Source organism: Uloborus diversus, chromosome 9 (assembly GCF_026930045.1).
Source record: "Uloborus diversus isolate 005 chromosome 9, Udiv.v.3.1, whole genome shotgun sequence".
Taxonomy (NCBI): domain Eukaryota; kingdom Metazoa; phylum Arthropoda; class Arachnida; order Araneae; family Uloboridae; genus Uloborus; species Uloborus diversus.
The window spans coordinates 151,639,934-151,712,022 of NC_072739.1; positions in this window are offsets into that span (position 1 = coordinate 151,639,934).

Here is a 72,089-nt window from a genome sequence, read left to right on the forward strand (position 1 = left end):
TGTTGATTTGTCAAATGATATGGCAATATATTGCCCGTTATTATTAATATATTTTAAATTTAATGTAGATGGTTTCAAATCACAATTTTTTTAAAGTAAATGTTTGCTTTTAAATTAAAACTTGGGTTTAAGAAAAGTAAACTAACCATTTTTTCACCAAGAAACATCTGCCAACCATGACATCTTCTCTAAAAAAGAAGGTACTCTCCCCCTGGTATTTTTTCCTCAACTACAGCACTGTATGCACGTATGAGTATTTGTCAGTCATTACTTCATGCAATTAGTTCTTGTTGATTTGTTAAATTATATGGCAATGTATTTTGCCCGTTATTATGAATATAATTTAAATTTAGTGTAGATGGTTTCAAATCACATTTTCTTAAAAGTAAATGTTTGCTTTTAAATTACAACTTGAAGTTAAGAAAAGTAAACTAACCATTTTTTCAAGAAACATCTGTCAACCATGACATCTTCTCTAAAAAAGAAGGTGCGCTCCCCCAAGTATTTTTTCTCTAACTACAGCACTAAATTCACTTATGAGTATTTGTCAGTTATTACTTCATGCAGTTAGTTCTTGTTCATTTACTGAATAATGTGGCAATATATTGCTCTTTATTTTGAACATAATTTAAATTTAATGTAGATGGTTTTGAGGCACATTTTTTTTTTTTTACAGTAAATGTCTGCTTTTAAATTAAAACTTGGGTTTAAGAAAAGTAAACTAACCATTTTTTTCGCTAAGAAACATCTTTCAACCATGAAATCTTCTCTAAAAAAGAAGGTGCGCTCCCCCACGTATTCCCCCCTCCCCAACTACAGCACTAAATGCACTTATGAGTACGTGTCAGTTATCACTTCATGCAGTTAGTTATTGTTCATTTGTTAAATGATATGGCAATATATTGCCCGTTCTTTTAAATATAACTTAAATTTCAAAGAGATGGTTTCAAAGCACATTTTTTAAAATGAAACATCCGTCAACCATGACATTTTTCCTAACAGAAGAAGATACATTCCTCCAAATATGTTTTCCCAACTACAGTATTAAACGCACCATTATTTGTCAGTCATCACTTCATGAAGTTAAATCTTGTTCGTTTGTTAAATGATAAGACAATACATTGCACCATAAATCAATACAGTTTCCAAAAGAATATTCATATTAAGGAGTTACAAGATAGGACATAAATGATTTTCCAGTGCCCTCTGTCAAGACGTAAAAATAGAGGTGAAATGACTTATTAATGCTGGAGCGAGAACGCCTTTCAAGTGTTTAGAGCAGGGCTTGGGAGTCGAAGTTGGAGTCGTGGAGACGGTGTTAGACTGATTTTAAGATGAAGGAGTCGGAGATATAGTCGGAAAATTAATGACAAATGTCCTCTTAAATAAATGACTGTCACCAAAGTTATCGGCACAGCTCTTTCTTTCTGTTAAACGAGCTGATGTGTGCATCAAATGACTTCCTTTTACTCCAATTTAATGTGATTTCCACATTATTGGCAATTTTAATGTGATTCAATTGTTTACTCTCTAAATATCACCAACAGTGGCCGAATTGAAACCAAATTAAAAAGAAAAAAAATTCTCGCCAATTTGGAGACAAAACTTGGCGACCAAAAGACAGGTGATATATTGCCAAGTGTCCGACAAATTATTACACCACTTGAGTTTACATCGAAATTAACAATGATTCCCCCCCCCAAAAAAAGGGGCAAAAGACCCCCTTAGAAACATCCGAATGCAACCAAAAGGGAAGGTGCACATTTAGACTTCACTAGGAGTCTATGTACCAAATTTCAACTTTCTAGGACATACCGTTTTTCAGTTATGCGAGATACATACACACATACATACGTACATACGGACGTCACAAGAAAATTCGTTGTAATTAACTCGGGGGTCGTCAAAATGGATATTTCGGGTGTCTGTACGTTTCTAGGCATATATCCACGTGTGGTCGGTTCGAAAAAAAAACCTCAACATTCATTCGGGGGTGAGAAAAATGGAAATTAAGACCGATTTTTGAGTGAAAATTTTTTCGCGAATACAATACTTCCTTTTTTGTAAAAGGAAGTAAAAAATAAAGCATTCCAAATTCCCCTTTAATTCCTGTTGTCAAAAATAAAATGAACAAATTAAAACTTTCGAATGAAATTAAAAATAAGTTTTCTTATCAGTCATTATTTCTCAGTAAAATTTGAGGCTACGGAGTCTCAGTTTTAAGTTGTGGAGTCGGAGTGTGACTGATTTTGGGGTACAGAAATCGAACTGACTTTGTGGTGTAGAAGTCAGAGCAGGGACCCGAAGGATTTTAAATTTAAAAAGCCGCAGCCGATCATTTTCCTTCCGAGTGCGCAATTCAGCCAGAACTGAGGAGTCGGAGTCAATTTCTATTGAATTCTGGATTATGTTTAGATATTTAGAAGCAAATGAGTCGAAGTCGAAATCGATAGGCTTTAAAATTCCCGAAGTCGGAACCGGAGATAGTTTTTCCTCTCTCAGCTTTGATTTAGAAACAGGGTTAGTGAAGCGATGGAACCAACGGAATGGCTGGAAGGACGGAACACCTGTATAGTACCGTCTCCATAAATATGTGATTCTTCTAATGTTACATATGTAGGGCTGAGAGGAATGGGACAGCCGTATTTCACCGAAGTAAAACTCAAAAATTACCTATAGCTTGTCCAGTTGACGCAGCCAAAAGCAATACTTTAAGCTGCGCCAAAAGCTGCTACTTTATCTAGAAATAAGCTAGAAATTTATTTTCACTTGATTTCGATAAAATGCAGCTGTCTAACTCTTCCGTATCATCCTTCTCAGCTTAAAAGAACTCAGCAGTTCCAATTTTTGCAGGTTTAAAATTGTTCGTAAGTCTGTTCATTTGGTCACAATGTTAGACAAGTAACAACATTTCAACCATCAGTTAAACAAAACTAACATTTATTAACATAAAACAAATAGAATTATAACCATAAGAATGGTTCATGCTGGTATTTTAGGACCATCGGCTCCCTTCGTAAATCGACATCAATCAATCTAAAATCCTAAAGCAATCTGAATCTGAACTGAGATTATTTCAATTTAAACTTAAGTTTGCCGTAAAACTGGCGAGATATTTAATCGCCAAACGAAACTAAAAGGGAGATTCAACACAGCTCACCTTTATGCAACATTAATAAGTTGTCTACGGAAACTGATTCCGATGTTACAGAAATCTTTAAAAAAGCTATGTTCGTAAATTAAAATATTTTTTTAGCTTAACAGTCTGTTTTGAAAGTCACTTTAACTGGAAACGAAACACCACATTTCTATGACCATATGTTAATAACGCAAGTCATTAATAAATTATGCGTATTTAGGCCTTTATTCTAGTTCAAAGGCATTCCGATGTTGGACGCAAAACACTACATTTCTATGATCAGGTTGACAATATAAATCATTAATAAACAATGCTTATTTGCTTGTTTAGGGCTCTAATATAGTTTAAATGCATTCCGATGTTAGAGGCGAAACTTCACATTTTTATCATCAAAGAGGTTAATAATAGAAATCATTCTCATAAAAATAATAGATAAATCACTGATCGAGTGACACTCCTGATGTCATTAACAATGAAACTCGCGCCATAGCATGATAATTTAATACTATTTTTTGGTAATGTTTGGCATGCCGGGAAATGCTTTATTTTGAAGAGGCTGGCCTTTGAACTGGATCCGGAAACACTGTTTTACTGGTAAGACTAATTTTAGGAGAAGAAAGAAACGAAAAAGTGGTCAACAATGAACTCCATCTGCTAGAGTTTAGAGTTTATCCATTGGACTTAGGCTTAATATTTCAACAAACAAAATATCATCAGACAGGTAGATTGCTTCTAGATTGCTTCGTTCCAGATTGCAAACCAGATTGCTTTGTTCAAATATAGTGGCAATTTTCACCTGTCGTACCTTGATGGGCGTTTTTCCAGTAAATAAATAATACATATTAGCTTATTTAGGCTTTTAATATAGTCTGAAGGTATTTCAATGCAGTTAAACGCATAACGATTTTTTTTATAGTAAAATAATATTTATAAAACATCGTTTGTCGAAATATACTTACAAGCACCTTTAAAAGAATGTATCAAATCGAATCGAATTTCTCATCGGAATATGTTTCTCGTGCGAAGTTTAATAAAATCTGTTTTGTTCCCAGACATCTTTACTCAAATGCACTGAATCAAAGTAAAGTAAGTGAGTTGCAAATTTTTGAGTTCGCTTCCATCATTTACACGTCTTTCGACAGGTTGGAGAATCAGGAATTATTTTAAATAATTTTTAGTTTAGATAAATTTTGTGCAGTTCAAAATTTTGAGCAATTCAAATTTTGTTAGCAAATCAATTTTGCTGCTTGAATAGTATTAATTAATGTCCAAAAGTGTATCACTTGATTTAAAATATCTGAAACTAACAATATTCTTGCTATATTAAATTACAGTGAGTGAAATTTTAGAGAATTTCTCTCTTTCATTAATTGTATGAAAACCAGAAAACCAAAGTAAATAAATTATGTTTGCTTAACTTAGAAAGATTAAAAGTAAAACTGTTTCGGTTAAATGAAAATTAAATTTCCTATCACGGCAAAGACTTCTATGAAATATAATGAAAAAAAGTCTCTCCTTGGGCGAGAGCAATGTTAAGTCTATTTGTTTAGCTATCTAATCTTTCTCCAGGATTAAAACATAATTATTCATTATCTGTGAAGATTCTCTTTAGATTTATTTTCACTTTAATGTGCTGCTAAAGAAATATTTCATCACAAATAAATAATTAATTCCGCTAAACTTTTCTTTGCTTTATTATAACAACTATGACATTTTTAATACTAAACGTTTACTTTGCTATAGACAAAATGATCCACAACTTATCAAAATCAGTTTGTTAGTAAAGTAGACTTTAAAAAATTAAAAGAAAAACTATGCTACTTTCTGTGCAAAAAAATACTCTCTCTCTCTCATATATATATATATATATATATATATATATATATATATATATATATATATATATATATATATATATATATATATATATATATATATATATATATATATTAGCGCATGTTTATAACGAAATCGTACATAGCGAATTTATGGCTATAACATCACAGCTTCAATATTACCTTTTGCGTTTATACGTTTTCCGATGTGTAATGTAAGTTTTTATAACAAAATGATTGCAAGAAGAAAAATTTTGTTTGGCAACTTTGACTTCGCTTTGAATGTGTGCGTATGTGTGTGTGGGGGGGGGAGGAGGCGGAGGGGGTATAATGGTTAGATGTATTGATGCACATAGAAGTTCCAATATGACTATGGCCTATCAAAAGTTCTTTGACAAGATCATTTGCTGATCATTGGAATACTGCATATTATGGTCGTTTATATAAATGAGAAAGAAATAAGATAAAAAGATGATATTGTTCTTTACTAGATGCGTTTCTCTAGTTTGAAAAGTACTTCTGCAAATAAAAACTGAGCCGAACATGAAGACGGTCACTTAAGTTTAATTTTTGTAAGGTATTTGGTTATAGTGTGGGAATTTCTAAAAAGAGTGTCAGGATATTAAAAAGTTGGGAAACTACGGTACATTTTCCACTTGTTTTTAGATATAGGTTATTTGGCTCAGTAGAAAAACAATTAACAACAATTTCATTTCGAAAAATGCTATTCCTAAAATGTTTGTTTTTAAATGCAATTTCATTTCTAATATTTTTTAAAAAGTTAGCATTTCATACATGACATTAAAATATTTCAATTTATGCGCTTAATGATTTTAAAATACAGTTCAGATTTTTATGATTCTGATCTAACTTATTTGAGGGATTTAATAAAAAAATTGTGCGACAGTCCATTGAAAGAACATGCGTAACCAGTGAACAAATACAATATTTTCTAGCCGTATATTTTTTTTTTTAATGTTATTGCAAAGAAAGATATTATTGTTGCCATTTCATCTGCGTAAGTTATTTCAAAACATTAATAAAAACAAATTACAAACAATTATTTTGTTCTTCAACATATAGTTGATTCCAGTCAAAAAATTAATAGCTCTAAGTATCAGTGAAATACATTACAAGTCATTTTAAAAATATGATACACATTTTGTAATATTTCGTGATTATCAAAAACATTTTTTGATATTACAAAATAATACTGTTTTGGTAATTGACATTTTATGTATTAATTGAGATCTACTGATAACCAGTGCAGTACTTATTTAGTTCTCATTTAATTATTATTTATTTTGTACTTTATTGTTTCATTATTTATTTATTTATTTATTCATACGTGCGTTTAGTTATTTATTCATTCGATGAAAAATATTTTTTAATAATGATACAAATTATATTTCATTGGGAAAATGTTTTCTTTTTCACTTTGTCGACATAAAAAAATGAAAAATATTCGTTTTTTTTTTTAAATGTACTAATTTACTGTGAAAATGAAAAATAATGTTATAATGCAAGTTTATTATAAAATACATTGTTACTTTATTACGTACAGTAGTTTGCAAAACAAATGTTTAATTTGTTCATTTTGGGAAAGGTCTGTTACCTTAACTTTCACTTCGCCTCACATTCCTCTACATATATTTCCAAAACAAACCTACTTTAGGCAACGTGCATGTTTCCTGATCACTAATTACTCTACTTTCGGCCGCATGGAGGTACTTTAAATCCTTAGCATTTGTGGATCAATGTCCTTAACGTTTCTTAAAACAGCTTGTCCTTAATTAAAGTGATAAATGTTGATGGTACAGAAACTCATTAGGATGACAAGTGTCTTCACATCGTTAGTTAACTAGAAGAAATCTTCTTGAGCCCCTTGATCTTGCATTATTCATGGCCTTAAACAGGAGAGAACGATTTGATCTTCCCACGCACTTGAATGTGAAAACATTTGTATATTTGTAGATACCCAAGTTTTATATTGCACCAATAACTGAGCAAAGTTAACAAACTAAACAAACACGCTTTTAAATCAGTATAAACTAAAAAGTAAAAAAAAAATGATTTTTCAATGCAGCAATAGAATGCTCCTCGAAAAATTAAAGCCTATTTTTTTTAAAAATAAGATTAAAGTAATATGAACAAAATAAGTGACTAAACAATTTACTTCAACGTAAGGAAAAGCATGGGTGCTCTCTATTTACATTTTTGCGAAATGTCTACATTAAAGAATACTTTGCGATAAGAAATATGCGACGACTGGTATCCAGCTGTGCTAATTCTTTAGCTACCAGTTTGTTTGGCACTCTTGGCTTCCTTAAGAGGTTTTCCATCTCCAGCTCAGTCACTTTCCTATGCCGGGCTGATGAGTGCTAATAAGCACTAAACTGCAGTCCTCTGCTGGAAATAACTGAGCTGGTGGTGTATTTCATGTATTTCTGCCTTAGCCCTGTCTATTGGGCGGTAACTTACTGAATATACCAAGCTTTGCCTTCAATCTTCGAGTTGAACCGAACCATTGCTTCGGTCACTCGTCTGGTTTGTGCTAATTCTATATTAGCTACCAGTTTGTTTGGCACTCTTGGCTTCCTTAAGAGGTTTTCCATCTCCAGCTCAGTCACTTTCCTATGCCGGGCTGATGAGTGTTAATAAGCTCGAAACTGCAGTCCTCGGCTGGAAATGACTGAGCTGGCGGTGTATTTCATGTACATGTTTTCTTATTTTTCCCGCTGATTATTATTATTATTATCATTACTATTATTTTTGCACTAAAGAAGGTATGGGGTTACTATTGCTCCAAACATACATGTGCAGATTTAAAAGCTGATGTTTGAACCTCTTAGCTCTACTTCATTTAAGTTAAAGTAATCTTAATCCTTACTTTGCCAAAACAGTAAATCTTTTAGTGCAAAAATTAATTTATTCAGCATCCGAAATTTTTCTATTCGTTACAAAACTATACATTGTAACTAAAACATAATTCATCAAAGAAAATATTTATCATGAAAACATTGTGTTTAACGAGAAAATATTGAAGAGAAAATGTATAGTTTTAAAGACTTTGGAGTGTATTATTAAAAAAAAGAAACTATTATTTTCAAAAGAGTGTTTTGGAAATTCTGAGAACTAGGATTATGGACGCTCACGCACAATTCAGAATGTGATTTTCATAAGTAACTACATTTCTGAGATGTTTATTTTCAGAACGTAAGTAAACTCTTTTTGTTTTTAAATAACACACATGAAAAAAAAAAAAGAAAAAGGAGAATCCAGTTTGCATTGAATGTGAATTTCCCAGAGACGTAATCTCCAAAGTGCTTTCATAAAATTGCTTTCGATTTCTCTTATGTTACTACCCTTTTCCCTCATCTAAAGCAATATTGTTTTCAATATACTACACTTTTTCTAGAACAGGTGGTCTTGTTTTACTTATGTTTGCAAAAATAAATTTATTTATACCCATATGCGTTTTGATTTTTTTTGGACACATTACACTGTTTTGGATTACACTTTCTGTATCCTTTAGCCATGTTGGCTTAAGAAAGAGAGAGAGGGGAGAGAGTAGGAGTGATTGTGTGTGTGAGAGAGAGAGAGAGAGAGAGAGAGAGAGAGAGAGAGAGAGAGAGAGAGAGAGATACAGTGAGAGAAAGTGACAGTGAAAGACGGAGAGGGATAGAGAGAGTGAAAAGTGAGATAGAAATAAATACAAAAAGAGAGAGAGAGAGACAGTGAAAGACAGAGATGGATAGAGAGAATGAAAGTGAGATAGAAATAAATACAGATAGATAGATAGATAGATAGATATATAGATAGATAGAGAGAGAGAAGAGAGAGAGAGAGAGTGAAAGCGAGAGAGAGATAGAGAGAGAGAGAGAAAGTGAGATAGAAATACACAGAGAGAGAGAGAGGGAGAGAGCGAAAAACAGAGAGAGATAGAGAGAGAGAGAGCGAAAAACAAAGAGAGGTAGAGAGAGAGAGAGCGAAAAACAAAGAGAGGTAGAGAGAGTGACAGTGAAAGACAGAGAGTGATAGAGAGAGTGAAAGTGAGATAGAAATAAATACAAAGATAGAGAGAGAGAGTGAAAGAGAGAGATAGAAATACAGAGAGAGAGAGAAAGAGAGAGAGAGCGAAAAACAGAGAGAGATAGAGAGAGTGACAGTGAGATAAGGGATACAGAGAGAGACATAGATTTAGAGAAAGCGAAAAAGATAGAGGAGAGAGAGATAAAGATGTTTAGAAAGTTTTTTTTAAGGCTGTATCAGGCAGTTGGTAAATTTCTAAACTACAGATGTGTTCAATTAATGACATATTCTGTACAGGAGAACGTTACAGCAGAATAAAATACTCTCGTGCTTTCAGAAATCTTATCACGTAACTTGATATTACTTTTCCGAAGTATTACGTTTGGGATACTTTAAAAGAAAGGCAAGTTCTTTGGCTACACATTATTTTGCTGCTGTAATACTTGCCGATGAGTTTGATTAAGAAGAGAGGAGGGAGGGGGAGGGGACGTCATCTCATTAATGACATCCAATTGTGACCCGAATCATAGTGACATTCATTGACCAGTTTGATGCTTGTTAACGCATTCCATAGGACAGCGTTTATCTCTGTATTGAAACACTCAGATATACCCGTAATTATATTTGATATTATAGCATGACATTCGAAAATGACAAATTGTTGCTAGTCGGTACGCCTCTGATAATAATGGTCCGCTGCATCTTGTATTGTAGAGTGTAGAGCGTTGAGCGTCGTAGAAATCAGTTGCAGATCGCTTCATACTCCTAAGATGTCGATTTAAATGACTAGCAACGTGTGAAGAGAGGCAATAGACAGGATGATCCAAAAGTTAGACCAACTTTTAAAATGAATAATTCGAAAGCGAATGAAAAAAAAAAATGCTGGTTGCACTGAACGAATCGAAAAGAAACCAAGTTTTGTGAGGCAACGAAACAAAAAATTTTCTGCTTTCGACAAACACAGATGGCGCACCATGGAAAGCTTTTTATCTCTCCATGATTCTTATAATGCAGTTTAACTAAACGGGCGGGTCGTAGTAGCCCGATCGGTAGAGTGTTGGATTCGGGGCCGGAATGTCCTGAGTTCGAACCTCGATGGTCGAAGATCCACCGTCGTCATTAAAGGGGACTGGGCGACGTTAAATATACTCGTGGTCTCAATGTCCTCCAAGTGAAACGATACTTCTGGGGGTGCTAGCACCAGGTAGCTGTTAGCTCCTGGTCTAGTTCTAAATTCTCATTAACTGTTCGATTCGGTGATGGTGCTGCCATCTATCGGTATAAAAAATAATGGAGGCAAGGCACTTAGTATGCAGTCCTCGACATAAATACAGTTGTAGTCAGTTATGAGTCGGAATCGGAACTAAACGGGCTTTCCCAACTACGGACAGCATATTAGCTTTGACTACCACCTGCTGTCGTTGCTTCTTTTTATATCGTTTGCTGCTTTGCATGATCTTAGATCAGAAATCAGACAGTTGGTAGGTAACAGAGCTATTTCTGGTTTGTTGCCAGACGGAACCCGGCTTCTTTTCCATCCGTTTAGTGCAAACCGCATCGTTTTATCTTTTTTCGTTTTCGAATTATTCATTTTTAAAGATGGTCCTGACTTTTGAATCACCCGGTATTTGTAAAACATTACGCCAATGCTTTATATGACGTTCTGAGTTCCGTCTGGCATGTGTTTGCTTTACCACGATTATGCCAAACAGCATGATCAACATCTCTTAAAATCATGTTTTCTAGTGATGCTTTCTTCCATCTATGTCTCCATCAAAAGCAATAAAACAGTCATTCTTGCTCGATATTCCGGTTAGATCATGATTTTTGATCTGAATCTTCATCCTCAAGTGTGAAAATTATCAGACCGGCTTTCTTCAAGCCGTAGTATGTATTGCCTTTGATGAACCACATGGTCACACGGGACAGTAATTCCCGATCTGGCAGCGATTGCTCCCCAAAGGAGCTACAAATTCTTGAGGAGCGACGAGTTTTTAAAAAATAAAATAATATTTTTAAAAAAAAAAATGCCATCGATTATCGAAGTTGAGAACACGTATAAAACTGTATTGTTCAGACTTCAGAAAACAAATCACAAGTTTGAAACGAATCAAAGTTTAGGAACTTCCTACTCAGAACTCGGTTCCACCTTAAAGAAGTATTTTATCTTACATTATACCTGTATATTCTCAAGTTGATGACTTGTCAGCGTTTTTATTCCCCCAGATTCCAATTAGAAAAAAATAACGTTTTAAAAATTTACCACTGATTTTGAAAATTACATCAATGGTCTTGGCTAAGTACTTCCACTCAAGTACTTATTAGTACGTTTTGTAAAAGTAAAAGGAAAAAAATGCATAAAAACGTATTAATTTTGATTTTTTTAGTTTAAGTATGATTGGATAAAATTGCTGTATTATATACATTTTATTTCAAATTAAAATTATGCATTTATATTTTACTAATGTCCACTAGCGCCAAATAGTGTTTTTTTAAGAAAGGGGGGGAAGTGATAGGCGACAGTCAGCCTCTATAGGATGCCTATGGACTCAAAGAGGTTGGAAACTAGTGGTTTAGGACTCTTGCTTTTCCTACATGCAACATGGAGCTATTTTAGACATGGAAACAATTTGACGGTTTTTAACAATTCATAGAATCAATATAGGCGTGTCAATTCTAAAAAGAATTAGGGATAAAATTTCCTTAATGAGTTCAGTAATCTTTTGTTTACTGCAAGAAAATTAAAGATAACCGCAATCTGTTTTCAATTCCTATTTACATAGTTTTACCCTATTCCACTGTAATTATACTGATTACTATCTTACTCTACTAGTAGAGAAATGTGGGGCAAAGTGAAATAGTTAAAATGATTGAGCTTTTTCAAAATGAACAAGTTAGAAATTTGCTTTAAAAATTATAGTACATAAAGATAGAACATTATATTTTATAATAAAATTTTCAGTGAAACATTTTATTTGGCAGTAAAATTGTGCCTTAAAAATAGTGGAAAGCTTTCTCTTTTTTCGTTTTCATGGTGCAAAGTGAAAAAAGAAAATGTTTTTCGAATGAAATATTTTCTGTTCGATTGGGAAAAATATTTTTGAACAAAATAATGAGCAAATAGAGGGATAATTTTATGAATGAAAAGATAATCTAACGATAAACTATTTTATTATTTTATTTATTAATTAACAAATGAGGAAAAATAAACGAGAGAATAAAATAGTGAATGAATAAGAAAATAAGTGAAGGAAAGAATTTATAAGTGAATTATTGAATGCAGGAATTAGCTAATAAATGAATACATAAGAGATTTAGTAAATGATTGAATGAGTAAATGAAATGGACTATTTCACTTTGTCCCGCATAAACTTGACTAATTGAGAAAAATATTTAAAAAAAAAAAAAGCTAAATATTAACTTAACAAATACTGCACCGAATATTAGAAAATCCCAATTAATACTTAAAATATTGATAACAAGAACTTTATCATTTGATAATATCAAAATAATTTTTGACTTACAACAAAATATTACAAGTTGAGTATCTATTTTTGAAAATTGCTTGTATTATCATATTCTTTGATTTTCAGGGGTATTTTTTTTACTGGAATAGATTACATATGTTACTATATATTATTAAAATATTGCTAGGCAAGTGAGCACTAAAAGTGGCGTAAATATTTCCCTCTTTCACTTTGCCCCGCTATTGCACCTTGCCCAACATTCCTCTACATTGATTTGTAATTATATTTATCTGTACCCTCGCAGTTTACGATTTGATGTATCGAGAATTAAATGACTAAAATACAGGGTGGTCCCGAATTCATGGTACAAACTTTAATGGTAGGTACAGGACATTGTAACAAGGATTTATTGTATAGGAATGTATAGTCGCAAGTGACGCGGTAAGGCGTAAACAGGGGAAATAAAAGGAAAGTGAAATGGAGTGATCGGTTGGTATCACTGCCGGTAGAGGGCAATACATCTCTAGCCGCCGTTGAACATGATGCATCGCAGTAGGGAAAAGAGCCATTCACAATTGTACTGCCGTAGACGATGGGTGACTTTACGTATGCAGAAAAAGCAGACATGCATTACATGTACGGCCGTGCAAATGGTAACGCCAGAGCTGCGTTACGAATGTATCGCGCGGAGTATCCTAACCGACGAATGCTGGATCATAGAATTTTTCAACGGTTACATCGTCAACTTTGTGAAACAGGTGCGTTCGACGTCAACAGACATGACGCTGGTCGATTAAGAGCTGTACGCACTCCAAGGCTAGAAGAAAGCATCTTGAACATTGTGACTGATAGACCCGAGTCAAGCACAAGAACTGTTGCGCGTGACGTAGGTGTGAGTCATCAGACTGTATGCAGAGTGTTAAAGGAAAATCGCTTACACCCCTTCCATTTTCAGAAAGTACAAGCATTGAATCCGGCAGACTATCCTCTTCGCGTGAACTTCTGCCAGTGGGTGTTGCAGCAATGTGCATTGCAGCCATATTTCGTAGGTCATGTGCTGTTTACAGATGAAGCGACATTTTCACGCGAGGGTGTCTTTAATGCGCACAATTTCCATGTGTGGGCAACCGATAATCCACACGCAACGCGTCCACATGCGTTTCAACAACGTTTCAGTATTAATGTGTGGGCTGGTATTTTGAACGACTTTTTGATTGGCCCATACTTACTACCCACGCGACTCGGTGGCGGAAGCTATCTTATTTTTCTGCAAGAAGTGTTACCACAACTGCTGCATGATGTTCCGATCGCCATTCGTAACCGCATGTGGTTTCAGCACGATGGGGCGCCAGCACACTTCAGCATTGATGTACGGAATTACCTGAATGCCACGTTTGGTGCTAGATGGATTGGGTGTGGTGGACCAGTCCCTTGGCCACCCCGATTTCCCGATTTCTCGAGCCTCGATTACTTTTTATGGAGACATCTAAAGAGTTTTGTTTATGAGACTCCAGTTGACTCAGATGAGGATCTCGTCGCTCGCATATCTGTAGCTGCTGCAGGTGTGCGTGAAATACCAGGCATCTTTGAACGTGTACGCCAATCGCTGCACCCACGCTGTCAAGCATGTATCGCTAATGGTGGACGCAATTTTTAACACTTACTGTAAACATGACACTTGTCAACAACGATTTCAATAAAATCTTTGTTTTTCCTTTCAGCCGTTATTTCCCCTGTTTACGCCTAACCACGTCACTTGCGACTATACATTCCTATACAATAAATCCTTGTTACAATGTCCTGTACCTACCATTAAAGTTTGTACCATGAATTCGGGACCACCCTGTATACGAATTTTAGTTGAACACAGTCTTTTTAGTCCCATCCTATTTCAACGCTGTGGTTATACGAAAATAATGATACGATGTACACTACTATTACTGAGATTTCATGTGCAACAGAACTTCTCAATCCATTGTTAGTTGAGTTGAGAAACTTTCTGAAAATGTTAAAGAGAAATGATCTTAGCCCTTATCAGCATAAAACACTTAATGTATGGTTGCATCTTTTATTCCTCTTTTTCTTTAAAAAAAATGATTAAAAATTTAGGTTGAGAATATTTATTGTAGCAGACTGGAACTAGGTGGAATATGCAAATACAGTGATAAAACATAAGAAAAAAGTCAGACGAAGAAACAATACAAAAAATTGCACAGGTCTGTAACATCGAAAGCGATACATTTTTGAAAACAAAAAGCGGGTAATTGTGCGTCTTTAACCACATAACCTATTTGTCTCTCCTAATTATGCAACAATCACCTTCTTTTTATCTACACAGAATGCTAAACTAATGAAGATAAATTGATTATGGCCATAATCACGTATATGCTAAATATAGAACTATATCTACAAGTTTTTATGTGAAGACTAATTTCTTTCCAGCTTTTTATGAACAGTAAGTTAGTCTGTACTTTTTATGCAGGAAAAAAAAAGTTTCTTAGTTGATCCAGTCTGTTGGTAATAGCATTAGGTCTTTTCACTGTCTTCTTAGGAATATCGCAAATGAAGTTTACTTCCTTTTTCAGAATAAGGTAAAAAAAAAGTTCAAACATCGTTTTTTGTTTAGTCTTGATGAAAAGGTTTCTGAATTCAATAACTTGAGTCACATAATTGCTCTGACAAAGGGGATTCTAACAACACTCAAGCAAACGATAAAATGAATTAATAAAGCAACTTTTTTGGACAATTTCTTTTTTAAATGTTAGATATATTTGAGTTATTGTAATTTGTATGTAAACAAAAATTACTTTTATGTTACATTTAGAAATCCTCGAGTTTACTAATGAATTCTTAGAGAGAGAGTGAGATCTATTTTTTAAATAAAATTCTTGATAAATGACCATACTTTTACCAGCACATGTGTCAATTTGATCTTTTATGAACATTATTCGGTGATTTCCTAAAGTTCTTAAGGATGAAACATTAAATTAAAAAAAAAAAAAAACCGGCGGATTTGAAAAATAAGAAAAGTGAATCAAAAATACTTTTTCTAATAATTCCCATTATTTAACCCTTAAGTAGACGCGTATTGGTCTTTTCCCCAGCCGTTGTTACATATACTCTATATCACATACACTCTAGTCCACCATTCCTAACAATGTCAGTGGGGCCCATCCGTGTAGCTGACTTTTAGTAACTCCCTTACCCTCACACATAATTCCGAACATTTCTTTTGCTTTTATAGGTTGCATAACTTTCGGAAATGTATGTCGGTCATTTAGACCAATAGTGTGACAACCTGGTCAGGTCCTGACAGTTTCTTTCAGCGTATGTTGTAAATATTGTTCTTCATTACATACTTTTGTACAGCAAATGTTATCTATTCTGAAGCAAACCCTAAAAGAAATTATTCATAATTCTTTTATGTCTCGCCAGGGCGGGGAAACACCGAAAAGTGAGCATTAACATAATATAAAGAGACACGACTATACCCGGGTAAGTTTATTGCGAAAAAAAGTACGTTACATATAAGGTTCTTTTAAACTGTAATTTCTGTATTCCTTCAAGACAGCGCCCAGCCAAGAAGTTCTTTCGGCATGACCGAGTCTTGATTCTAGTAAAAATTATGCATTTCATATATACAAATAACAGAGGAGAATGTGCTTCTGTACGTGTGTATGTGTACGTGCTTAAACTATACAGGATTTTTAGAACAGACCGTTAAGGCAAGTATTCCCAAATTTGGTATAGATATACACTGCTCGACATTGAAAATGCAACCCCAAGCATGAGTGGTCAGAAAGTGATGAAATTTGGAAAAAAGGCAGAGACAGAAAGGAATGATAAATGATCTTAATTTCAAAATGATAAGCGGAATACAGAGCGAGAACGGCGTCGACTCAGTAGGATGGGTAGGACAACCGCGGACAGCGATACACGAAGAAACACGCCTAGGCATAGAATCAAATAAGGGTGCGGATGGTGTCCAGAGGGATGGCTATCCATTCCCTTTCAACCATTTGCCACATTTTGTCTTCTGAACGAGAAAGGGACAGAGTCTACAAACGACGTCCAATCACATCCCACACATGTTCGATTGGTGACAGGTCAGGAGAGTATGGTGGCCAGGGAAGCATCTGTGTGCCTTGGAGAGCATGTTGGCAGATGCGAGAACTGTGTGGTCGGGCGTTATCCTGCTGAAAAATTGCATTAGATAGCCCTTGAAGGTAAGGGATTGCCACCGGTAGCAGCACATTATCCAAGTATCAATGGGCCGTCATAGTGCCCTGAATATAAACTAGAGGTGATATGGAATTGTACGCAATTGCGCCCCAAACCATTATGCCACGTTGTCGTTCAGTGGGACGTTCCACAGTTACTGCCGGATTAGATCTGTCTCCACGTCGAAGCTCCACGTCGTATGTGGCGACTATCACTGGATAAACAGAAGCTGGATTCATCTGCGAACACGACATTTTGCCATTCTGTCATCCACGTCGCTCTAGTCTGGCACCATACTAAACGTTGCTGTCTATGTTGTGGGGTTAATGGCAGTCTTCTTAGCGGACGCCGTGATTGCAGACCACGTGCAACCGAACGACGGGAAATGGTTTTGGTTGACACAGGAACATTCAGGGTATCTTGCACCTGCTGCAGAATCGAGGAACAAGTGACTTGTGGGTCTGCTACAGCTTGTCGGTGGGTGCGTCGATCCACGCGTTCTGACGTCACTCTGGCTGCCCCTGCACCCCTCAATCTTGCCACATTTCGTTGTTCCAAGCATCTTCGGTACAGCCGATGCACCGTGCTCGCATCCATGTGGGTATCAGCTGCGATTTGACGTACGAACCAACCTCCCGTTCTCAGTCCGATCACCGTGCCCCTCGTAAAATCGTCTATCTGGTGGAAGTGCCTCCGTTGACGTCGGCCTGGCATTCTCTCGTGTTACACGTATCCTCCAAGACAAAAACAAAATTTCTTCGATAATTCTCCAGTCAGAAATAACGACACGAATATTGCTCAATCTGCAACTGCCTTCCCTAATATCTTACTTCACGTGCGTCGGAGAGCTGCGCATTTCACATCATTTACATAACTCAGTGATGTAAGTCTACTCTAAAATTTGCATAAATTTCTTAACACTCCTTCTTGGTGTTGCATTTTCAATGTCGAGCAGTGTTCTTACACGACACGACAATGTGCTTTCGAAGCCATTTTGAAAAACTTGATCGACACATTGTCAAGAATCATGTCATTTAGTATACTGATTGATGAATATATCCTGGGTGTGATTTTAGAAACAGTTTTTTCATCATTCCCTTGCTCCTTTTGTCCACTGGCAAACCTAATTTTTGGTAATAAATAGTTCCTAATGCCCAATAAATAAATAAATAAATAAATAAATAATCAAAGTTTAACGTTAAAATAGAAATCAAAGTTCCTGACGCTTATGATAAGTTAACACTCGCAAAATACTAAAAATTTGGAATAAACTTCCAAACGGTAGAGTAGATCCTAAAATTAATAAAATTAGTTGATGGTGGAAAATTTGTTTTGACTACATTTCAACATGAAAGCTTAATTTAAGTGCTTGGCATGTAAGTAGAAACGATTGATATTTTTGAGATCAGGTAGAACGGAAATATAAAACTGAATAAACTTCTACATTGGGGCAAAGTGAAATAAAGGCAAGCCATTTTCTGTTCTTGAAACAAAGAAAACATAACTGTCCTAGATTTTCAATATCGCAATGCAACGTGGGAAAAAATCCAAGTTTTTTAACACAGAAATAAAAAGTAACATTGTGTGAAATGTTATAAAATGACAGAATACCTTTTCGTTTCCGTGTCACAATAAGACAAAGCATACAACACTTTTTGGTCTTAACGATAAGAGCATTCTTTGATTACGTTACTGTAAAACACCAAAATTGGTAAATATCGACATTCGCCGGTGAATATAAACAGTCACCCAATAAGAATTTCGGTGAATAACTGAATAATGTAGGTGAATGTTCATTATTCAATTTAGGTCTTTAAAAGTCAATTTAGGTCAGTAACATATATTGAAGAAAACTAGACCAAATTAATATAATAAAATTTTAAGCTTTAGACAGTACTTGAAGAAAAAAAAAGAATGCTTTGTAAGGACACAAGATAGGAGTGAAACTTTTATCTTTTCTTTTTTTTACTTTCTTAACTGTCACTTCGCCTGCCAGTTTTCTGCTCTTGTCCTTTCTGCGCCTCACTTTTCATACTCACAACAAATTGTATGTTTTAATGATGAAAATATACTATAAAGAGCGCGAAAATTAAACAATACTTGAAATATCTTTCTTAATTGTTGCCAAAAATAATGAGAATTGGTAGTAATTATAAAGTTATTTTTGTTAATAAAAGTTAACAATATATTTTCAAGTCTTTACTTAAGCAATGGGGATCCCATTTTTAAACTAATGGATTGACTTGAATCATGTAAATTTTCCGAAAACCTCTATTATTTGAAAAGCAATCCACAAATAAATGCCTGTTTCGGTTCAGCTTTGAAATCAATTTATTAAATTTATTTACAATAGTAACTTGACATTTACTATTATTTTTCTATTGTTTTTGGTAACAATTAAAAGACAACTACGTCATTTCCATTACACAGAAAGTTTGTGGATAAGAAAAGCGTTTGCATTAAAAGTCTTCCCCTCAATAAATAAATAAATGAAATCATAGATTTTTCGTCGTCAATGCGCAAAAGGGAAGTAATTATTTTTCGTGACTGTTACTTGAAGTAAACATTGCGTATTTCAGTAATTACACACTGGACGTAAAGTCAGACCAAACAACGTAAGTAGAAGCACAAATTTGTAAATTTGTGCTTCTGTTCAAGTTAGTTCTGTTCAAGTGTGCTTCTGTTCAAGTGTTCAAGTTGAAAATATACTGTTCAATTTTACAAATTTGTGCTTCTACTTACGTTGTTTGGTCTGACTTTACTATTCAGCACAAAGGTATTTATTTATCTTACACTGGACGTGTATTATTCTTTCACAATATACAATATTTGTTAAAAAGATTTTTGCAAGTAATTGACTAAAATATTTCAAAGAAACTGTTATTCGACCCTTTAAGTAGATCCCTTCCTAACAATGACTCTTAAGCGAGACTATTGCACATAAACTGACGTGAGACCTATTCATCCTTATTAGACGTGACACTTCATAACTCATATTAATTCCTTTTTCTATCAACTAAAATCTACTGGATACTTACAATTATTGTTTAACAGAATCCCTGCCTGAATAAAAGATGGCCTCTACGTCCAGAGAATTGAAATAATTGGCAAACTTTTCGCATAAGTAGTTTTTTGCTAGAACTATGAACTGAAACAAATGGGCTTAATTCCACCAGGATTACTTTAGGATTTCAAAAAGCAATATAATCGAAATGAGATAAAGCAGAATAAATATGACATCAGGGAGAATGATTTTAAATGTTCAATTTGAAGTTAGTGTAGCTTTTTTTTGTGTTCGTGTGTTGTGAAACGGATCAGAAAAGAACTTTGAACTGTTTTCTATTTTTAATTATTCAATTCTTTATTTATTGCAATTTATGAAAATTTGTTGTATGTCATTTTGGCTGGCAGGTGGCGCCAGATAAAATAATACCTTGTGTTAAAAAGTGGTTGGCTGTTTTTTTTTTTATTTGTGGAAGCGCAACTCTGCGCCATGTGTGTAGATGGCGGGCACAAATTAAGTTCGTCTCTAGACATTTTGAGTTAGTTCTGTATCTATGTGTTCCACATCACGTCTAACAATGTTATCAGAATGCAAGCGAGGAGTCTCCTAGCATCGTGACTTGTTTTATGCGAAGATATTTACTAACAAAAGACTTTCACATTTCATATTGTCATCAGAAGCTTACAGAAAATTTTGACTAAACAGAGGAATATATTAAACAATTTAAAATTAAAAAAAATATCTGCCTAGTAGTATTTACATAAATCAAGAGGACGATGCACTATTTGAAGAGAAAAAAAAGGCGAATACTTATTTGTTAATGTACCAACACTTATTTGTTGTTTTAAAATATTTGTCCCGTGTTATTTTTTAGTAAATATAACACACATAAAATAACACTTTTTGTACCAACATCAAATTCTATTTACATAAAGGAGGATAGTAGTCCCAGCTCTTAATGTACTACAAGAATTATTTTCTTTAACTTTTAATGAATAATAAAAAGCTGTGTAACATGATGATTTTGTTAGAGGATCTGATTGCTTATGACAGGAGTCTCCAACCAAGGACCCGCAAAAAACTTAGAAACTTAGGGGAAATAATAGTAAAAAAAAAAAAACTAATTATTTTGTAGCATTTTTACCGTTAACTACTAGCACAGAAAATTTTCTTTGTTTTAAAAACCATCTCCTGGAGCTTCATAATTTTTTTGGGTGTATAAAGTAAGGGGGGGGGGGGTAGCATTATCTAGATTACTTGCACAAAACTATTCACTATTGTTGTATGGTTCGCTCGTCTCACTTTCAAAAGTTCAATTGGCCCTTCAGTAAAAAAACACCCTGCTCTATCACGTAGTTCAGTATGGAAGATACCTATCTCCCGCTTATCCCAGCAGTTTCTCCTTGTTTGGACTCACCAGGCTGAAACAAGGAATAACCTAACTGTAGGCAGATGTCATCTCAATGAAGCTGATAGTGCCAACAAAATACTAGATATAATAAATTTATCACACCAGCAATAGTCCACAGACATGATGCAGTTTAACTTGTAAATTGAATTCAAAGTTTAGGTATTAAGCAGTAAGTTACCGCCTCTAAACGAGTGCTGCGGCAGAAATACTTGCAATATACTGTTTGACCATGGATTGTATGTAATTTGGCAATCTGCCAAGTAAAGACTATTCCATCTGAATGAATCTAGCAGGGGAAAAGGGAAAATAAAGATGGGATTTTGACGCATGCGTTTTAAAATGTCACAAGTGCCTTATTCATTTATTGCATTCTCAAACATAAAATAAGGTTAAACAAAAATAGTTGCCATGGAAACAACAAAAGGAAAATAAAATATTTTCATTTCGTTCAGGAACGTAAAAGCAAAATGGTAAGCTCAAAACTTTATTGTGAATAAGTAAATCAATTAATTTTTAACGTGAGAATACAGATCGAGTATACTTTAGTTTAAAAAAATGTTGCTGAGAGAAAACTTTCATTTTTATTAAACTAAGGCTAAATAATAGAGATGCAAAAGTGCACATCTGTAACATACCAACTAACACCCCTATAAATTATTATATACGTCCATTTCCGCCTATAAACCGGATATTAGCCTTTCCATGTAATCGATGGTCAGACAGTACCGACAGCCTGGTTATCCCATACAGAGACAGAAGTTTTGCTCTTGTTTGGACTCATTAGTCTGGAATTGCATGTAGTTCTGCCTTAGCCCAGACTTTGGGACGGTAACTTACTGCTTAATACCCATGTTTTGCCTTCCATTTACGAGTTGAACCGCACCATGTCTGCGGATTCTCGCTGGTGAGATATATTTACTGCATCTGCAAGTTTGTTGGCACTCTCAGCTTCAATGAGAGGAAATGTTTCTTCGCAATTCCAGACTGATGAGTCCAAACAAGGACGAAACTTCCATCTCTGGATGGGATAACCTAAGGCCCCTATATATACGAGCCGACGCATCAGCTTAAGATTATCCTTTTTGGCTCGGAGCGCGTGTCTGAGTGGTTGTCTTTTCTGGCAAGTTATCGTGTTTGGTGATTGTTCACTGTGAGCAATTATTAGCGGCACGTGAATTGTTTATTAAATAAAATTTTATTTTGGGCAAATTTGGCGAAATCCAAAACTTTTCTGTGCAACAATGAGAAATCCGATCCGAAATGGCTTAACTTAAGCTGATGCGTCGACCTGTCTATATAGCGGCTCTAGGATAACCGGAATGTCAGTATATTGCAATTGTATATAGTCAGCACAATTGCATATAGTTCTGCCTTAGCTCTGGCTGAGGATGGGTAAATTACTGCTTCGTAATACAGTGGATTTATTTTTCTTATTAACAGTCATAATCGTCAATGTGAATTTGCATTTTTGCTCAACTATTGTTCACTTAGTGATCTGACAGAGTTCATTAATGGAGTGTATGAGTGTCCTAAGCACTTATTGTATTTTGAGTGCAAGATCATCCGATAATTGCTAAGCCGTTTACTGTTACACTAAGGTCAATCTATACAGGTTCGACAGATGGGTGCGCTCGACCTTTTCTTTCTTTTTTTTTTTTTTGAAACTCATATTCCTAAAAGTTGCATAATGAAAGATGTTTGAAACCACTTTTAGTTTTTTTCTAAACTGGACCTTTGATTTTTTTAGAGATCATCAAAAGTGGTTTTCGTTGTCAAAAAAGGGAATTTTAGACCTTTGCATCTTGACCAAAATCTATATGAATTGCATTTAATGCAGTTAATTTCACGCTTTGATGTTAAAGTGCATAAGATCCTACATGCTAAGTTACGTGGCTGGAACTTAATAATTTAAATAATGGCAACAGGTTAAAGTTCAAAAATTTTACTCATTTCAAACGGGGATAACTCGCGTAGGGGACGGAAACACAAAATGAAATATGACAAAAACTAATTAGTGGAAGCATGCAAATAAAAACATGTAACTGTTGCTATGTGTTTGTTTGCCCTTTATGGATTACAGTCCCTCAAAAATCGGAAAAATGACATTTTTAGACCCCTGTAAACCAAAAGGGGGATGGAAGTAGAAATAAAATTTCTTGGCCAATTGAATATTACAGTCAAGTACTATACATGTTATATATATTGTTTTGTGTATTTGGTTTGTAAAAAAAATACAGGTCTTTGAAATTGACTAATTTTGCTAGTTAATTTACACATTAAAAACAGAAATAAAAAGTGAAAATTTCATTTTACCTTCTTAAATTTCGTATAGCGTGCTCTATATAATATATTATACTGAAATAGCATATTGTAAGTATAAAAATAATTATTTTAATTTGATAACTCAGACATATTTGGACACGAATGAGTGGATCATACTTGATAATCCACTTAAGTTAAGTAGTTAATTATTAATAGCTTAAGTAGTTAATTTATAGATTATACTGATAATCTACACACACAAATTTTTAATACCTACAAACATACGCTCTGTACATTAACTTACCTAAATTGCCTTAAACATATGGAGAAACTTTATGTGTACAAAATTTAAATTTAATTTTTTTTAATTTATTTTTTGAGTATAGTTTTGAGAAAATGAACTCCCCTAGTAGTCCTATAGTCGGAATGGTGTCTCATGTGTATGGCGTAATGAAATGCTTTACCAAGGCACATTCAAAATTTGTAAAACAGTACTTGAAAACTGTTCCAGGACCAAGATAATGACAGGGGTTCTAAATTTAGTGATCAACACAAGTTATATAATAACCTTTTTGGCAATAATTGGCATTTTCTTTTGATGGACTTTTTTGTAACACCCTATTCTTCATACCTATTACTAAATGACAATAATTTTACTGTGATAATATTTTAATGTGGGTGGTATAAAGCAGTGATTAGGTGTTGTATTGGAAATTTTATTTGCAGAGTCAAGCTTTCCTTGCAGGATTGTTTAGCTAGTTTAATATACTGAGTGCTTACAAGGATACATGTTTAATAGCAAAAATCCAGAAGATATACATTTCTGTAGGAATTAAAATGGGTTTTCTAGTAGTTCTTTGCAAGATAGCATCAATTATTTTTACGGTTCCTCTGATTCCGTCACATTGTCCATTACCATGATATATTACATAGAAATGCCATTCAGCTCTCAAGTTGACATCCGTTTTGTGATTACATAAATTAATAAAGTTCTTTCTATTTTTGTAGAATATTTGAGTAAAATATTTCAGTACGCCTCATACTGTGTCACAACCAGAACTATAGCACTACTGTGTGAGTTCATTTTATTTAAACTACACTCAAGCAAGAATTGAAAAACGCACTATTTTTTTCTGTCAACTATGTAGATAATGTTTTTTTATATGTTTAGGCAAGTTACATAAGTTGATGTGCAAAGCGTTTGTCTATGTAATGAAAATTTGTGTGTGTGGATGATTAGTATAGTCTATAAATTAACTACTAAAGCTGTCAATCAAGTATGAACTACTCATTCAATGTACAAATTATTATCAAATTAAAATAATTATTTTTATACTTACAGTATGTTTTTATGTATAATACATTATATAGAGCACGCTGTACGAAATTTAAGAAGGTGAAATGAAATTTTCACTTTTGATTTCTGTTTTAGTGTTTGAACTAACTCACAAAATTACTCAATTTCAAAGAACTCTACCTTTTTTATAAGCCAAATACACAAAGCAATATATATAACATGTATAGTACTTGAGTCGAATATTCAATTGGTCAAAAAATTTTAATTTTAATCCCATTCCCTTTTGGTTTACAAGGGTCTAAACATGTCATTTTTTCTAATTTTTGAGGGGCTGTAATTCTTAAAGGATAAACAAACACACAGCAGCAACTAAATATTACTATGAGCGTGATTTCAGTGTTCAGTTTTTGCCATATTTCTTTTTCTGTTTCCGTCCCCTACGCAAGTTATCCCCCTTTGAAATGAGTAAAATTTTTACATTTGACCTTGAACTTTAGCCTGTTGCCATTATTTTAATTATTAAGTTTCAGCCACGCAACTCTGCATGTAAGACTAGCATCTTATACACTTTATCATCAAAGCGTAAAATGAATTGCCGTAAATGTAATTCATACAGATTTTGGCCAAAGTGCAAAGGTCTAAAAGTCCCATTTTTGACTATGAAAACCACTTTTGGTGACCTCTAAAAAATCAAAGGTCCAGTTTAGAGAAAAGGTAAAAATGGTTTTAAGCATCTTTCACGTGCAGCTTTTAGAGATATGAGTTTCAAAAAAAAAAAAAAAATAAAATAAAATAAAATAAATAAATAAATAAAAATAAAATAAAATAAAAGTGGTCGATCGCACCCATCCGTCAAACCTGTTTGGATTGACACAATAACTGTAGCCTCTTACGTTTTGCTTCATTGGAGTTGTTTTTATTATTTTTGTCATCAAATACCCAGTCTGCTTTTAGTTCTAATTTATTTAATAGTAAAGGAAAGAAATCAACTTAAATAAATAAATAACGGAGCCTTTTTTTGGTTTTTTAGAACGTTTCAACTCTTGTTCTGTAATGGATTTTTATATAAAAGTCTATAGAGCAACACTTCAAGAACTCATTGATTATCTCGATGGACATACAATGCTTCTATTTACTTTAGAAAATATGTTAGAAATGTCTTAACGCAGTAATCTGACACATATATTTGAAAAGGAAAAGAAAGAAGGAAACTTTTCCTGATTCCTTTCTTTTGAAGCTATCGATAAAAGAATTTTAAGCGGATTACTGGATCAGCTTTCTTTGTTTCGACAATACCTTTCAAAAATCTATAAATGGAGTTAAAGTGAAGTGCATTGGTACGATAAGACGATAAAACCATGCGTTGCCAGTAATGCTGACGGACTACAGGCCATTGTTTAGCTTTAATAGAAAAGTATGTTAGTGGAATGTAAAGTCACCGAAGCGTTTTCCCAAGATGTTCCTTGCGAAAACGTTTTAAGGGGTCTAAGGACCTTTAACCTTCAAAATTTTCGACTTTCTGGAAAAAAATATATATTATACATATTTTAACTCTGAACAATTTGATACTTTATTTATTACTATACACAAAAACTTTTCAAGTTATCGTAAAAATGCGTAACCTCTCCCCATAGATATTTATGTTAACAGCAGCTGCTTAAGCCTCTTTTTCTCAGGTACCGGTTTCTACGGTTTTCTCGTTTTGCGCGCATGATATCTCAGAAAGAGTTTCTTATATATTCGCATTTTTACGATAACTTGAAAAGTTTTTGGCGTATGGCAATAAATAAGGTATCAAATTGTTCAAAATTAATATATGCATAACATATATTTTTTCCAGAAAATCAAAAATTTTGAAGGTTAAAGGTCCTTAGACCCCTTAACCAAGGCTGCGGAGTCGGAGGAAAAATGACCGACTCCGGGATTTTTAGAGCCTTCGATTCCGACTCCGAGTCTTTTACTTAAAAATCACTCCGACTCCGCAAGCACTGGTATATTTGCAGACTTTGAGGGAAAACGACTGACTCCGACTCTTGAACTTTTAAACTTTCGACTCTCGACGTCGACTCCGACTCCTTTGCTGCAAACTCAGTCTGAGTCCGACTCTTCGCCTCCGACTCGAACTCCACAGTCCTGGACTTATCGCATCCTCCCTCTTATCAAATAAATAAGGTTTCGAAGATAGTTTTTTTTTTCAAATTCTTCAAATAATTGACAGAAGTTTAAACTTTTTATGTCAAAAGTTGGGATTAATTTACGATGAATTTAACATAAATATCAAGGCTGTTTACTTTTTGAAGAAGCTACTCAAAGAAATTAAAAATGATCATGCGACTTTTTTCTACCAGTGACAAAGGCAATACAAGTTGCTAAGGTCAACAGTCTAAGCGTCCGGTTTAGACAAAGAGAGCAAAACGCTATGTTCTTGATTACGTAACAAATAAATTCAAATTTAAAAGATACAAGGGAAAAAAAAAGTATCGAAATTAAAAATTAGAAGTAAAAGGACATGTTTGTAACTAGTTCAGAAGAAAAGGACATTTTCAGTCCTATAGCCAGAGCTATGGCAGAAATACATAAAATACACCGCCAGCTCAGTCATTCTATCCGAGGACTGCAGTTTCGTGCTTATTAGCACTCACAGCCCGGAATAGGAAGTGACTAAGCTGAAGGAGGAAAAACTCTAAGGGAGCCAAGATAGCCAAACAAACTGGTAGCTAAGATAAAATTAGCACTGAGTTTTTCCTCCTCCAGCTTAGTCACTTCCTATTCCGGCCTGATGAGTGGTAATAAGCACGAAACTGCAGTCTTTGGATGGAATGACTAAGCTGGCGGTGTATTTTATAATAGGACATTCTGCTATGATTTGTATAAAAAACATCAACAGTTCAGAATTTTTGTTACGACAAACCTTGTTGCGACTACGTTCACTTTGATCATATTATACGAATTAAAAGTGAAACTATACACTTACATTCATACTTACATTTGTTTCACTTGACATTAGTTTTTAAATATAAGAAGTATGATAATGAACAACAAGTAGAGAAAAAATATGTTTAGAACTAGTTCAGAACAAAATGGATAATTGGTGTAGCTTGTTCAAGAGCACTATCGGTAAGAGTTTTTGTTGCGACAAAAGTGCTCACGTTTACTTTGATCATGTTCTAGGAATAAAAAGTGAAGAAACATCTATCATTGGGTAGTTTTTATGCCGTTTTTCATTTATTTACTTACTGTTTTTTGTATTTAACAAGAAATTTTTTTTAAATTGTAACTTTAAAAAAACTCTACTAACTAAAACTCTACTACTACTCTACTACTACTATAACTCTACTACTGCTCTACTACTACTGTAACACTACTACAACTCTACTACTACTATAACTCTACTAAAAAACTAGCTAAGTATAGATAATATTTCTTAAGTCTTAAACTTTAAAAATGTGAATAATATTGCACGTGACCAGCTATAACTTTATCTGATTGGTTGAGGGTCAGTTTCTATTCATGAAATAGTTAAGAGCGAAACAACATGCTATGAATGTAAGAACAAAGAAGTTATTGTATTAGACGATATAATTTTGATTCTTGAGTTACTTTAGTTTTATACAAAAACAACCCTACTGCACCCATTGTGGTTAGAATTTCATTTATAAAAATATCAAAGTATTCTTACCCCTACAAAACGATTTTTTTTTGTAGTTTAGCTGCACAAATTTTGATGGAAAATGGTAAATGGCAATAAGTCCAGCCGTGGGCAGTGAATCTGCAGAAATCAGTTTGAGATATTTGAGGGAACGCGTTTTGTATCCATTCAATACTAATAATAAGGAAATGTTAGAATTATACAGTTTTTTTCCCTTTTTTTATTGCGCTTTTTTCCCAGCGGAAATCAAATAAGCAAGCTTGTATAATGAAGTTAACGTACAATAAATGACAAAAATTTAAAAAAAAAAGGAAAAGAAAAATTTACATAAGGGATAATTACATAAACGATACATTGCATAAGGGATAATTACATAAACGATACATTACGTAAGGGATAATTACATAAACGAAACATTACGTAAAAGATAATTACATAAACGATACATTACATAAGGGATAATTGCATAAACGATACAGCACGTAAGGGATAATTACATAAACGATATATTACCAAAGGGATAATTGCATAAACGATACATTATGTAAGGGATAATTACATAAACGATACATTACGTAAGGGATAATTACATAAACGATAAATTACGTAAGGCATAATTACATAAACGATACAGTACGTAAGGGATAATTACATAAACGAAACATTACATAAGGGATAAATTACATAAACGATACATTGCATAAGTGAACTTAAACGCAGCAAAGTTCTCAGATGATTCAGTTTATAGATCACTGTAAACGAATAAGTCAAATTCAACAAAATAAACACATTTTAAAAAATTCAAAAGAGCACTTACAAATAGTATCAAACATTATATCAAATTTTCAAAAAGCAGAAAAAGTGCTTCCAAACGGCGATGCAACGAACTAGATTCATGAAAGTTCCACAAATAAATAGTGTTCTTTACTGCAACCTGAAAACATATTACCGGTGGCGGCACCTAGTGTCGTACAAGAGAAACTTTGAGGCATGAAATTGGGGCACGGGAACGAATTATTGATACTTTACCCTATAATTTTGTAACAAAATACTGTCTCTTGCCGTAAAAAATACAATTTTGCTTAAATAAGAGTGTGTTTTACCATATTATTCGGATTCTTGGGGTTTTCTCTAATCCGAAATGCCTTGGTCCCAGTTAGCCCGGATAAAAAAGGTGTACTGTATTTGTAGTGGTATTGGTACTTACCAGGGTTGCCATTAGGCGTTTTCGTGAAACTCAAGGTTGAGCTTATAAAATTCCCAACATCCAAAAAATAAAATCTAAGATCCTGTAAGTAAGCGTTCTTACTCAATTTTTTTGCAAATTTCTACTATTGTAGTTTTTCAGTTATTGACTTCAAAAGTGATAAAGTGAAAAAATGTGATCGCTATATTATTTTGTTTTTTCAGAACAATTTCTTAAAAGACTAAAAATTCTTTGTTTCAAAGAAAAAAATGTTTATGGCTTGACTGGATAACATTATATAGATAGTACAAGAGAAGCAGGAAAGTTATAAAACATAAAGAAAGAAATAACATTCAGGGACAGAACGGATCAGTGATTTTTTTTGCACAGCTTTGCCCGTAATAGAAAATTAAAAGGTCTTTTGGTTCGCCTGTATATTTACAAATAATGTATGGCGAATTTTCTCGCCAATTGGCTTGTGCCCATGTTACGGTTCCACGTAACGATAATTTCGTAATTTACTCGGTCATCTTATGATAATTTTGTTCTTAAAATTGGAATACAAAAAGAACCACATCGAATTTTCAAAAAATCGCTTTGAGATGCACACCCCCATGCTACAAACTAACTTTGTGCCAAATTTCATGAAAATCGGCCGAACGGTCTAGGCACTATGCGCGTCACAGAGATCCTGACAGACAGAGATCCGGACAGAGATCCTGACAGACAGAGGGACTTTCAGCTTTATTATTAGTAAAGAAAATAAAGATACGTGATCTCACGAGCATTCTGCACTTCCAATCAGATTACTTAGCCAAAAAAAAAAAAAAAAAATAATGCAAATATTATGTTTTATCCGTTAAGATATTTAATAAATGAATCGGTTGCATCAATAAAGCCCAAAACCTAAGAGTTTAAAATAAAATCTTAGGAACTTAAGGCCTCTTTTGAAAACCTAAGATCGTGGCAAAAAAAAAAAAAAAAAAAAAAAAAAAAAAAAAAAAGAACTAAGATTTGGCATCCCCTGCAATTTAGGGGACACAATCTCACCACTACTGAGACAAACTCACTTTGTTCCACTTTATTGAACAATACGGCCGTTTAAGATAGTGTTAACAATACAGAAAATGCTACTATTGTTTACTAAGGGTTATTCAATAAGATAAGTCTGTAATTGTGAAGATATATTGAAACAACAGATCGAATAAAATTTAGGTTAATACAGGTTAATTTGTCAATATTATTTCATTAAAAGTCAACATTGAAACATCTTTTTTACAACTGATGAAATTTGAAACAGTTTGAGTTTTTATCCCAATTAGGTAAAACAGTTTTAATTTTTATCTAAATTACAAAAACTTGAAAATTTTAATGAATGCATATTGTAAAATGTATTTGCCCAAGATTGATGTATACGTTGATTACATTTAATATGCAACTTTTCTAGTAGATAAGAAACCTAGAAATACTTGAAAATTCAAGAAACGCAAAAATTAAAAAAAAAAAAAAAAAAAAATAGGTTTAACCAAAACTCATCTATCTTCGGAACGGTCGAGTTGAAATTTGTTTTTTCAATTCAACGCACTAACAGCACGAGTCGGCCGTGGTAGCCCGATCGGTAGAGTGTCGGATTCGGGGACGGAGGGTCCTGGGTTCGAACCTCGATGGTCGAAGACCCACCGTCATCATTAAAGGGGACTGAGCGACGTTAAATATGCTCGTGGTCTCAATGTCCTCCAAGTGAAACGATACCTCTGTGGGTGCTAGCACCAGGTAGCTATTAGCTCCTGGACTAGTTCTAAATTCTCATTAACTGTTCGATCCGGTGATGGTGCTGCCATCTATCGGTATATAAAATAATGGAGGCAAGGCACTTAGTATGCAGTCCTCGACATAAATACAGTTGAAGTCAGTTGTGACTCTGAATAGGAATAGGAACAGCATGAGTATAAAAAAAAAGACGAATTTTGAGAGTTGAGCTCGCTTGACCCCCAATGAAGTGTTTTCTGTGTCATTTTTTCAGTTTATTCCGGTCAATGAGAAAAATGCGTCAAAAAGTGCTAATAATCATAAAAATAATTGAAACTAGGAAAACTTTGAAATAAAATAATAAAGTTTTGAAATAAATAAATAAATACAGATTTGAAATCAATAATAAATTTAAAAAAAAATAAATACATTAATAAAAAAAGAACTAAAATTTTACGAAAATAATACTAATAGGCCTGTGACAACTTTTTCATTGCCATTTCAAAAGTATTTTTTAATAGAAAATAATTTATTTTGTAGTTTTACTTGTATTTCTTACGCAGGTCAAATCTAGTATAAACTAATTTCTAATACAAGCAAAACGTCGGCTGTTCTATTATTAAACTACTCTCTCTAATACTATGCAATATTTTTTATACTACCTTATAAATAATTTTGTACAGTAAGAACGTAAATGCCACAAACATTTTTATGCTTTGTGTAAAAATATTACAAAACATTATTTAGGAATTTGTGACGAGCCACAATGATAATACTCCACATAGCTTTGCTTTGAGTGAAGATGATAATAAAGTTGAAATAAAAATCTCGCCACTTCTTAAGAGAAACTGTCACTTTTGATTTTTCTTTTTACACACATTCCACTTAAAGTGGATCTAGACTTGGAAAGTGATTAAGATTGTCTCGAACATTTAAAAGTAAGTTAAAAAAAATATTTTTGCTAAGAAAGGAAGGAAACGGAATCCTTTTGAGTACACTTTCAAGAAAAGCAAGCGTAATGCTTTTTTGATTTTCTTTCCGAAAATGAAAGAAATGGACGGTTTCGGAACAATTGTTATTTTAAAGAAAAGAGCTGAAAGAAATCATACTGCGTTATTGATTTTACATTTAATATTATTGTTAAAAAATATCTTAGGACTTATAGGTACGGCAAAACTCTTTCTAAAGCGTGTGAAAAAATGTTTGCAACCGGAGAAATTAACACCGCTTGTCTCTTATTTTATCTATGCCTCCTGGCTTTTGAAAAATCTTCGAGTTTTCAAAAGAAAAATGTATGATATAAATTCAAAACAGGAGCAAATTCTAGTTTTTATAATTTTAATTTAAAATTTCAATATTAAAAATAAATATTGAATATATTTTGATCTAATTTATATTTTTATAAGCTTGCATCGCGCTAGAAGATATGAAATAAAATAAGTAGTATATGATTTCTTGATTACAATTCTGAAACCTTGTCAAAGCAGTCAATACATTTTTAATTGCAAAATTGAGAAAAGAAAAAAATGGTATACTCCATTATCTATGTACGAATAGCTTTTACTATAGCGCGTATTTTCTCTCTCAAATGTTTAATTCATATTTTATTAACTGCTTTAGAAGCAGCCTAAATATAAATATAGTAAGATTGAATACAAATGTTGAGTGTTTTTATTAAGAAAATCATATAAATCTTTTATTTCGTACTATTGGAGCTTATTGAAATAATCTTTAGATCTAAAAATATTTTTAAATTAAATTTTTTAGTTTTGAAGTTTTTTTTTGAGATCAAACTTCTTAAAATCGAAAACATGTTTACCTGCTACCCATATTTATAAAAAAAAACCGGTATTGACTTCAGTTTTAATGTACACTCATGTGTATGAAAATTGCAACAACATGAAAGACTTATTGGAAAGGAATAAAATATTTTGCATATATTATTCATAGTGCTACACATAAACGATCAAAATTACAGATGAATGAAATAAAAATAAAAGTCGTAGATTAATTTTGAATGTAGCTACGCGCGTACTATAGTAATCTTGCGCAGCTAAGCGAGCCTGTACACGTTTTGGTATCCAATCATAGAGGTGCTGAATGTCAAATTAGGAGTAGGTTTCCACATGGCTTCACTGTGAAGCCTAAGTTCATCCGTACCAACTGCCAGACGAGACACATGGGCGAATCTCTGATCAACGCAATCCGAGACATGCTCGAAGGACGTCGTATCAGGAGAACGGGCAGGCCAAGGAGATAGCGTAACCTGTCGTGCACCGAAGATCACTTGTACATTATGTACGACATGTGGACGTGCATAGTCCTGCTGAAGCATTGCATCAGGAATGAAAGAGTTGTACCTTCGGTGTCACAGCGTCCCTGAAGTAGTGATCGCTATTGAGGTTAACCGTAATAGGGAAGTTTTAGATTTTTCAATTTTATTTTTATATGATAGAGTAACATGTATGAACATCATAGGTGAAAAAATTTTTGCGATGCGATTAGTAGTTTTTTTTAAATTAATTTTTAAAGTTCAAGCGCTTGTGACGTCATGCGCTTTTCCGGTAGGGGAGAAGCCGAAGGTCACGCATTCGACTTCGAAGACGAAACGTAAAAGGCTTATCTCCTCGCATTTAACTCCTCGCGTTTCTGGAACATTAAACCTCTCATCCCTCTCGGAAATATTCGAATATCATTGTTGATGTTACACGAGGAAGATTATTTAGATTGTGCTTTAACGAATCCGGTCTCCATAGTGTGTTCAAAAGGATTATTGAATTTCTAAAAAATAAAAATATCAGCGCGCTCAAAATGTCCCTAGCGAAAACAAGGGATCTTCGGCGGAAGGCTGCCCACTCGCGCCCTGTGACGTAGGCTCGTGACGTTTCAGAAGAGCGCACTTTTGTGCGTGGATTTTTAAAAATTCATTAAAAATCAACCACGGTGTTTTAAAATTCGGCGATGGTGAATTTTTTAGTTTTGAGGGTCAATTAACAATATTCAATAGCCAAAATATGAACATTTAATTGGTTGCAACTTCCCTATTCGGACTAGATGGGACTGCCCTTGATATTCAATAGCGCTCCAGATCTTGACGCCAGACGTTATGCCGGTATAACGTGGTATTACACACTCTGGGAGGTTTTGAAATTACAAATTTACTGTCAAAAAAGGAAAGTTAATGTTTCAATGCAAGTTTTATTCTAAAATAAATTGTTATTTCTTTATGTAGCATAATTTTCGGAAAAAAGTTCCAAACTGTTTTTTGAAAAAAGTAAGTTACCTTAACTACTTCATTTATATGCTCACATTCCCCAAATATGCCATCACTACCAAAGACACTATTTACCAACCGAGTCCCGTTACTTTGTTTTTGCAGAAGACTTTATTCGTGCTAGTATAAAGAAATCAAAAGTTTTGCAATAAATTACTTCATTTTTCTTTCTTTATTTCAATTTTATCTTTACAAATTTAACTTTCGGAATAGAGGCCGTCACGCTCTATCGTCATAAGCCATTTTTCAGAAAGTTCTCTGATACCATGACGATAATGACATTTTGTTGCAATTATTGTTATGATAGCCATAACCATGGTAATGATAAATAGTAATGCTGCCCTGAGTAGGTAACCAAGCAGTAGCCACAAATTTTTCGTTCGCATTTTTGTCATCAATTTTACTTCAGCTTTATTGTACAAATTTTCCTTAATTGGATTACGCTGAAAGTAACGCACGAAAAGAATGTCAAATTCAAAAACTTTATTTATGCTAGTAGGGAAGCAAAAACTTGTTTCTTCAAATATTTCAAAAACTATTTTTGTTGATACTGTGTTTAATCTGTGCACGGCAGAACATTACAATAACGATCTCGTTACAGTGATATAGTCATCCAAGATTCCTCTATGGCACGAGATATGCTTCGCGTTCCTTCAGCTGATTTATGGGCTAACTGGAAGTAATACAGCGAAAGTTATCTAACTCGTTTAGTTTGAATGTTCTTTTTTAACTCGTCCTCTTCGCGAACTACGTATCTGAACGCAATGGTATTGTGGATAAGCAAGCCTACATACCGGCTTTGAACTGGTTACCCTCCGCATGTTGTGCACAGGTAGACATGTTAACGGTACGTTATAAAAATTCTGGCATGCCAAAAGTGGCAAAACTTTTGATAATTGCAACAGATTGTTCAAGCAATATCATTAATTATACAGGGTGAGTCAAAACTCCTGGGTAAAACTTCAATGGAAGTTGGAGGGTAAAAAAAGAAGAACGAGTCAAAACAAACATATGGTCGCAAAAGCAATAATGACGCTCTCCATGCACACAAAGCCAGAAACTGATCAATGCAGAACAGTTCACAAATTTATTGCACAGAGACGATGTTACACAACATTTTAGTTTTTAAGAAAAATTCAGTAGCTTAAATTTACGATTCGCAACAAAGGCACAACGATCGATGAAAGTATGTCGAACTGGCTCGGTATTGCGACAGTAAGTGCTTTAAAGTGAGGAAAACAACGTTAAAAAAAGCACAAATTTGCCAATTACAGCAGACACGTGTTTCGGCGCTACAGGGAACGCCTTTTTCAATTCAAAAAGTTATGAGCTTATGAATGAAAAGACATCCGCTATTGTCGGATGTCTTTTCACCTGTAAGCTCATTACTTTTTGCATTGAAAAAGGCGTTCCCTGTAACGCCGAAACACGTGTCTGCTGTAATTGGCAAATTTGTGCTTTTTTTAACGTTGTTTTTCTTACTTTACTGTTCAGCACAAAGGTATTTATTTATCTTAGTAAGTGCTTTGTCATTGTGACACATGTATTAACACCACAGGCCGCTAATTTCAACTACGGCTTTAAAACTTTGTTAAAAATTAAGATGCGTAAAATCGTCTATATATGAGTAAGAAATTTGTGACCTGTTTTGCATCCATCAATTTTCAGCTTTGTGCACATGTAGCGCATCTTATCAGTATTGCGTTCGCGATCATATGCTCCTACCTGACTATTGCTTCTAATCCTCCTCTCTAACTTCACTTGAAGTTTTTCCCAAGAGTTTAGACTCGGGGCCGTGGTAGCCCGATCGGTACAGTGTCGGATTCGGGGCCGGAGGGTCCTGAGTTCGAACCTCGATGGTCGAAGATCCACCGTCGTCATTAAAGGGGACTAGGCGACGTTAAATATGCTCGTGATCTCAATGTCCTCCAGGTGAAACGATACCTCTGGGGGTGCTAGCACCAGATAGCTATTCGCTCCTGATCTAGTTCTAAATTCTCATTAACTGTTCGATCCGGTGATGGTGCCGCCATCTATCGGTATAAAAAATAATGGAGGCAAGGCACTTAGTATGCAGTCCTCGACATAAATACAGTTGTAGTCAGTTGTGACTCGGAATCGAATCGTTTAAACTCACCTTGTAAGCAGGGTGTAATGTGCATGTTTATTTTATGATGAAAAGCGATTTCAAGTATCTTTTTAAAGATGAATTACCAATTTAAAATACACTCAACGGAGTGAAATGGTCAAATACTTTACAAGATTTGCAGCATCACCTATCTCTTAATATTTTAATTCTCCGGGACATATTTTTAACTGCCCAGAAATACTGGCACTTCTGCAGAGCATCGGAGCTTACCCATATGATGGGGACCTCAACACAGAGAATATTGTACGTTGGCTAGAGCAGTTGTCAAAACCCATGGATCCATTTGACTTCTTTTTGGACTCGACACCACCAACAAATAGTTGATTTCAATCAAAATTATTTACCTCTCGTTTGTTAGTTTATTTAATAATTTATTTATTAATTTATGTATATCTTTGATAAAGATATTTCAGAAGAGAAGTATCCTTTTGTTCCATGTATGTGGCAAAGTGATGAAGTTCTACTCTTTTTCGAAGGTACAAATTTACAATATAATTTCAATCGAATTTTATTTAAAGAAAAAAACGCCATTCTCTTTTTAAGTGCTGTAATTTAAAAAAAAGAAAAGAAAAAAAAATAAGAAGAAGAAGAGGAACCAATTTATTCAATTTGAAAAACGGAAAAGTATCGTAACTATTTCATTCTGCCCCACATCTCTTACTGATTTGAACTTCTAAAAAGAATAAGTTTTACTTCCAAAAATTTTATATTCACAAACATAAACTGCACCTTCTTTCTCATAATTATTATTAAAAGAAGAAGACTCTTTTAGTTTTCATTAGAGAACTTCCACGTAATTGAATTATGCTAAAAGTTAGAGACTGTAGATTAAAAGAAAGCAAAAAAATAATCGGGGAATAGAAAACATATGAAACATCAAAGAATTTGTCTAATGAAAATTCTTTTGACGATTTTAATTTATAAATAAGAAGAAAGCGGAAATTAACCCAGGCGTTTTACGTGAACGTTTTGAAAATGTTAATCAAATGCTGAAACCATCATCAAAAATTTAAGCAATAAATTTTGAATTTAGGAGTCAGAGAAGTTTTTATCCCTCTCGAGTACGTTTCTTGCTCCTCAGCTGAAATTTTATAATTGCTTTTATTCTGAAATACTATATTTGTACGTATTCAAGCAACGAGGAGTAGGTTTAATCTTTGATATGGCGTTTGTTTATTTTTTTATCATTTTGTTTCAACTATTTAAGCATACTTTATACATCGTCGTCTCAGAGCAACAGGCAGAAATTTAATCCAAAAAATAACAGTAAGATATCCTACTGATGCTTTAAAGTGACGATATGTGAACGTAAGTGTGGGGGGGGGGGCACATAAATTTCCACGTTAACTGAGTAATTATTTATTAGGTGCTTATCTACAAATGGTTCTTCAACGATGATGATGATATACAGGGTGTTTCAAAATGAATAGCGGGGTTTTAACATGTTATAATATTTATTACACCAAACTTACAGCCACAAGTGATGTATCAAATGAAAGAGAAACTCAAACAGTTTTACATAATAGCCGACAAGTGTTTTAATGTGAGCGCCATTCGTCACTCGGCACACGTCAAGACGTTATGCGAGTTCTTCCCAAACTTTGATGAGTGTCTCATTAGTAATTGCTGCAACAGCTGTTTCAATCCTGTTTCTTAATTCGGGAAGGTCGGCTGGCAGTGGAAGCACATACACACGTATTTAACAAACTCCCAAAGATTAATTATTCCTCCTTAATTAACCCTCTGATCTTTAGTCGCAATCTTTGCTACAAGTGCTTTCTAGCGGATTGCAGCAGTAACATTCCACGCGCATGCGCACTGATGCCAACAAGCAAAACTGTTTGAGTTTATCTTTCATTTGATTCATCACTTGTGGCTGTAAGTTTGGGGTAATAAATATTATAACATGTTAAAACCCCGCTATTCATTTTGAAACGCCCTGTATTTACATGTGAATATCAATCTCCTGTATCTACTGGATACCACGGCATCCGGTCCTAATCTGGCACATGGTATCACGGTACCCTTCAGCACTGGTACTTGAAGCGGTACTCGATCTCAGCTAAGTCTTTCAAAGTGCGCGAACCACACTGGTTGCCCCTCTCTTGACTGCAGCCAATCGTACTCTATAGGGTCTGGTGGGTTAAAGTGGTCATAAAATCGTAGGTTTTCAACTTAGGTGGATAATAAATACAATAAATTCTTTAAATACTTCAACTTTTTTTGTTATTATTTTACATTGCATTATTAAAGAACACGTACATTCAATTTCAGGAAAAAATATTGATTTAAGTAGTTTTATAACATTTTGATTTCCCTTTGTATTTATGACCACTTTACCCCATGGGGTGGGGGAAAGTGGTCATAGCATGGGGTAAAGTGGTCATAGTTAAAAACAGCTGCAAAACTGTTACAAATAACCCTATTATTTGTATATTTCGGTTACTTTTATAGTTACAAGTATATGTACGAGTATATGCGGGTATGCACGAGTATATACGTGTCGTGTAAACAAGAGTAAACATGTTCATAGATGAATAAATACATGTATACATCAGATACATGCATGCATGTGCCTACTCAAGTATATTCGTGTATACACGAGCATATAAGCATGTGTACGTGATTGCCTATAGGAGTGTATACGTGTCTACACGAGTATATACGAGTCACGTGTATATGCGAGCGCAAAACGAACATCATTTGCTTGTTTGCTCATGTGTCTCGAGCATATACGTGCATACCTGAGTTTCTGAGTATGTACGTGTATAGTCGACGCATATACGCAGATATAAGTGTACATAGATACACTACTGGCCATTAAAATTGCTACACCAAGAAGAAATTACCAGAATAAAGCTAAATTTAACACAAGTGATAATAAAATTGACATTAGAAAGTGATTACAAAATTAAAGCGAATTGATCATTTATGGTTGGAAAAATCTCGAATAAATGGAGGTTTAAGTACCCTGTTAAACCACCTCTAGCGTGAATGTACGATGTACTTGAAGCGAAACAATCGGGCATTGAGACATAACTGTCTCCTACGATATCCTGCTTCATCTCGTACCACAGTTGCTGTAAACGTGCCACTCATTCGATCTAACTCATACGTGTTAGCACTCAAGACGGGGCTCCCAGGAACCATTTTTTAACATGACAATGCTCGGTCAAACACAGCAAGGGTGTAAAGGGATTTCCTCTTCCGCATTATCACTTTCTCTGGTCTGCGTGATGATCTGGTCTGCGATTTGTGACTTGTCACAAATCGAGCATATCTGGGATCACTTGAGACGGTAAATTGGACAGCCTGTAAGTTTGATCAAATTAGTGGCGCGTTTACAGCAACTGTGGTACGAGAAGACGTAAGACATCGTACGAAACTGCTGTATCTCGATAATCGACCGTATCGGTTCTTAAATTCCAACTAGAGGTGGCGCAACAGGGTACTTAAACCTCCATTCATGTGAGATTTTTCCAGTAATAAATGATCATTTTGCTTTCATTTTGTAATCGTTTTCTAGTGTCAATGTTGCCATCACGTGTGCAAAATTTTGTTTCATTCAGACTATTCCTTCTTGGTGTAGCAATTTTAACGGCCGGTAGTGTACTTACATACATATACGGGTATACACGAATTAATTCGTGGATATATCCAGTGCGTGTTTGGTACGTGTCTACTCACGTATATATATGTGGAAGCAAGAGTATATACGTAAGCTTACTTGTAAGCACGATTCTGTACTTGTTAGACGTATAACGTGCATTTACGTGTAAACACCAGTACATGTATCCACGTATATCTACGAGTATATCCGCTAATATACATGTATGCTTACATAGTGAATCCAAGATCATGGGCAAAATCTAAGTGGTGTGAAAGGGGAGGATAAGAAGCAAAGAATCATAAGGAACTTATGGTCGTTGACGTGCTACATGCACACAAAGCCAGAAATCGATGGAATGAAAACTGGTCACAAATTTGTTACACAAAGATGATTTTACCCAACATTTTAGTTCTTAAGAAATATTTAGACAGTTGTTAAAAAGTAAGGCCTGTAGTAGCTCTAATACACGCATCGCAACAAAGGCGCAGCGACTGATGAAAGTTTTTCAAGAGTCTCGTAATTGCAACAGAGTGATTGCGACGCATGTATTACAGATGCTGGCCGCAAGTTTCATCAATCACTTTAAAACTTTCTTAAGTCGTTGTGTAAAATTGTCTTTTTTGTAATAAATTTGTGACCTGTTTTGCATTCATTAGTTTCTGTCTTTGCGTGCATGTAGCGCGTCAGCGTTGAGTTTGTGGCCATATGTTTCTTATGATTCTTACTTCTTATCCTCCTCTCTAACACCTTTTAAAAATTTGCCCAAAAGTTTAAACTCACCCTGCATACATGAATATCATATGCTAGTATGTAAGTGTCAGCTCGAGTACGTACGCGTATATACGTCGTGTCTACCTGAGTATATAAGTGTTCGTATATGTACGAGTATAAGCGGGTATATACGTGTAAAGTCGAATGTATATCTGAATAGATAAAAAATATTACGAGATACCCAAATACGTGTTTATTGGTGCATTTATGTGAATACGTATATATACGTGCCTACACGAGTATATGCGTATGCATGCACATATACTCATATATTTAACCTTTGTTACGGTAAAAACAATACATATTAAGTGAAATTAATATTTAATTTATATCTGCCTTATACTTAAAGATTAAGTGATTTTAAAAGAACAATATTCGTTAAGCCTAATATTATGACCACTTTACCCCATCTTACTAAAATTGTTCTAACAAATTATTCAAAATAGATTCAGCTAACTGCTAATGAGTATGAGTTCTTGAGACATGGAGGATGCTTCCTGCGCAGTCAATCTGTTCATAATTCTAACAAACAAAATTTCCCAAGGAAGTTAAAAAAGGTGTTTATATTTTTAAAAAATTCATAATCACACAAAATATTTTTTTTTACCAAATAAAATTTTGCCAGTTCTAAAATTTTGTATTCAAAATGTAGTTTCACTACTCTACTTCACTACTCACTTCACTTCACTCTATTTCACTCTACTTCACTTCACTACTCTAAAATAAAATTTTCACATTCATTCGAACATTTATTTCTAAGGTATAGCCATTTATTTGAATTATGACCACTTTACCCCATTGACCACTTTCCCCCACCAGACCCTACTGTTTCCCGCGCGATATGGTGATACTCTAGCTGCTACGTAGACGCTGCCAGCGCCACCGCACGATCTCTTGTCATGTAGTTGTGTAAGGGCTTGTCAACTAGTTCTCACATGAGAGTCTAATTAAGTTTTGTAGCTTTTAATTATTCAGTCAGAAATAAGTTCGAACGGTTGCATTCAATTGCGTTCTAAAATTTGACTAGAGGAAGTATTTAAATTCTACAGGTATTAGATATTAGTCCTTGCAATACGTGTAACTACGTTTAAAATGCTTGTGGAGATTTCAGATCAGTGTTACTCCAGGACTTCTCTTCAATCTTTTACAACTCCAGTCCTATTCCTATTCCTATTCAGAGTCACATCTGACTACAACTGTATTTATGTCGAGGTCTGCATACTAGTGCCTTGCCTCCATTATTTCATATACCGATAGATGGCAGCACCATCACCGGATCGAACAGTTTATGAGAATTTAGAACTAGTTCAGGAGCTAATAGTTACCTGGTGCTAGCACCCCCAGAGGTATCGTTTCACTTGGAGGACATTGAGACCACGAGCATATTTAACGTCGCCCAGTCCCCTTTAATGACGACGGTGGGTCTTCGACCATCGAGGTTCGAACCCAGGACCCTCCAGCCCCGAATCCGACACTCTACCGATCGGGCTACCACGGCCCTTACAACTCCAGAAAACCAGCGGTAATCGGCAGAGAACACGCGGGCGCTACTCAACTCGGCTCAACGGAGACGTGAGCGGAGATAATACACAGCTCACTGGCGCTGAGTCAGAAGCGGAGTTCTCTTGGAGCATGTGCAGTGTGTGTTCGCTCGACAGCGAAATTTTGTAAAGGTTACTTTTCAACATTTTAAATCTTTAATCTTTAGTAGCCTTTTGCTCGTTATAATGTTTATGTAGTTTTAGCACCAAAAAAAAAAAAAAAAAAAAAAAATGTTATTTAAAGGATAAGCATCACTCGTCCTTATGCTTTTTCCAACTGTAACCACAGCATGTAATAATACTATGGAAATCAAACATTCAATAAATCATGAAGTAAAAAAGCTGAGGTGGCCATCATACTTCGCTCATGTCCAAAATTAAGGTCTCTAGCATGCTGAGGAAGTAAAGATTTGATGTATGGACTGCCCCCGAGGTCTTTCGAGATCATTCATATTGAATATGCTACAAACGGTCTAGAAGAGTCCATTGCGTGGCGTAAGCCGCCTCCTAATACCTCCCTAGAGATAAAAGCTGCTCTTTTGAAAGAATGAGCTTTTTTGCTCCAAGCATTTATTGATACCTTCATAAACAATATGAAAGCTCATAGCTTTCTGCTAATTCTGTATTAGCTACCAGGAGCTGCTAATTCTATATTAGCTACCAGTTTGTTTGGCACTCTTGGCTTCCTAAAGAGGTTTTCCATCTCTAGCTCAGTCACTTTCCTATGCCGGGCTGATGAGTGCTAATAAGCACGAAACTGCAGTCCTCGTCTGGAAATAACTGAGCTGGCGGTGTATTACATGTATTTCAGCTTTAGCCCTTTGCTAATTGGGCGGTATTTTACTGAATATACCATGCCTTGCCTTCAATCTTCGAGTTGAACCGAACCATTGCTTCGGTTACTCGTCTGGTCTGCTAATTCTAATATTAGCTACCAGTTTGTTTGGCACTCTTGGCTTCCTTAAGAGGTTTTCCATCTCCAGCTCAGTCACTTTCCTATTCCGGGCTGATGAGTGCTAATAAGCACGAAACTGCAGTCCTCGGCTGGAATTGACTGAGCTGGCGGTGTATTTCATGAATATGAAAGCTCGTCGTGAATTCACGGTGGTCTCATTCTATATTAGATAACTGTTCCCGAGACAAATGTTTTTCTCTCTGATTCATAATTTAACACTATTTGACATACCCTGTTTCTTAATTCCCAATTAAAATCTTTTCCATGTTGTTATGTTTCTATGTTCTATCTCTCATTGTAATGAACCTCTGTGCCGAATTTCATAGCAACATTGAACGGTTTTTCCGTTTTCGCAGATTTTATTCTTGTGACTTTATTTTGGACATGACTGTAGTTTTTTTCTCACCAATCAAAATTTAATAACTCAAAAAAATAGGTGCGAGACTCTTGTACTCGACTGCGAAGTAAAACAACTAAAAAGTGTGACTTCCTAGATGCTTTCATACACTTATATAAGTATTCTAAAAATAGAGAATGATACTTTTAAATGTAAATAAATGTGGTATTTTGCGAACAGTTTAAGCCAGAAATTACGCATAAACTGTACGCTACGTGTATAAAAAACAAAGATACAACACTACAGTGCTTTAGACCAAGCACAAAGCATTTTAAATAAGTAGACTCCTAGTCGGTAGCAAACCGATATAGAAAAGACTTTTACAGAGATAAATATTACAAATATGAACGCAAATACTGTGTTAATCTTGCTATGATATTTGTATCGGTAATGGTATTTGTTTCTCCAAACAAATACCAGATTTGACACCTCATATTTGTTTTCAACTTTGTCGCCAACTTGGCGGCATGGCTAAAATTTTCATGTTATATCGCCAAGTTTTAGCGAATTTAATCTATTTCTTCAATGTGCAATGAAATTAAAATTTATCTGTCACAAAAAGTGTGTATAAACCTCTTTGGAACATCGGAATGCAAATTAAGTGAGGGGTGAAAACCAGGCTATTTACATTTTTTTTAAGAAAAAAATTCAATCTTCTATGTTAAAACTGTTTCTCAGAACATCGAACTACATACCTCCTGCATACATTCGCACATACAGACGCCACGAGAAAACTCGCGTTTGTTAAGGACTCGTATATATTCAAAATATAATATTTTGTTTGCTCATATCGCTCACTCCTTTCAAAACCGTCATATTTCAAATAACTTAATTTTTCAGGGGAGCGATTTTGAAAATTAAAGGTAAGATATCAAGTAGTGAAACTATATTCCAAGCTACTGATTAAATTTCTTCCAACGTTTAAGGTAAGTGTAAGTTTTTTAAAGTTGCGTTTTATTTTTTTGCCGCGTTCTTGAGCTAAATTTCAAAGATATTATTTGAAATACAGTATACTTTCGATATCTCGAAGTCAAAGGACGACAAAAATATAGATACCGAGTTTTCGAGACAACAAGGTGATAATCATAATAAAATAACATTCTAAAAATTAGTCACGATAGTTAAAAATGATTGGAAGCGTGTAATGGAAGTTGAAAAAATGTCTTAATGCAATTACAAAAATTTTAATTTTTAAAATGAGCCAAAAATAATAGAGAAAAAAGAACGCTCTAGTGAAGTAGCAAAATGTAGTGATTTACCACGACTAAACTTTTCAAAGATTTTGATTACCAAAAGTTGCAGAACGGTTTCAAACGAGTTTCGAGCACCCAGGAAAAAAGAAGTTGGACAAAGGATTGCACCATTCCCTGTGTTTCTAAAGGGGTTTTCCGTACATCTCCTCTTTGAATGGAGGTGAAAATAGGGTAAAAGGTCCAACGAAATGGTGTGAGAACGAGGCGAAAAGTCTTAGGTCGGTTTTTTAGACTTCTTAAGGACTTACATTTTCTGACACTCCCAAGCTCTAGAATGAATTGACAGAAGATAAGCTTCTTTGAAGCATTCCTAACCGTCCCAGTATACCGTCCCCCAAATCTATAAATTTGGCACTGGTCCCCCGTACTTTTCACAGAGGTAGTTTTACCAGTTTTCAAGGGATCCTAAAGACAACTTTTTTTTATAATCCTGACCAGCAGCTAAAAAACACCACTTAGGATCGAGCTTTGGAAGGCTTCGACCACGACTGATTGAACGTGCACTAGTCAAATTAGCGCATTGGTGGATCTTCGACTGTTGTCAATATCGAACCCGTGACCCTTTAGCCACGACCTCAGTGCTTTGATGATAGGGCTACCGCGACCCGTGTCCGTAGCAAACGATTAAACTATGTACCGAAAGCAACCTTTTAAGAAATTAAGAGGCAGAAGTATGAAGGAAAAATACTACCTTTACTTTGAAAAAAGACCCATTTATGAAAACAAAATTTTTCCATAATTTTTTTAAAGTTACAATTAAAACTGCCCCTGCAAAAAAATTACATTAATATAAAGAATGAAATTAATTCATTGTAAAACGGGTAATAGCTATAAATTTTTGCTTTGTGTTGGAAGGTAGAGTACAGCAGGAGCAGAATCTAAGAACAAAATTTAATTTTTGAGTACGTATAGGCTGGAAAGTTTGTTTTGCACTGATAAGTTGTTACAAGTTCAAGAAGTTTAAAGATACTGCCTTGTTAAATAATAACTGGTATTCCTTTTAAACACCAAACAAAAGTTTATTGAGTGAAACTGAATCAGAAAATTGGTTTCAAGGAAATGAACTCTTAAGTGACATCATGATTCATTCTCAGGCATGGACACTGGACAGTGTCATTGGTTTTTCATGAACAGTAATGGTTTTAATATAACGAAATAGTTTTATTGAGTTTTCTTCGTAGAGATTGTTTCTGGCAGAAATTCTCTTTAAGAGAACAAATGTTCTGTTATGTTCAAAACTGTTCTTTTTAGGCAGGAAATACAAAAACTCAGCATCCCTTTTAATGCTCCTATTTTGCCTCCCACAACAATTGTGGTTACTGTTTCCCTTTGAGTAAAAATAGCCGCCTCGTTCAGTTCACCAAAAATGTCGACAAATATGAGTATTTATCAGCAGTCGTTCCACATGTAACACATTGAAAACAGCTGAAAATAGTGATGCTTTTTTCTCCAGTTGAAAAACACTCAAGCCATCTGGCACAATCTTTTAAAAACTTTCGTTTTGTGTAGCCTGCATATTTGCATTTGGAAAAGTAGGGATTTGTGTTGCTCATGTCTTCGTAATTCTTTCTAAATAGCCTTGACTGGAGAAAACGAGATTTGACTAAATAAATGATTTCTGAAGCTTCATCAAGAACTTTCTTTAAGTCAGATGATAGTTAATTGATTGTGCTGGCATGGCGATACAAAACTATTTCAATCAAGAACTTTCTTTAAGTCAGATGATAGTTAATTGATTGTGCTGGCATGGCGATACAAAACTATTTCAGTCAAGAACTTTCTTTAAGTCAGATGATAGTTAATTGATTGTGCTGGCATGGCGATACAAAACTATTTCAGTCAAGAACTTTCTTTAAGTCAGATGATAGTTAATTGATTGTGCTGGCATGGCGATACAAAACTATTTCAATCAAGAACTTTCTTTAAGTCAGATGATAGTTAATTGATTGTGCTGGCATGGCGATACAAAACTATTTCAATCAAGAACTTTCTTTAAGTCAGATAATAGTTAATTGATTGTGCTGGCATGGCGATACAAAACTATTTCAATCTGAAGCGATATTTTAGATCCTTGACACTCATTATTTCATTTTTCTTGAAACTAGTGGAAAATAAATTTATGCAATGGCTAACTCGTGGCGGAATCCTTCTTATACCTCGACGAAACTCAAAAGTTCCGCGGAACACACTTTGGGAATCGCTGTTCTAGAATAGGTAATGCGAGGCATATCCATAAAAAAGAAATGGTGATTTGGATGCGGTAATAAAGGTAAAGATTTTATGGCTGACTTCCATCAGTACACTTATCATAAAGATTATTTACAGCGTATAACGTTATGTATTTTTATTTCTAATCAATCTCAAATAATGTGAATTAATAATCTGGAAATTTAGTATTTAGATGAAGTTTTGCTTTTTAACGTTATCTATATAGGTGTTTTTTCCCCCATAAAAAAAACGTAATACAGTGAAACCTGTGGAAGTTGACCATTTGCGGTGCACAACTTTAGTGGTCATCTTATAGAAGTTAAATTATTTGATATAGATTAATTCTGTGCCTGAAAATAGCGGTCAACTTAGACAGGTGGTCAACTTACAAGGGTGATCAACTTTACAAGTTTTGCTGTATTACAAGAAAAAAACCCTTTTTTACGTTAAGACTGCTTAAGTTAAGCCCTGAAGAATAAAATCAAACTACAGACGATTAGTAAATATGAAAAAAAAAAACTTCGCTCCCAAAATATATGTTAAAAACAACCGTTGTCACGCTAATATGAAAAATCAGATCAACTTCAACCTAGATCATGTGAAGATAATAAGCAATTCTGGAAAAAAAATAAATAAAATAAAATAAATGAAAAATTAATAAATAAATATTTAAAAAATTAAAAACATCACACTTCATCAACTGTTCTGAAGGTGTCTCCCCAGTTTCGAAGTCATATCTTTACCCCCCTTTTTCCAGTTTTAATCATACCTTTTGAAATAGTAAACGGGGGGGGGGGAATTTAAAATGTCTGCGAAACTGGGGATAAACCGTTCTGAAAGATGATAGGGGACAGTTAGTACCTCGAAAACCATTTCTACCCACATGATATTAACAAAATTAAATGCAGTTAGAAGTTTTTATGGGTAATTCAGGTCACACGTTTCTAAAAAAATAAACAAATATATCTCTGTTTTGAAGTATTTAATAGAGTTGTATGCAATTTTTTGTTCTCCCAAAAAGATAGTTTTAATATTACGAACAACGCGAGAGGTTTTTCAGGAAGCATAATAATTAGTAAATAAAAACAGTCGAGTTCTTACTGCCATACTAAATCAGGGTTTTAATGAAGTTTTTAAAAATGTATCAAAATGATGTAATGTTATACGCGTGTAAGATAAATTCGTAATATTTTTTTTATTCAAGAGAGAAAATGAAGCAAAATCACGAGTTTCCTTCAGAAAATAAACGTATTCGAACAAAAAAATCCAACGCTGCATATTTATTTAAGTTCATGTGTGTGTTTTTATGTTAAGAAAAAAAGCATTCAAAAATTTTCATTAATAACTACTTTGATGTAAAAAATTAATGATGACGTGCATAACAGTAACGCTGCAAAAAAATATTTTCATGCATTATTTGCTGAAAATAAATTTGTTTTGTTTCATCTTTGAAGGATAAAAGCTATATCTCACTCAGTGTGTTCAAAAGAACATTAAATTTCTAAAAAATGGATTGTACAACAGCTCGAATCTGAGCAGCATGCAACTAAAATTCTCTATTACATTTATAAAGAGAACAACCAGCTTTAATAGTAAGTTACCATCCCTAAGCAAGGGCTAAGGCAGTACTACATGCAATATGCCAGACAGCCGGGTTATTGTATCCAGAGACGGCAGCTTCGTTCTCATTAGAACTCATCAGTGTGGATTAGTGAATAACCGAGCTGGAGGCAGATGTCATCTCATTGAAGCTGATAGTGCCAACGAACTGGTAGATAAAGTAAATTTATCTCACCCAGCGAGTCTCCTAAATAACCAATCTTTGTCTTCGATTCTCGAGTTGAACCACACCTTGCTGCGGACTCTCGCTGGTGAGATAAATTTCATAAGAAGAATTATTAAGAAATCTTAAAAAAAAAAATCAAAATATACATTTACAACGAGTCCGCAGCAATTCGTAAACCTTAAAACTTTTACATGCAATTTAAAACATGATAAAAGCCTGAAAAATCAAACACTAACTTTATGCACAATTCCAAACTAAAATTAATTTTTTTATTACTTTGCACAATCTTATTGTGTTGACCTCGATAATTATCTAGCTGTTTGAATAAAACAGCATACTAATTGGCTAATACGAGACTTTTACTTAGCAGCTGTTATGATGTTTGAATTTTAAGCCATTATTAATATTTTTAAAACTCATTATGGTTCAATTAAAGGACACTTTTCACCATTTTTATGTTCTTTCAATAAGACAGTGTATTAAAGTATTCATTTAGAAAGCAACAAACCTTTCTGAAACTGACAATCGTCTTTGTAAACGTTTCCTTACCTAAAAATACAAATAAAGTGATTTTCAGGATCTAAGCTTTGATCATTTCTGTAAATGAACATCAAATATATCGTGTCTTTCTTATGTGGTATGGATGATGGTAAAATGTATACTAGGACTTGTAATGAAAGATTAAAAAGAACTTATATTATATTTGAAGGTATCATGAATGAGTATTATTGAGTAATTTTTGTAAAGTAGAGTTTTATCTGCTTTGTTATGAAGCAGTTAAGATATATTTTTTAAACAAACGAATTATTATTCCTCTAAACTTTGAAAAGCACATGAAATGAGAAATAGCTGGGCTACATAAAATCATATTTAACATTGAATAGCATTTGTGCTTTAATCAAATGGTGAAAGATGATGAAATTTTAATAATGAATAGAACTCTTTTAAAGTTGTAACGAAATTTTTTCAAAGACTGGATATTAATTATGTGCTGTCCGCAACGAGTAATTAAAATTTCTTTGAAACTTAAGTGAAGGATAATGAACGCATTCCTTCTTTGATGTCTATTAAAATTTGAATGAGGAATAAAAAACTTAAGAAAATGAGCTTGCATATAGTTTGAAGATCAATGGAGATTGAGAAAGTAAAGAAATACATGTTTGAAGAACGCACAGAAGTCAACAGTAGTACTGATAACTTTATTACTTTTTATCGTAGGCGTAAAATACTGAGTGAATTATGAACACCCCCTCAAGAGTATTAATGTTCTTTTTTTTTGTAAGTACATATGCATGTGCACGCATCTAAACCTCTTCCTTAGACCTTGGGCAGTTTGTAACCCATATTTTTGTTCTGATTAACCAGGTTCTTAGAACGAACTTTGCATATTTCGATTGATTTAGTTACATTTTTTTTCTGAAGAACAACTCATTTTTATACAAAATTGATTTGGGAAACACTATTATCTTTAAATAAAACCTAATTATTCGATGTTTTGGTCGTCAAAAATCTCTGCGTTCAGCCAGTGCCTGAAAATTTTGCACGCGTAAATTCTGATACTCGAACAATAACTGTGAACATATTTATTTTAAAAGCATTTTCGTCTTTTTATTTTCTTATGAAGTAGACATTTTATATTAATAGCGTATTATCGACCTTGAGTAGATAAGAACTCAAAGGGATTAATTACTGTAGTAAGCAACATAATAAAGGAAACAAAGAAAGAAAAAAAAATGATGGCACACTTTCTAAATGATTACTTTTTCCCTTACTGCATGCCAAAAAAACAAACAAACGAAACAAAACATGGCAAACAACTTTTTAAGGTGAACAACTTTCTCTTGTGATAAAAAAAAAGGCCTCTACTTCTGTTGTTGCTACACATGAGGCAGTGAGAAGTAAAGGTATGTAAGTGGACATTTTCATGTTTTGAGTAAAATCTGTTTAAAGATGAGGTTCTAGGTAGGCTTTCATTGAATTTGTTCTTCTAAATCATGCTGTCCAACAGAACTTATCAGGTATACTAGTGCTATCACTTGCACCAAGACAGAGAAGTTTACTTACCATTTTTGCTGGTTATCTCCAAAATTTTAATTTTGGCACTTGCATCCCTTTGCTTCTCACTACCTCATATGATCTTTTCTTGAAACAAAGATTTCAACTATGCAGCACTGCAGCTTATTTGGCAGTAAGTTACCGCCCCTAAGCCAGGAATAAGGTAGAACTATATGCATGTAATTCTGTCTTCCCTAGCTTATTTAGCAGTAAATCACCGCCCCTAAGCCAGGAATAAGGTAGAACTACATGCATGTAATTCTGCCTTCCCTAGCTTATTTAGCAGTAAGTTACCGATACTAAGTCAGGAATAAGGTTGAACTACATGCATGTAATTCTGCCTTCCCTAGCTTACTGACGGTAACTTACTGCTAAATACCCAAGCCCTACCTTCAATTCACGAGTCGAACCGCACCATGCTGCGGACAGTCGTTAGCGAGATAAATTTACTTCATCTACCAGTTTGTTGGCGCTTCAGCTTGTTGTTCAGCTTCAATGGGATGACATCTGCCTCCAGCTTGGTAATTTACTGATCCAGACTGATGAGTTATAATGAGAACGAGACTGCAGTCTCTGGATGTGTTAACCGGGCTGTCTGGTATGACTGAGCAATGACCGGGCTGATGGAATGATTGAGCTGGAGGTATATTTCATGTATTTCTGCCTTAGCCCTGGCTATAGGACGGTAGCTTACTGAAAATGTCTGGTATATTGTATGTGCCACAGCTTAAGTTATTCAAATGAACACTCTATTCCTTGCAAAGAACAAGAGGCTGTCTTTCAGAAATACATAGCAGCAAGAATTTTTTTCTGTTGTTTAACAATTTTACATTTTATTATACACACTCACTTATAACAAGGACTGCGATATTTGCTCGCTATAACCGAGTGCTCGTAAAAAAGCGGATTGGTGAAAAATCCATGCAAACACACTTTCTTTGTGTGCTTTTAATCTCTGTTTAGTACCGAAGAAGTTTCTTGCCTTACCTGTTGGGCGAGAAATGCTCATGGCTGAAAAAATATGGTCATCTGTACCTCTGACTTCCGAAACAGTTTGAATTTTTTCTGCATATCAAATGTAATTGACAAGGTGGAAAGTGGTTTAGCTTGAAATGCTTCACATTTGTCTTCGCTTTCATCAATTATTTCATCAGCTATAATTTGATTTAGAGGTACAGTAGATTTGGAAGTGTCTTGGAAGTGATATCGTTGGTATCAACTAGTTCACAAATATTTTTCAAATGCTCTTCTGTTCCACAAACTAAAGCAAAATGTAGTAATCACTTGTTCTCTGGTTTTCTGACTCAACACTAACTTTCGGTTGACTGTGGGAAGTTAAAGGAATTATTCTAAATAAAAAAATTATTAAATGAAAACAAAAAACCCGACTGCGTAAAAACCAAAAAAAAAAAAAAAAAAAAAAAACTTAAAAGAAAAATGTATAAGTCCAGCAGTTTAGAATGTTATTAAATACTACTGAATAACTACACCGTTGAAATAGTTTTATAACCGTACACAGATAAGACAAATCATAAATTCAAACGTAGAATAGAAGGATCAACAGTCGAGGCCCATTCCTTTCTGATTCAAAAAACCCCGTAAAATTTGAATTTGTTACGCATAATATACTTTTTATTACAGTACAGAATACCAATAAAGAACACATGAAAGAATTTACATCAGAAAGAGGGGAAAGTACATCCGGAGCGAGGGTGTCTTGACCCACCACCTCCAGTGGGAGGAGCAATCACTTAGTCCACTCGGCCACTGAGACCCCAATTAGTAGACTTAGTAAACAGAAAAAGGCAGCGAAAACTACCTGCATTTGTCGCACGCAGGTAGCGTGCGACACAGTGTGCAACACCAAACGCAGATCCCGAACTGACAAAATATGGCAACTAGTTGTTGATATGGTGAATTTTGTTTACTCTCATGTGTTTAGTGACACTCCCAAGGTTAAGACAAATCGATTGACGTAAGAATTACCAAAATTGACCAAGGCGTTTAGCCCATAGAACGCCACATAGGAACAGACATAGATTGTTAAACATTGACTGTTAAACATACTTACATAGACTGTTAAACACATTACCCTCCTTTGCGTCGCGAACGCGCGGTCAGGTAAAAAGGAAAGACTGATTTGGATATCCATTGAAATTTTAATGAATCCAAAAATATTGCTCATTTTGAGCGGGGTGTGCTCGTTAAAAGCGAGTTATGTTCCCGTAGACTTAACTTTGTATCAACCTAGTAATTATGATTTCCTAGTTATATCCGGCTTCTCGTTAAATCAGGGCTCGTTATTACTGATTTCTAACGTAATATTTAATTTGAGTTTTGGAAAGTATCCATTGTTTTCACCTATAATGAAATAAAGTGGCTGTCGAGCACTTAAGGTGAAGTAAACAACTTTAAATACTCCTGTTCAAATAATTTGCAAGTCTTTTTGCTTCCTTTTACACAAAAGGAAGTATTGTATTCGCAAAAAAATATTCACTCAAAAATAGGCCTTAATTTCTACTTTGCTCGCACCCGAATGAATATTTATTTTTTTTTCATCCCGACCACACATGGATACATGCCTAAGAACGTATAGGCACCTGAAGAATCCATTTTGACGATCCCCGAGTTAATTACAACGAGTTTTCTCGTGACGTCCGTATGTGCGTATATGTGTATGTGCGTATGTATCTCGCATAACTCAAGAACGGTAAGTCCTAGAAAGCTGAAATTTGGTACATAGACTCCAAGTAGGGTCTAGTTGTGCACCTTTTCTTTTAGTTTCATTCGGATGTTCCAAAGGGGGTCTTTTACAACTTTTTGTGGTTAAATCATTGTTAATTTCTATGTAAACTCAAGTGGTGCTATTATTTGGCAAACACTTGGCAATATATCGCCAAGCTTTTGGTCGTCAAGTTTTGTCGCCAACTTGGGGAAGAATTTGGCGTTTTTTTTTAATTCTTAATTTTTTTTTTATTTATTTTTTATTTTTTAATCTGGTTTCAATTTGGCCATATTTAGGGAGTTGACCAGTGAATCACATTAAAACTGCCAATATTGCGAAATGTTATGTGTATAAATCGTTTTCTTTGCTTCGGTTCGCAACAAACTTGGCGTGAAAATATTTACAGTGTTTCTTTGTGCACTTCGAGGCACTATTATCTTTAAATTGGAGTAAAAGGAAGTCATGTGATGCACACATCAGCTAGTTAAAATTTGTTTTGCTGACCATGTAGTGTTCAGCTCTAAACACTGTTCCAAATGGAAAATCCCAAATGCCTCAGTCTCTAGCGATGTTATTACATTTCAGGTTCCGAAATAATCACGCATCTTTGTTCCCCAACTTTAATTCTTTTAGTATTCAGTAAAGATAAATAGTCTGCCATAAAATTCTCAAAGTATTTTTACACAAGTTGTCTTTAATTAATCACGTGCTGCGAAACGATTCATCATAATAATAAGCAGGGGCGGATCTAGAGGGGGGCCATTGGGGCCATGGCCCCTCCCAAAACCTTGTGATTGTAGGAATTTTTTTAAGAAAAAAAAGGAAAAAAAAATTATATGAGAAGATAACAAAATTTAACACATGCGTTTTACTGAAAAAGAAGCATAGGCCTTAATTTGGAGATAAATTATGTCCCTATCCTCAAAACAAAACTTTTATTTCCAAAGATTTTCTCCATATTTTAATCATTTCTTGATTCCAATTACAGATACTTGCACAATCTCTAAATGCTGCTGTTCTCAGAGTATACCTATTGTTCACAAGACCAAAGAGAGCGTAACTTTTTGTTTTTATGGCTTTAATTTCGAAACTAGGGAAAGAACCTCCTTTCACAAATGCCTTTATGTAGAAAAAAATTGCATTTTAAGTCTTTTATTTGGAAAAAATGTCAACGGAAGCTAGCTTATCCAGCCCTTTTCACTTAACTTGCTTAAAAGCAACTTAAATGAATTTTTTTGGGACTTTAATTACAAACGATTTTTGACAGGACCCCCTCCCTCCCTTGTTTGTATCGTGATGATAGCTTTAAAAGGAGGTTTTTGGAGGAGCTCACGAATTCTCCATTCCTTTCTAAAATATGTATAAATATAGTAAAAATCGAATTTTTAGACTTTTAAAGGCAAAATATTTCCAGGAAGGAAGGATTCTAAACACATTCACACTTTCTTTGCACAAGCAAACATTACCTAAAGGTGCATTTTTAGGCTGGACAGCTGAAGAGCTAGAAGAGCACCCCTCCTCTTCTGACTTCTCAATGTATATATTCAGAATATTTTGGTTTCTAAGCTTTATTTTCAAAAAGTATTTTGGGGCCAGCGGCCGAAACCTGGCCTTTCTCCGTACATAATCAAAAATAGACAAAATGCGTTTTTAGTTTCCTAATTTTCAGAAATTACTCGGAATTTTAAATTTTGAAACATTTTCGAGGGAGAGTCCTAAAACCACCCTCTCAAATAATGTATCGATACCCCGAAAATTGAGTTTTTAAAACTTCATTTTAATAAAATTTCTAGGGAGTTCGGAGTTTGTTCAAAAATTTTGAATGGCCCCTCCCAAAACAATCGGCTGGATCCGCCACTGATAATAAGATCGTCGAAGGATTCTCACAGCTTCCATCTACACCTTCAACAAAAAAGAGAAGAAGCGATGCAATGTGTTGGAATTTCTACTTCCACGAGGTGGTTTCGAAAATAGAACATTGATGCATTATCTGCTGCGTAAGTGATAAAGTTTGTTTTGTGCATGATGGATGGATGGATGGATGGATATACCACCTGCGCTAGATTCCATTGTCTGTATGGGACAAAAAATACCCATTCAAGTACTCGACCAAGATATATCATAAAGTTTTAAGATATATGTAGTTCTCAAAATACTGAAGTTTGCTGGTAATTTAAATATTTTCTTGGTATGGTTATATGAAGACGTACGCTGTAAATGAATCCAGTACATAGCCCCATTGAGGAGCGCATTTCTTGAATCAACATTGCAGTATTTATGTGCTGATTTACAGACAAAGAATTACGAAAAAAAGAGAGTAAAATATTGTAACGGATCCGGTGCGACTTCCAACTTTCTTGAAAGGACGACAGTTCTTGATAAAAACACAGGAGCTTTATTTACACTATGTACAGGAGAGATCGTTAACAACTGCTAAATGAATCAACAGCAATTAAGCAAATATCACTCAACACCGTAAACTCATCGGTTACACACGTTTTACTTCCAAATACGAAAACAACACAGCGAAATGCCTCGCAATAAACAGAGCGAATACACTCTCAGTACAAATTCTCCATCGAAACTAACTCTTTATCATGCATAACAACTTTTTATATACACCGAAAGAGATCTCTCAACTATTCCAGAAAATGCTACACCGTTCCACACTTTCTTATTTCTTTTCTTTCACAAATCTTATCAATGAAAAAATAGGGGACCATATACTTCAGCCGAATGAATAGGGGCTGTATATTTTCTGCGGGAAACTATTTACAGGTTACGTTACTACAATAATTACTATTTACAGAATTTGTTACAATATTAGGGTTTGACCAATGGCAATTTTTGGCCGATGGGCCGATGCCGATTGTACAAATGCAGGCCGATGGTCGATGGCCAATTATTTTTCGTTTCAAATGGCAGATGGTCAATGAAAAGACTTTACTAAATAGGACCGAAATTCAGGTTTCAAACATTTTTAAAACTTTTAGTACGATGTAGAAATCGATGACAAGTCATTTTTTTGATGAACGGATAAATGATTATGATAGCTAATTAGGAGTTTCTGGCAGATATAACTCTTTCTCTCTTTCTTATTTCAATGAAAATATTTTTGGAAAATCTCACGAATGTAGGGGAAAACACATGGGCCGTAGGAACATGTTTCTAACAGTAGAAAAGGTAAAAGAGAAAGATAGAGGGATGTAAAGAACAATGAAAAGTCACACTAGTACATTAACAGTTTAATATTCGGAAATAAAATTGTAAGTAAAACAAAACTTTATCTAGATATTTATTGTATTTCAATAATTAAAAATCTAAAGAGATAAATCAAAAATTTTTATAGAAAAGTAAAACTTTTAAATGGTTTGGAAAAGAAAGCCAAGGGGAGCGAAAAGAAGCATAACTTGAAATCATCTCTTTCCTTAGTGGCACCAAATGTGGGCTGTAATTGCATTTTCGGAACTTTGATTTTAAAAAATCTCTGAAGTTACAAACGATGGGCTGCAATCGCGTTTTCAAGCCTATAGTTTCGAAAATATCTAGAGGAAAGCCCATAGGACTCTCTACGCAACACTTCCGAAAATCTTATAAAATTGCATTTTTGGAACTTCAATTTCTAAAAAACTGACATAGAAGATTCCCCGAACCCTATCGTTTTACCAACGCTACCAAAAAATGGTCCACAATTGCGATTATAGGCCTTCCATTTCAAAATTTTTCCCAGAAGCGTCTCCAAATTTCCCCCTCCCAACATGATTAAAGTTCTTCTAAAAATACTTTATAAGTTTAATTTTGTAAAATTGCTGCCAAAGATCCTCTCTCCACTACCCTTCCTCTAATACCTCCGAAAACCGTCTAAAATTGTGAAGTTTCCATTACAGTAAGAAAATATGCCGGTAAAAATTTCATCAAAAAATATTTTATTTAGGTTTAGATGAATAAAGCAATTATAATTCATTTTTTAAGATATTTATCGTAGACGAGTGGTAAGGTATCTGTTTTTCCTTTCCAAAAGTCGTACATTGATTTCTGCTTAGACAATATTTAAATAAATAAATATATTCCATAAAAGAAAAATAAATAAATAAAATTGACCCACTTTAAATTTTTAAAAAAAAAGATTACCGTTCTTTAAAACAGCGTTTCGCAACCTTTTGTTACCCACGGACTCGCAAAAAGTTTTGAAACATGTTCGCGAACCGGAGAGTTTCTTCTTTCCCCCCCCCCTTCTTCTTTCTACTAGTTCACCGTTAGATATTTAAGAAAAAAATTTCGAACCTGTAAAGGTTTTTTTCCTTTTATTTAGCTTCTTAGCAATAATAATAAAAAAAAAGCAACTTGTATATCATTTGAAACAGGTGAAAAAGGACTATGGACCGTTGATGTTTCTTTAAACAGAAATAAATAATTAAATAAATAAATAAAACTGCGTAGTGTTAAAGAATTGTCACAAACAATACGAGTTTAGATATGTAATTTGCAACAACTAGGGGGCACCGCGCTCTGCTTGCTTCTGCTCACTAATCCAGAACCTGATTAAAATGTACGTTAGTTATCTGAAAGGTGTAATTGGTGTGAAAGAATAAACGTATTTATGTAGTTTTTTGAATATATTTTTAATACTCAATAGCATTAGAAAGGATTCAATAGTGTTTAAATTTCGTGATTTTGTTTACTTTAGCCGCTCCCTTTAAATAGCTGCAGAGAAATTATTTTTTAAAAATTTCGGTTATACTATTGTTATATCACAATATAATGGAAGGGAAAGTTAAATATAAAATTTTAGGAAATGTACTTCTTTTTTTTTATTTTTCATTCCCCCTCTCCCCCTACAAAAAAACCTTTTTAAGGCGACGAACTATAAAATTATAAATACAGATTTCAGTGAAAAAACTAGTCTTCTTTTTAGGCCTTAAAAGTGAAAAAGAAAAATATCGACTTGTAAGGATTTTAATTACCATACAAACCCTGAATTCGGCCTTTCTCGCACTTACGAAAGAGCTTTTGCTGCTGTTGTCCTCAATTAAGGAAGGGCCAGATAATGTGTCAGAATATACGGGTACTAATTTCTTTAAGTTAAAAATCGGGAAAATAACGAGATTTTCGATTTTTTTTTCGGGTAGAAAAAAATTTCGGTAATTTTATCCCTCCGCAAAAAGTGACCCCCCCCCTTCCACCCGATTTGAATCTCGTTTTTTGTACAAAATTCTATTCGAGAGAGTAAAATTCTTAAAACTCTCGATAAGGTGATTGTTGGATAGTGTCTGCTATGCGTGTTGGGAAAATTTCGATAGAGACACAAGATTCGGCGTGCTCTGAAATCCAAAATTGGTGTTGATCCCGTCGCTGCCTGACTTCGGGCCCTATGCTGTACTTACTCCTAACTATGCAGTAAACGAGCTGATGTGTCTGCATCACATGACTTCGTTTTACTCCAATTTAATGTCATTTTCTCATTACTGGTAGTTTTAATGTGATTCAATAGTTTACTCTCTAAATATCACCAACAGTGGCAAAATTAAAACCAGATTAAAAAAGAAAAACAAAATCGCCAAATTTGTCGCCAAGTTGGCGACAAAACTTGCGACAAAAAGACTGGCGATATATCGCCAAGTGTCCGCCATATTATAACACCACTTGAGTTTACATCGAAATTATCAAAGATTCCCCCCCCCCCCAAAAGGGGCAAAAGATCCCCTTGGAACATCCGAATACAACCAAAAAAGGGACGTGCACAACTAGACCCAACTAGGAGTCTACGTACCAAATTCCGACTTTCTAGGACATTCCGTTCTTGAATTATGCGACATACATGCGCACATACGCGCGTACGCACATACGCACATACGCACGTACGCACATACGCACGTACGCTCATACGCACGTACGCACATACGCACATACGCACGCCGATGCTGATGCCGATGGTTAAATTTTTGAACCATCCGCGCCGATGCATCGGTCGCGCGCGAGTCCTTTAACGCTTTCAGGGGCGCGTCATTAATTTTTGAGAAATCTTAAGAAAAAACACCACAAGTGGGTTTTTTTTGATCATCTAGACATAGATTTTTCAGTTAAAATTTTTTTTTCAGAATGTTTTTCGCTGGGGGTGGTGTCCTCATTTGTTCACACCCCCCACCTGGGGAAGGACAAAAACATGTTTATGCATGTAAAAATGAATTTGAATCTTTTCAAACAATACGATTGACTACCTCAGGTAAAATGAAGAAAAATGATTCACTCTTTCAGCGCTAATTAAAAATTTTAAAATCTGAAAAAAATTCCAATTTTTGGGGGTAAACGAAAAATTGAAAATTTGATGATTTGAACAAGAAATTGAGCCTACGAAAAAAATATTTTTTTGTTATTCTGCCATCTAATGTTGTTCATTGAACTTAAAAGAAGAGGACTCAAGCGATTTTGATTCAAAAATTTCAGAAAAAAAGGAGAAAAAAATTTATAAATTAGTGGTTTCACAGCGCGACCACTGCCCGTGAGAGTGATAAAATATCTCAGCCCACATATCTAGAAATGTAGGTGGAGGTCAAGTTTCAAAGTTACATAATGTGCGATTATGTTCTTCAAGAAAATTTGGGGCATTAAAAAGTCAAATACTTTACGGAGCAACAAAACATTTAAACAAAAATTGTTTTTAGTGAATTTATTTGTTCAAACCTTTATTTATAATGAACTAGTATGTTGTGGCCATCACGAAACTTTCTTCTATATTTTTCTTTTCTTTTTTTTTCTGATCCCTCCCCATGCTTGACGAGGAAGCAATATTCCCAACAAAAACAAAATTACACATGCAAAAACTTGACGACTATCCCAATGTCTGAATTATTGCAAAAGCAAAGCAAAGAGCGAAAATTGAAAGTTATTTTAAAAGCCTTGCTTGAATTAATTACAAATATTTTATTTGTTAACAAACATAAGATGGCAACAGTTAAAAATTTTAAATCATTGAGATAATATTTCCTATCATTTCCATACAATTAAAATCACGAGAAGTACGCAGACGACAATCTATTACGATTTATCTTTCTTACTGTTGCACTAATAAAGCTATTTTTATTCGCTAAAAAATAATGTTAATAAAAATAAATCAGCACCTCTTGGCGCGATTGGCGCCAAAATTGAACCAAAGCCTGTTTACATATGGATTCACATATATTCCAAATTTCAACCAGAACGTAGCATTACTTTTTGAGATAGGGCACTCACAATGGAAAAAAGGAACGGGCGATCGCGCTACCCCCTTTTTAGCTGTTGACACCAAAATAAAATCAGCTTTTATACCCACTAAGGGCTACTTGCCGATAAATTTTTCTTTCATTCCGTTCATTTTTTCTTGAGATACAGCAGTCACAATTGACGACAAAAAACGTTCTATAGCTCAACCCCCGTTTAAGTTATTGACACCATAATTGAATCAGCACCTGTTTCTGTTACTGGCAACATATGGATCAAATTTTGTTTGATTCCGCCAGTTACTTCCTGAGGAATAGCAATCACGCGTAACTCAAAAAAACGTCCCATTGCTCCACCCCCCTTGGAGAAATTCGCGCCAAAAACCAATGGGCACAAGTTCACATAGGGGCACATATGTGTACCAAGTTTCGTTCGATTTCATGCGGTAGTTTTTGCTGTAGAGCAGCCACAAAAAACTGGTCACACACAGACGTGACACACATACACACACACACATACACACACACATACACACACACATACACACACATACACACATACACACAGACAGGCAGACATTTTCCAAAAATAGTCGAAATGGACTCAGCACACCTCAAAACGTTCGAATCCGTCAAAATTCGAAATTCGAAAATTTGCACGAATCCAATACTTTCTTCTATATATTAGATATAGAAGAAAGTAAAAATTAAAGCAACCTCTACTGTCTTATCGCAGCTAAAGTGATTTTTTGCTTGTGTTAGTAAACGTATAAATAATGGACATTTTTCTAACATATTTCAAGAACTATTTATTACTTTTAGATACTAATAATATCATAGTGTCTATCTCAAAATATAGATTTTCTTACGGCTCCTTTCTCAACCTAAAAGCAGACTAAACACAATTTATAGTCAAAAACAAATAATTTCGTTCACATGAATTTCATAGACCTTATTTATACATCAGGGATACCGCAAAGTATTACAAACGTTTCAAAACCAATTAGTTGTGAAGTTGTTTCTAATTATTTGTGAAGTTGTTTTAAAATCTCGTGGCGCCGCTGGGGCACGTTACTTTCAAGGAACCGCGGGGCGGAATTTTTGAAAATTTGACTTAAATTATTTACAACTAACGACAAATGAAGAAACATTGATCATTAAACCCAATATGGTTGTTTGCTTGGGTTGTAATTAAAGGTTTCACATTATTTGTATTTACATGTCATGCAATGTTGTTTTTGGTTAAAGCACCGTGAAATATAGTTTTAAATGAAATTAGTTTTAACTAAAACATAATTTTTTTATCGCGCTTTTTTTAACAAGAACGAACCGAAATCTCTATGGACTCTGGTCAAATTTTTTGCAAACAAACAACGGTCCAGAGAATTTCGCATGCTTCTAAAAAATAATGTTGATGGTCTCTCTGTTTGAAGAAAGAACTGAGAAAAAATTCATTTACCAAAAATTAATGGTTTTACACTTTTCTCTCCATCATATAGTTCTAAAGGCGAAATTTATGGTTTTTACAACAGTAGACTCTCAGAAATATGAATCACAAAAGTCCGAACTGCAGAAAATCTGAACCAATAATCAGATTTTTTATTAAATACAAAATTCTTTAAATCAAACGTGATTATTCTGCACTGTATATATGACATGTATTTTGTACCTTTGGCACTCCATGTTTCTAAAAAATGGATGCCGTTTACGAATCGGTATCTGCCTCATTAGTTCTGGTTTTTGAGAGTCTAATGTTGTTGCATTTGTCAAGTGAAAATACTCTTAAAAATTATTGTGGATTTCATCTTCGTCTCTATTTCTTTTTTTTTTAAAGTTAATCGTATCTGTCTCACATTGCGTATTAGGGTAATTTTGAATTACTTAGCTTGTCACGCATTCTATCTTTTTGAAAGACAATATAATGAGAGGAGAATAGGTAACATTATACTTTTGCCTGTAATATCTATACCGCAATAAGTCTCGTTAGAAGTCTTTCAATACGTTGGAAAACAAATATTTTAATTCCAATTTCGTTTTTAGTTATTCTACTGCATGATGAAACGAGCTGATGTGTGCATCACATGACTTCCTTTTACTCCAATTTAATGTCATTTTCTCATTATTGGCAGTTTTAATATGATTCAATAGTTTACTCTCTAAATATCACCAACAGTGGCAAAATTGAAAACAGATTTCAAAAAAAAAAAAAAAAAAAAATAAATAAATAAAATAAATAAATAAATAAATAAATAAATAAATAAATGAATAAATAAATAAATAAATAAATTAAAAAAAAATCGCCAAATTTGTCGCCAAGTTGGCGACAAAACTTGGCAACCAAAAGACTGGCGATACATCCCCAAGTGTCCGCCAAATTATAACACCACATGAGTTTACATCGAAATTAACAATGATTTCCCCCAAAAAGGGGCAAAAGACCCCCTTTGAAACATACGAATGCAACCAAAAAGGAAGGTGCACAGCTAGACCCCACTAGGAGTCTATGTACACAAATTTCAACTTTCTAGAACATTCCGTTCTTGAGTTATGCGAAATACATACACACATACGCACATACATACGTACATACAGACGTCACGAGAAAACTCGTTGTAATTAACTTGGGGATCGTTAAAATGGATATTTCGGGTGTCTGTACGTTCTTAGGCACATATCCACGTGTGGTCAGGTTGAAAAAAAAACTCAACATTTATTTGGGGATGAGCAAAATGGAAATTAAGGCCGATTTTTGGGTGAAATTTTTTCGCGAATACAATACTTCCTTTTTTGTAAAAGGAAATAAAATGAAATTGAGCAAAAGTCAAAGGATGAATTTATGTTATGTTTCAGTGCGGTTGAAGGTTCTTTGAAATGGCCACTCCCTACAGAAAAAAAACTGCTTGGAGGTTTTTTTTTTTTTTAACAGTTTTCCAAAAGGCGAGAATAAGGCATCTCGTTGGTAATAAAAATAAATGTTGGTAAGAGAAAATGATAATTTGAAACATATATGCAAGTGCAGAACACATGTGTTGTGCAAACTTATTGCGCTAAAAGCAAAACAAATCGCTATGATTAAGCCCCGGTAATTTTTCTTAGACCAATTATATTTTTACTAAATCCTCTAATCTGGGAAAGCAGTTTTAATTGAATTTTTGCGGTACGTAATTTTTATTTTATTATATTTACTACTAGTGGCAACCGCACGGCTTTGCCCGTAGTAGAACAGTAAAAGGTCTTTTGGTTCGCCTGTACATTTACAAATAATGTACGGGTAATTTCTCGCCAATTGGCTTGCCCATGCTCGGAAAAATATTCTTAAATAAAAATAGAAAAAGAACAAAATCGAATTTTGGAAAAATCGCTTGAAGTGCATACCCCCATGCTACAAACTAACTTTGTGCCAAATTTCATGAAAATCGGCAGAACGGTCTAGACGCTATGTGCATCACAGAGATCCAGACATCCAGAAATCCTCTGGACAGAGAGACTTTCAACTTTATTATTAGTAAAGATAAAGATTCTGTGAAAAAGAGCTTAAAATTTTAATAGAAAATTAATAAAATCGAATTTTTGAAAAATCGCTTCGAGGTGCACACTTCCATGCTTCAAACTAATTGTGTGTCAAATTTCATGAAAATCGGCTGACGGTCTAGGCGCGATGCGCGTCACAGAGATCTAGACATCCCTGCAGAGAGACTTTCAGATTTGTTATTTAAAAAGAAAAGAAAAGAAGAAATATAAAGTAGTAAACAAAAGAAAGATAAAGAAAGATAATTTTCAGAACAATTTCTTTCCTATTTTATTAAATTTCTGTGAAAAATGGGCTTAAAATTGGAATAGAAAAAGAACAAAATTGAATTTTCAAAAAATCGCTTCGAGGTGCACACCCCCATGCTACAAACTAACTTTGTGCCAAATTTCATGAAAATCGGCCGAACGGTCTTCTAGGCGTTATGCGCGTCACAGTGATCCAGACATCCTACTGACATCCTACAGACATCCAGACATCCTCCGGACAGAGAGACTTTCAGCTTTATTATTAGTAAGGAAAAATTAGCTTTTATTTATTTTTTGGCATGAAATAACTTTTAATCTATTGTTAAATTGCTATGTTTTGCTAAATTACTGTGTTATGTGCATTGCCGAATTGCAAAATTGCTATTAATTTATGTTTTGTGGAAAATTATTTCATTCCATCATCTTTACAGAGATCAAGATTGAAGTTTCGTATTTTTTGTTTGACAAAAATCCAAAACCACTCACTTTTCTTTACTGAAAACCTAGCTTTATTTTAAATTTTGTTACATATTAGTTTAACTTATTCACTTTTACTGAAAATCTAGTTTAAATTCACTGTTACTTTCTGTCTTAACTGAAAGATAATCTTTAATTCACCCATTGCTCCATGCTATATAATATAGTAAACTCAAAATAGTTCTGAAATTACGCAGCAGCCAATGCATGGATGGTGCCATAAACAACACACTTTTATACAGGATAATTCACTGCGCGTTGGGTTTTAAGTGGGAACATTCTATCAAGGAAATTTAAGTGTAAATGTGTTAATACCGCATGAGTCCCAAACTGCCAGTTGTTCACTCCAGCTTGTAAAAGAGGTAATAAAACAGTGCAATAAACTTGACAATTACTTTCGTGATATTACGGGTTCCTGTTTCTGTCTTGCAATCAAGTTTCGAGAAAAGGTGATCGTCTCCCTCAGGCAACTTTTGCAGAGGATGTCGCAAGTTTATATCTTGAATGGAATTAGATATTTGTGATTTTCTCTGATGTTTCTAATATGTATAGAACGCAAAGTATGTTTTTTATAAATTAAAACTGTATAATTTTAAAATATGAGCTTTTTTTGAAGAAAAACAAAGTAATTAATACTGAAAAAAAGATGCAAAACTCAAAACATATATTTTAAGTAATTAAATCTGCTTCACTAACATGTTAAATGCCCTTTTTTGAGCAATCATGATTGCTTATTGCTTTCATTTGACTGTTTTGGTGTGCTATCATTTTATTTTCCCGCCAGCACCCTCTGCAGCATCACCGTCGACCGGCTCCTCACGAGGATTCTCCTCTAGCGAAAACCTCCTCCAGGTTGCATCCATATCCTACAAACACGCGCATACATACACTACTACACACACCCACACATACACACACAAACACATACACACATACACAAACACATACACACACAAACACATACATACGCACAAACACATACACACACACAAACACATGCACACACGCATACATACAGGCACCTACACATACACACACGCACACATACAGATACCTACACATACACACACGCACACATACAGACACCTATACATACACGCACGCACACATATAAACACCTACACATACACACACATATATATACACAACTACCCACACGTTCATGCCTGCACACAGACACAAACACACATGCCTACACACATACACATACCCCCTACACACAAACACACACGCCTACAAACATACACACACACACATGATTGCGAAAAACATAATTTGAATTCAAGATGACAAAATTCAAATTAATTTCTTTTTTTTAAATCTTTATCTTTACTAATAGTAAAGCTGAAAGTCAGTGTCTTTGGATCTCTGGATGTCTGGATCTCCGTTACGCGCATAGCGTCTAGACCGTAGTTCGTAGCATGGGGATGTGCACATCGAAGCAATTTTTCGAAAAGTAGATTTTGTTCTTTTTCTATTCCAATTTTAAGAACATTTTACCGAGCAAATTATCAAAACATTAAAGAGTAAATAACCATAACATGGACGAGCAAATTACCATAACATAGCAATTAACATAGTAGTTAGTGGGCCGCAAAAACTTCGTTTACAAAACTGGTGGTTTCGTACATAGAAAAGTTAGGAACCACTGGTTTAGCCTGATGCACTATGCCAACATCCCGGTTATCTCATCCAGAGACTGTATTTAAAAAGAACCTAGGTTCGAAAGTAGGAGCGAGATTCTTCGGTTTTGCACTGGTAAGACAACGCATATTTTTTTTCTTCTAACGAGTCGGACTGATGAAATATTTTGCAATATTGATTTGGAAACGACGAAGTCACGAAACTTTAGGCACGAAGTTTTTTTAAGGTGTTACAATACCTCAAAAATGATGAAACGATCAAAAAAATTTTTTATTGCTTATTTCAAAACTAAAAACTATTCTGAACACAGGGAAAAAGCTTCATTGCTTTAGGTCAAATATTTAAAAAGTTATGAGTGGTTTTAGACCATGCTCGCTATGTGTTCTTATGCAAAAGAAAAACTTTAAACTGCTTCTTCTCGATGATGGTATTTTTGTGTTTTCATGTCATTAGAATCCCTTAGGATTTTTTTCTATTAAAGATACAGCTTTAAAGTAATACTTTTTGCAGTTGGGATAACATATTTGACAAAACTGTTCATTGGATAAGCATTTAATAAATTACTCAATTGTTTAGACCATGTTAAACCTTTAAAAACCAATTTAAAAAAAAAACTTTGATTTTTTACATAATTATTCACAGAAAATTTTCTAATTAACTCATAAGCAAATGAATGCACAGATTTTTAGAGATGATTATAGTGATCGTTTAGCAAAAAAAAATTTTTAAATTAGTGAAAAACAAAAAAGCCTTAGGGATTTCAAAAAATTGCAATTTTCTTCATTTTTTTAAAATTTTTAAAAAAAGTAGGCAATATTTTTAAATTTTGAAAATAAATTATTGATTAAGAAATAAGTATGTATGTTATGGTTTCAAAAAAATATAAAATTTACTTAAATTAAAAAAAAATGTTTAAAAGGTACTGTGACCCCTTAATCTTTTACTCTTCTTCCGCGGCCAACGATATTTTAAGGATAAAGTGTTGCCAAAAATTCAAAACGCAGTGCGTATTTATGTAACATCAACATTTTAATTGGAAATATTTTAACATTGTGTTTGAAAATTGCATCATTTAAAAATTCATTTGTAAAAACAGGGAACGTTTGTTAATAGTGATGTTTTTGCTTAAATTCTTTATAAGGTTCCAGTATAGAAACATAAATGTCTTTCAGTAGAATTAGTGTTAGTTACTTTACTTTCAAACCTGTTTTCAATTTCAGACTTCTTTTATTCAGATTTTTGCGTAGTTCTTGAATTCAATCCAATGTAAACCTTGAATTTTTCAAACTTTAAATATCCCTGAGTAAAATGACGACAACGTATATAAAGTAGAAATAAAATATTAAAATAAATTTACTCAGCAAGCGGCTGTTTCAGGGCTGTCAAATGTAAGCTCCTTCATCAGTGCATAAAAGAAGAACGAAAATCCTACACAATGTAAACCGAACGAAAAATGAACGAAAAATTGAAGAGGAAGCAAATAGACATAGAAACCTGAAAAATCTGAGTCACAGAACAGCAGCGACACCTATAGTGCGGAAAAACGTCACAAACAGAATAAAGTTTTTAAAGATAAGATTTTCAAACACCAGGGAAAGGGAGAGTACTCGACAAATCATTAACTACTGAAGCAAAATTTTTCCAAATGTAATAGGATTTCCAAAAATCTAAATCACAAATAGAACACCCATGAATAACCTTGGCAGAAAAAAAATCGAAAATATGATTGAAAAACCAACAGTGTTGTGCAATCGAGGAACGTTTTCAATCTTGTTTCTTGACATAATTCTCATGTTCCGAATTTAAGAGAACGTCGGGTCTTAATATAATTTTCATGTTTCTTAATACAGAATTTAAGAGAACGTCGGGTCCTTGATATAATTTTCATGTTCCTTAATATGGAATTTAAGAGAACGTCGGGTCAAATAGCTGTTCGCTGAGATTCTAACTCTATTTATTATTTTATTTGTACTGTATACACATTGTTGTCGTTTTACTCATTCCATAGTAAAGTTTTCAACTGCGTTTTTATAATTTTACAACTTAAATCTTCATTTTTTAATATTTATATCGTTAGTTACTTGTTTCATCGTAATACCTATTCATATTTAATAAGCAAGCTCATATATTTTACGTTTTTCTTTTCCACTCTGTTTTAGCTAAAATGGACAAGCACCTACATAAAAAATCATATAAGGATTGCGTAAAGCGAACGTCCATAAAGAAACATTTATATTTTAGGCAATGTCTAGTAAAATATTAAAATAAGAAAATGAAGAAATTTTTGAAAATCATTTAATTAATGAAGAAATACTTTAGAATGTTTTCGCAATTTAAAAAACCAATGTTTCATAAAACAGCTTGCGAGGAATCTCAAAATAAAATATAGAGTAAGAAACAGTTTTGTGACAAAAAAAAATGACACTGCTGAAATAAACTAAACACACCTTATATACATTTTTTTAGTTCCTCGAAATAAAAAAAAAATAACGAAAGCGGAAAAAAAGCAGGTAAATTAATTCAATTTTCAAATGGGAAAGAAGAAAAGGAAAATCGTTCTTTTGACAATAAAAAAAGCCCTGACATTTTTATTATTTGCTTCCTAAATTTTTACATTATTAATGTAATTCTGCCTGAATGAGTCAGGCACGCAGTAATAAATTCACTTCAGCGTTCAAATGAAAAATAAAATTTGCATAAATAAAATTAATAATAATACCAGAGAAAGACCGACAAATGAGCATTTGGATTTCTAGAGGAAACCCTATTGCAGAAAAAAAGATCGCTAAATTATTTTAATAAGAAAGAATTCAATTTTAATTTTTTTCTTTCGTTTTTTTTTTTTTGTTCTTCAATGTAATCTTGCATTTGATTCATAAAATGTGTTTTGGAAGAATAAAAATGGGTTAATATTTTCGTCTTTTAATTGAAATACAACTTCTGACAAAAAGGTTCAGCTTATAAAGTTAGACGACCAATCTGGCAACACAGACGAAACAAATCACCGCATTTTCACAGCAGTAAGTTTTGACCATTTGTTTTTACTGAAGTTCAGTTGTGCGTCGTTTGTGCTCCGTGTATGACTTGTTTCACAAAGTTCTTGTTTAGTGCCTTGGTTTTTAACTGAGAACCGGAAAATTAATGAGCAAAAGATCCATTCAATGTTCGTGGAGAAAAAGGGCGTGGTGCAAACTGGCCAAACACCACACTCATCAGATCTCAATCCTCCAGACTTCTTTCTATTTTCACGTTTCTAACTCGCTTTGAAAGAACAGAAATTTGACGATGTTCCTGCATGCAACGAATCACGACGAGACTTTTAAACTCCATCTCCAAAAGCGATTTCTTGCAAAGTTTCCAGAACAAGTATAGCAGATTTCAGCTGTGCATAGTTATGGGAAGTGACTATTTTGACGGAAAGAAGGTGATTCTCATTAATATATATATTTTTTTTTACCTTTATATTACAGGGCTGTTTATTGACAGAGTTTGTACATTTTTCCCTTCTAATGAGGCAACGTTAAAGATCTTAGCCTTATTAGACAAGTGCGGTCCATCCATTTTTTCATGTGCTTTCATTAAGGCGTGAATGTCAATGGCACATATAATTTGGACGCTCCGTTCCCTACCAGATGGATACATTTGAGAGCTTTCTTTGCACTAACGCACTAGAGATTTAAATTTGCTGAAGGTATTCAAAGCCAAAATAACACCCAAGAGATCTTTTGCATGCCACTTAATCGTAAAACACCTGTGCTAATAATTTTCTACAACTTGGAAATCCATCGACTGGTCACTTAGAGCGAGGGTCAGAACACGGGACCAAAGGCGTATAAAGACAACTCCTTGCCACCACGTCACAAAGCTGACTCAAAAAGGAGCCAGCAATTGAAACGTTAATGAAAAAAAAGTTGGTCTTTAAGATCAGAAACACTTCCACCTGAATCCAACACTGTTGCTAAATTACTTTTAATAGCTTTAAAAATATTATATACATTGCATGTGATTTTTTATGTTATTGTCCATGCATATTGTATGTTGCAGTTTGAACATGTGTTAGTATCAAAACTAATGTGACACCTTTTTCCTTTATTAACTCGATGAATTTTAATTATGATTTATTTTATTTTTAATGTATCTAACAGAAATCGAAAAATGTAAGAGTTTTAAGTGAATATGTTTTGCATAATTACTTGCATTGCATCAAATAAATGGCATAAATCTCACACTAACAAAATTGTATGACCAATTTTAGTTTCTATATGTGATTGTCTTGTGCTAGCTAAGATGACAATTTGGGGTGCCCTGCTTCACTTTTCCAACTGTACCGTAATTTAGCGAGAAATCCGGTTTTCACAGTACAGACTTGTCACATAAGGACCTATTTATAGAGTAGGCAATCATTCACAGCACAGCACATCCAAACCCAGAACCCCAGATTTCTCTGACCACTAGAAGGCGGTCGACCAAGTCTTTATATAGGGGCCTTATTAAATGACAATCAAACTCACAATGTTTAATCTCACTATAGCGACCTTGTTTCAAAAAACTATCAAACTCATCATTAGTTAGATATTAAAATAACAATTAATAAATTTTTAAAATTCTGTTTTGGATTCAATGGCTATATGGGAAAAATTGGATACTACAATCTACGAAAGTAAAAAAGCTGAATATTTTTTAAAAAGGAAAGCTTCAAATTCCTGTTTTGACAACTCTATAATTTCGTGTTAAAGCTAGCTTCGTCATTTGACAGTTCTACAATTTCGTATTAATTCAGTTCCGTATTTCGATAGTTCCACACTTTCCTATTACTTTCAATTTCGTATTATCAGTTCTAAAGAATTACAATTTGTTCCTTGGCGGGGATGAAGCTCGTTTTATTGACATCACATTCTAAAGAGTTTCGAGTTGCTTTTATTTAGAAAAAAAATTAATAACTAATGTCTCTCGTAAATATGATTGACCTCGGCAAGTCTGGGCAATTTCGCTCGTAATAATGTAGAGAAAAAAATTATA